General features: G+C 37.4%; 1 protein-coding gene and 1 long non-coding RNA gene across 3 annotated transcripts; one reads left to right on the plus strand and one right to left on the minus strand.

Annotated features, from left to right (window-relative positions):
• Nucleotides 1–3768: 3768 nt before the first annotated feature.
• On the minus strand, nucleotides 3769–24740 carry grin3a (glutamate receptor, ionotropic, N-methyl-D-aspartate 3A). Its single transcript, XM_058790207.1, is given in 10 exon segments — nucleotides 3769–4629; nucleotides 5663–5733; nucleotides 5897–6061; nucleotides 9960–10111; nucleotides 10216–10331; nucleotides 11982–12127; nucleotides 12238–12272; nucleotides 12275–13287; nucleotides 16412–17016; nucleotides 24027–24740. Coding segments are annotated over 10 exon segments (3354 nt in total). The 3' UTR covers nucleotides 3769–4292.
• Nucleotides 20431–21936, plus strand: LOC131547756 (uncharacterized). 2 transcript variants are annotated; one of them, XR_009273002.1, is made up of 6 exons: nucleotides 20431–20525; nucleotides 20640–20698; nucleotides 20822–20966; nucleotides 21070–21135; nucleotides 21317–21387; nucleotides 21497–21936. It is a non-coding gene; the product is annotated as an uncharacterized LOC131547756 (long non-coding RNA). The 2 variants fall into 2 exon arrangements; XR_009273003.1 differs by having other exon boundaries at nucleotides 20469–20525; nucleotides 20637–20698.
• Nucleotides 24741–72089: the final 47349 nt, after the last annotated feature.

Consider the following 72089-nt stretch of genomic DNA (forward strand, 5'->3'; position numbering starts at 1 on the left):
CTTTTAAGAGTACATTTAACTTTAACTTTTAAGAGTACATTTAAAGGTGGGTTCTTTAAGTCTTACTTGAGCACATTTCTAATGACAAAAATTAACTTTACATTTGTTACACTAAAACTTTATTTTAATACAATAAATGCTATGAAATGCATAGTTTATTCCAAGGGTGCTATCTTGTTTTACTGGGGCATGAGCAATGTCTCATTTGTAAATGAACCTTCAGTTATATCATATGTTATTTGGAAGGTATATTCCAGTAGACACTGAGATAATGCAAATATTTTTATCAAACATATTAAGTAAAATTCATAAATTCATCAAATTTCAAAACAACTGATATGCATTGTGCTGACATTAAGTTTGATAAGGAACATTTAAAATGTAATTTTGTAAAACTCTTTTTTTTTTCTGTCACTTAATTATGACCATGTTTTAAACCTTATACTGCATCTACATCTTGCAGCTCTCATCCTTTTTTTTTTACATTCCAGATTCACCTTCGTGCCTTGCCTTTCTTTCTGCTCCCTCTTTCCCTTCTTCCATATCTGACTTGAATTTCCTGAATGCAGACTCTTTTTTTCTAAAAGTAACATTTTATATATATCTGAATCTGAATGTCAAAAGACTTTGGGTAGAGTGGGGGAAAACGCTTCCTTGGGGTAACCCCCAACGCACTAGATAAAGAATTGATGTGTGGTTTGTTATGATAGGACAATATTTGGCCGAGATATAACTATTTGAAAATCTGGAATCTGAGGGTGCAAAAAAAATCAAAATATTGAGAAAATCGCCTTAAACATTGTCTAAATTAAGTTACAAACAATGCATATTACTAATCAAAAATTAAGTTTTGATATATTTACAGTAGGACATTTACAAAATATCTTCATGGAACATGATCTTTACTTAAAGTCCTAATGATTTTTGGCATAAAAGAAAAATCAATAATTTTGACCCATACAATGTATTTTTGGCTACTGCTACAAATATACCCCAGCGACTTAAGACTGGTTTTGTGGTCCAGGGTCACATATTTGATATGAGAAGAGCAAGGCCTGTACATAGGAGTACATGTTATTTAAGAAATATATTTTTTATATTTTTAAATTATACAATTTTTATATTATTAAATTATATTATTCTGAATTATATTTTCAGAATGACATAATTTAAATTTTTTCAAAGCTAGTCTGTGGGGTAAAAGGTTCCCAGGAGGCACGGCTTAATTACTGTAGTTATTCTGTTCTGAACATCAAATCTTTTGTTTTTCCATCAAATGTATTCTAACTTAGAGAGAGCTCAACGTGCTGCAACTGAAGAAAAAGCACCAGCAAATTAAGAAAAAATCTTCATCAGTTTGACAGCACATGTGCTGCAAATACTCGCAACACAAAAAAAAGCATGTTTTTTTTTTGTGTGGTTTTTTTTTTGTGTATTGATTACCATTTATAACCACAGTAATACATATCATGGTTAAACTATGGTTAGTGTGGTTAATTTACCATGGTTTTACTATAATAGCCATTTTTTTATTTGTATGTAGTTTTTTATATAATTATACAATTATATATAGTATATAAAGGCTATTTATTTATTTTAAATAAAACCATGGTTCATTTTTGTAAGGGGAGTTGTAAAAATAGCTAGCTTACATAAGGTTTCACAGTTACAGTAATTGTGTATGTTGTGAGCTTATTTAGGTTAATAATATAAAAAAAAAAAGAGCTAAGGAATCATATGATCAGGATGTTCACAGAAGACATAAACATATCCTCTGTGAGGATTTGCAGCGTGTTTCTGTTTTTGCAGCACATTTGTTTGTTTTTTAGTGTTGTTAGTATTTTGTCTCTGTTTTCGCAGCACATTTCTGTATTTGGTTGTGTTGTGAGTATTTGCAGCACTGTGCAATCAAACAGAGATGTTTTCTCAATTTGCAGTTTTTTCTTCTTTTTTTTTCATTTGCAGCACATTGAGCTCTCTTGGTCACCTTACTAACTATTTGGTTGAATGAAAATTGTTTTCCCCACCCTTCTACCTTTCATGATGAGGGAGTCCTCCTTTGAGATGAAGCCAAAATCACCAGGGTCATATACAGTATACAGCATAAACCAAAACTATTTTATCATTTAAAGAAGTGTCTGTTTAATTAAAGACCATTGTTATGTTTTGAAAGCGTAAACTCATTCGTGGAATCCAGAACTCCAGAACCATCCAATGAAGGTTTGACCTGGCTAAAACACACTTCTCTTCAAAGAGAAACTCTATGCACATGAGATACGGCCAAAGCACCAAATCCTCATGCCAGCCGTGCAGTGAGTTTGAGAGTCAAAGTGTTGGATTGTTTGCTGCTTCAGGGTTTGAATGACTTGCAGTCATTAACATACCAATGTATCAGAGTGTCTGCTATAGCATGATTTCAGCCTCTCGAGTCATAGCCATTCAAGTCATGGTTCAAGTCAAGTCAAATAGAATGAAAAGTTGACATAAATCTGTAATAAACATCCCGAGGGCTTCAGATGCAGATAGTTCATGTAGCAGGGCACTGAAGCAGCAGTGAGCTGATGGGTTAGGATGGTTTAACTATGCCACATAGGAGCCAACTTTGCCTATAGATGATTCCCATTCAGTTTCTGCGATAATTAACATCTGCTGAAAATCATATCTTGCCTGCTTGTGTTCTTATGTTTGTTCTTCATAGCACCCTAACATTTTACTGAGCGAGATCTGTGTGAATGATCAGACAGTGACATGAAAAGGTTTTGGTATTTGATGTTCTCTTTTGACTTATTGTCTATTTGGAGAACAAAAAGGTTGCACATTTTCAAACGGAATGTACTTTTCCACAAATGGAAACATTTTGGTTGAAAAAAACTGAACATAGACTCCCTTTTATTAACCCTGTGAAAATGTAAGTGAATATTAGTAAAACTAATACTGTAACTGGATGGACAACACGTCCCCACATACATCCTCACACTGCTAAAATGCTGTTCTCTCTGTATTACATTTTTTTTTTTTTGCACACTCTTTATTTGTTGCATGTTTCCTGCTTGCTTACTGTCTTTTGTTTACTTTGTTACTTTAATAAACACCCTGCTCACAGATCCACATCCTTCCTGCTTGCTCAGTGTCCTGCACGTTACATTATTATTGAATTATGAACCCAGACTTTAGCTGGTGCTAGAGATGCTTGTTGCTCCTTTAAAGGTTTATTTCATCTTTTGAACATTTCCAGATGCTGTGTCCCAGAAACCACTATAAATAATAAATATAATATATAATAAATAATAATAAAGGAGTCTTTTCCATTTAGAAAACGCTTGCATTCTAAGAAGCTTAGAAATGGCTTTGTAACCCTTTCCAAACAAGTATATCTCTCAGTTTTTCTCTCTCTTTTGGTGTTTACCTTTATGGCTGCACATGCAAATTCAACAGGACTCCTCCAAAAACTCTGCATAAGCCTTCCTAAAGATCTGAGCATCATGAATTCATGGCCGGAGTTTACTTTTAATAAGTGCCTGAGCAACTGATAGATAAAGTTTTAGTTTGTTATTCACATTTCATAATGGACTGATTTGTGAATTATTGTAAACATGCTAAGCACATTTATTTTTAATCTTACATTGTGTTTTAATAAGCGCCAAACCAGTGGTTAATGCTGTTAAGACATCAAGTGCATCATTCTTTATATTGCAAATTAACACTTGGAACTAATTGAAAGATTTGAAAGAACTTAATCTCACAGAAATATATCTCAAAGCCATTTTAATTCATAGAAACATAACAATTCAAGGTTAACAGCGCGTGTTCAAGGTTAACACTTTCTCGTAACAACTCCAGAGACGACGGCACGGCTTTCTTCTTAAAAAATGTTCTCAGGTCTGTGTATCAATATGCAGGAGACGTTATCATACATCACAGTTTGACACCTTAAATAAATGTCATTTTGACACATAAATGTCTTCCCTTTAGGCAGTTACGCACTGTCTTTTTCCACGTTGCCGCATAAAAACAAGGTATCCTCAGAATTTAACTTCTGGGAATACAGAAATAAACACTGTTTATATCCAATTTTTATATCCGGCTTCATTTCTTCTCTTCTGTCCTTTTTTTTCAAGTTCAGTTCAATGAGAAATCAAAAAAAAAAAAAAGAGTCTAAATAAAAAAGGACTTCAGAGAATGTGCAGAGAAAGTCTCGCTTCCCTTAGGAGCTGCAATTGAAATAATCAACCGGTAGGTCCAAGCCTTTGAACAATGTAACCCATAAAACTCCAGCCAAATCTCCCACGAGTCTAGGACTCGGTTGAAGTCTTTGTCTTCTGATACTGTTCCAGCTCTTTTTTCTTCTTCATGGCAAGCTGTAGTTGCTTTTTGATAAGCTGAATTTGTGTTTCCAGGTCTGTCAGTTCCTGTACTATGGGGTTCTGGGAAAGGCCCAGCAAGTCGGTTCTTCCGTTGGATGTGGCCTGTAACGGAAGCTGTCTATTGTCCTGTGGGGACAACAGCTCTTTACAGTGACAACATTCCAGGTCATTTTGTTGTCCGTCTTGATTGGACAGTTTCCGTCTGTTGCAGCTGGAGGTTCCCAAAGAGTTCCATGGAATTTGTTGGTTGTTTTCAACATTGCAGCTTAATCGGGACAAGAACGATACCACATTATCAGTATATAAACAGAAGTTTAGGAAGCATGCCATTATTTGTGTGTTTATACCAAGTGTTCTGAAGCCATATAATAGCTTAAAATCTTCACATCTAACCTAGATTTCCTTGGCACATTCATAAGAGATGCAGCCGTCATGAATTAAGCGTTCTTATAAGTCCGATCTGAAATTAACTGCATGATCTGTTTCACAAAACTAACCTGACAAAGATCAACAAATAATGACTTTAAAAGACATGCTACTTTTATGGTGATTTATGTCATTTTTGAAGCTTGAAAGTTCCTGTTCATTATAATTGCATGAAAAATAGCATCAAGTGCATTTTTAAATTAAAATAAAGCTGAAATAAACTATCAATATAAATATTATATTAAATACTTGAACTTAAAAAAAAATATACATATATTTTAGAAATGTTCGCCTAACTTGAAGTTCTTATATTATTAAATAAATAAAGCTAAATAGAAATTAAAATGACAACTAAATCTAAGAAAAAAAAAAGATAAAAGCACATAACTTATAGCAAGAATTACTAAAGCTAAAATTAAATTGAAAACTGAAAACATAAAAATAAAAAGCTAATTCAAAATATTACTAAATTCTGAAACAGTATATGAATAATGCTGAAATAACTGATTTTCTAAAGTGGCATGAGGGTAAGTACAGGAAATGATTACAGAATTCTCATTTTTAAAGTCAAATATTGCTTTATAGATGTCTTTAATCACTAATAATCTACCTGAAGCAAGCATATTAGCATACTAAAGGACTTGATGTTATCAGTAAGTGTAAACATAATGGAATACTGGTAAAGCTTGTATGAGAAACTTTATTTTGTTTGATTCATATGATGTCAGAAAGATCAATCCATTTAGATTTCATTTTTTATAATGCTTTGAAATAGAAGTTTCCTGAGAATGACACTACTTTAGAACTTCAACTCAATGTTGCTTGAATGCTAGATATTATTTAAAAGCTCATTTGTTATGAAAGCAGTCTACCTTTTCTCCAGTTTTGCAACCGTCTGTAATTTGTCTTCTTTGAAAGTCGGGTTAAGTGCTCGATGTAATCTCTGAAAAAAAAAACAATTAAATTAAGTGTTATTAAAAAAAGTGGTGTTGAGAATTACAAAGTGAGTAATGAGCAAAGCTTTCCTTTAATGCTACAATGTGTCACCAAGATGACACGTAATTATGTATAATAAAACCAGCGTGGAATTGTGCAAATGAACTTACTTGACTGGTGTGGAGCCAGTACTTATGCTGTGACGACTGCTGCATTCTGGGTATCAGCCAGCGATGGACGATGTGTTCACCCAGAGTGGTGAGCAGAGACACGGCCACTCCAACGCACAGCATGACAAATAACCCTGAGAAGTGCTTTATACCCATCTGTAACGTCTGAGGATGACAACCGAAAGTCAAGGTTAGAAAAGAGGAATAGTTCAGCCATGAATGAAATTTTGTCAGTATTTACGGTGGAGGAAAAAAATACAAATTATTTGATCCCCTGCTGATCTTATTGAATTATCAGTCTATAATTTTAATGGTAGGTTTATTTGAACAGTGAGAGACAGAATAAAAAAAAAAAAAAAAAAAATTGATTTGCATTTTAATGAGTGAAATTAGTATTTGAACTCTTCGCAAAACATGATTTAGTACTTGGTGGCAAAACCCTTTCTTGTAGATGGCCACCTGGGCCCGTATTTATCAAGCCTCTAAGAATTACTCTCAAGAACACTGCTAAGAATTTAGTTAAGTGTAAAAAAAGCATCTCAGTCATACTTTAAGCGAAGTGTAGGACTAAATCTTAAGTGTCAGTCTTAGAAATGATTCACGACACTTTGCTGTGCCACAAACAGGATTTCAGAAACTAGATGCCGCGACCAGCTCCGGTGGCCGTGTCGGAGCCGTAACGAGCCGCAGGTGTGCGCAGTGTAAATAAGGGGTAAGAGATTCATTCATCATACGGTGTAGGTAGCTTCACTGATTATAATGGGAGTGTTTTTTAAAGAGCATATAATACTCGCACTAGACTGAAGTCAGTTATTATGTTCTTTGCTCGTGTAAATGTTCTTTGCTCATTTTGAATAACTGAGGGAATGTAACAGTTTGATTAACTGCTGGTCGTCAAACATTTCAAGAACATTCTTCCTCTCCTGAAAGATTTGTGCATGTCTCTGTCTCCTCAGCACCATCACAAGCCCCTGCTGGCAACTCCTAACCACTTGAGAGACCTCTCGAGCTGTCTTAAATAACTGGGAGTGTAAGAGTGATTCTTAGCTTTAAGAAATTTGATAACTTGCTTTTATACTTATATAAAGTTTTACTTTTATAAATTTGAAAGTAGGAGTACATTTCGTGAATTCTCAGCACTTTTAAGACTAAAATGGCACTTTGAGAAGCTTGATAAATATGGGCCCAGGTTTGCACACATCTCGGGATGGATTTTGTCCCTCTCCTCTCTGCAGATCCTCTCCAAGTCATTAAGGTTTTGAGGCTGATGTTTGGCAACTCGAACCTTCAGCTCCCTCCACAGATTTTCTATAGGATTAAGGTCTAGCCACTGGCCAGGCCACTCCAAGACCTTAATGTGCTTCTTCTTGAGCCACTCCTTTGTTGCCTTGGCCGTGTGTTTTGGGTCATTGTCATGCTGGAATACCCATCCACGACCCATTTTCAATGCCCTGGCCCTGACGGTACATCGTCCCTTTGATGCGGTGCAGTTGTCCTGTCCCCTTAGCAGAAAAACATGTTTGACGTGGGGATGGTGTTCTTGGGGTCATAGGCAGCATTCCTCCTCCTCCAAACACGGCGAGTTGAATTGATGCCAAAGAGCTGGATTTTGGTCTCACCTGACCTCAACACTTTCACCCAGTTCTCCTCTGAATCACTTGCAAACTTCAGTCGGGCTGTACATGTGCTTTCTTGAGCAGGGGGACCTTGCTGCAGGATTTCAGTCCTTCACGGCGTAGTGTGTTACCAATTGTTTTCTTGGTGACTATGGTTCCAGCTGCCTTGAGATCATTGACAAGATCCTCCCGTGTAGTTCTGGTCTGATTCCTCACTGTTCTCATGATCATTGAAACTCCACGAGGTGAGATCTTGCATGGAGCCCCAGTCCGAGGGAGATTGACAGTTATTTTGTTTCTTGCGAATAATCGCACCAACTGTTGTCACCTTCTCACTAAGCTGCTTGGCGATGGTCTTGTAGTCCATTCCAGCCTACAATCTTGTCCCTGACATCAGTGGATTCTATTTACACTAAGTGAAAATAGCAGTATTTTTTAACAATATGCCATTTACACTAAGTGCAAATGGCTATAGATTCTATTTACACTGTTAAAATTTTCTGGCAAGATTTTCTGATATTTATACTGCAAATAGTGGCAATTATCTGCACCTCATTGTAGTACATAATAAAAACAGTAATAACATATTGAGTGTAAATTATCATTTTAATTCAAATTATTAAATGGATGCCACGTTATTGGGTCAATAAAGCCCTCCCTACACCTACCCGATACTTTATTTTCAACTTTTTGATTATTTCCTTCATTTTTATTCAAAATAAATGCCTTTCCGATGCGACATGAGATTTGAAAAGGGAGAAAAAAAGTTTGCAAAAGGTGGGCTCGAATTTGGGTCGATCGTGTCACAAAAGCATGCGCCTTACCATCTACGCCATTGAAACTGATGTTTAACAACTGTCTTTTTTCAGTGTTGACTGTCCCAATCACACATTGGTGGGCGGAATTAGTGTAAATAGCCTCTGCCAACAAAATAGACACTCCGTTGATGGCTTGCCTTTGTGGACAGGTGTCTTTTATACAGGTAACAAGCTCCCTTTAAGAGAGTGCTCCTAATCTCAGCTCCTTACCTGTATAAAAGACACCTGGGAGCCAGAAATCTTGCTGATTGATAGGGGATCAAATACTTATTTCACTCATTAAAATGCAAATCAATTCATAACTTTTTTGAAATGTGTTTTTCTGGATTTTTTATTGTTATTCTGTCTCTCGCCGTTCAAATAAACCTACCATTAAAATTATAGACTGATAATTCAATAAGATCAGCAGGGGATCACAAAAAAAAAAAAAAAAAATCCCCACTGTAGTTCCATAAAACTCCATATTGTTTAGCTTATTCTGTAAGACATAAAATGAGATGTCTATATAAGTAGACATTTTTAATGGCAAATAAAGATTAACACCATTAAACCATCACAGAAGTAGTTTGAATGACTTGTGCACTCTGTTCCAAGCCTTCTGTGAGGAACAAATCATAGTAATTATCCTCTGAAAACGTTCCTCTTCACCAGAACTCTCAAATCCCTAACTCAATTGAACAAGCAAACAATACATTTGTGAATGAAGAAAGAAAATAATGCATGATTAGAATGATACAAGGGCTAGTAAATGATAACGAAAGCGAGATCTGAAGAAGGAAGCAAATTAATGGAGTAACTTCTCATTAGAATACAATTTTGTTTTTGGATGTAAAATTTAGGTTTAAAAGTAGCTATATTTAATGTGACGTGAAACAAGTTAGTGTGTGTGTATAAAATATATAACAATATAATATTCTCTATACGTAAAGTATAATAAAGTTCAAAAGTTGAGTCAGTACACTTTTTCTTTTCTTTAAAAAAAAAAAAAAAAATGCAAGGACACATTCAATTGACAAAAAATGACAGTAAAGACATTTATATGAATAATAATAATAATAATAATAATAATAATAATAATAAAGATCTTTAATTTCACACACACAAAAACAAACAAACAAACAAACAAAAATTATTAAGGGGCTGTTCACACAGAACACATCTAAAATGTGAGACAAAGCACTCAGGAATGTTTTAAAAAAGTGTAGCTTGTTACTGTAAACAAAAGCTTCCAATGCTTGCCCCGCCTCCAGTGTCTTCTGACTGGTCCATGGTTCTGGAACTGACATTAATGAGCGGTGCTGCGTGTAAAATTGGACATTCTTGACATGGCATCTTAAAAACGCGGCGCCCACGTGCGAGACGCTGCGAGCCCAACAGTCATACTTGTCCATGGAGCGTGTTTACATATAAAAACAATGGAAAAGTAGTGCACTGGAATGGAAAAAACGCGTTCTCTGTAAACGGCCCCTTAACACATCAATTAATTTTAAAATGTTGTTAGCCCTTCTGTAAGTGCCACTCCTGATTCGAAAGGAAATGTGTAATCATACCATTTAGATAGATCCACTTTCTTGAGTGAACATCATCAAATGATAGCATCTCTGATTTTTGAGTTTGTATCAGACTCACCTCTGTGACTGCGAAGCTTCTTTTACCGCAAGGTACCACCTTATACCACTTATCATGCAGCATGTCCATAAATCCATCAGATTTGTACTGACTGACCAGCTCAGAGATATTTGAGGTCAGAGGAGAGTTCTGTTTGAGCCCAATGCCATAGCCTGTGGACGGATGGGAAATATATTTTTTTATAAGCATGTGCACAGTAGTACATACACTCCACAACATAGAAACAATAACAACTGAGAAGCATTCATTTACTGGCCTTCAATCGCAAAAGGCTTTCCCACTGTCAGCATCTTGCAGTCAGCATCAATAGACACTTCATAGTCTAAAAGTGCTTTGTCCATTATAAAAGCATCCAGCTTTTGGGGATCATCCCTGAAATGGCATCAAACAGTTTGCTATTATATAATGTCACATATATTTGCTACATTCAGACATTTTGTCTATGGAGATATAATGTAGTCACAATATGAACTTTTAAAATAGGTTTTGATGTTTTGATACCTACACACTTGCAGAAGGGAACACAGAAGGCCAATTTACTACTAGCAGTTAAATTCTTGTTTATCCTATGCGATTCAAAAAGTATGTTATCTTGTAAAAACATGTGCTGGATTGATTTAAAAAGAGAGAACTGGCTAACCTTCTTAGGAAAATATTGCAAATTTCATCTACTTCTCCTGAAATCTATTCATTCTGCCCTGCTTGAAGGAATTATACACTGTGGCAATATTTTGGAGTATGCGGTCTGATTTGAGGACTGCATCAAATCATGTCCCGAAGGTTGTGGAAACTCAAAAGAGGAGTTTCAGACTTGCAACAGAGCATCTGAAAGGAGGAAAACCTCTTCTAAATTTAGTTAAGTGTGGCCTGTCGAACACTCAAGTGACATCAGGAGATTATTGGCACTAGCTTATGTGCTTGGGTCATTTCTACAATGATTAAAAAATATAAATAAATAAATCATACAAAACTTTTTATTATTTATTTTATTTTATTTTATTTTATTTTATTTTATTTTATTTTATTTTATTTTATTTTATTTTATTTTATTTTATTTTATTTTATTTTATTTTATTTTATTTTATTTTATTTTATGATCAGGTTGTCTTTGTTTTACATGTCCTATAGTTTCCATTCTGTCCATCCATCAATAAGCAACAGCAACAACTTTAGCTCGCAAATCTTTTGGTCTAAGTGCCCTGCCCTTGTCAAAAAATACTTCCCTACATTACAGCACAAGCCTACTTTTTATTTTAGTTTAAGGGTTCAAGAGGTGCAGCATAACATGAATGACCTGCTTGCTTCCCCAACATGGATTGTTGTTCACCAGCACTCTGTTGTTTTGATTCCCATATGTCAATACATATAAACATTTGTAAACAGTACAACGTAAATATATTTTTCAAATAAATGCTAAACATATTTATATTAAACATATAAATATATTTAAACATTTAAATGCCAAAATATATTACAAAATGGGCAATAAAATTAATTTAGTAAATGCAATATATATATATATATATATATATATATATATATATATATATTTATGAAAAATATAATTTGAACAAACTGAAAATAATTGAAAATAAATATATTCATGAAAATATATTTAAACGTGACATTTCACATTTAAAAATATAAATTATTTTTAATATATATATTGCTTGATATTTAGAATGTATACTTCGCAATGAAGGAATACAGTATATGTTTTGCGTGTATTGTCAGACATTCCAGCAAAGCAGTTAGTAATAAGGAATATTTTTTTGCATGTAAAAAGGTGTGCTTTGCAGCCACCCAGTCCCAGATCGTCAGTAGGAATGTGTGTTTTCAACACAGTCTAAACATTTGTCAAACAAGTCCATTAATTCCAAGTCTTGTACAGTGAAACCACATGGATTTGCACGACACTGCAAGAAGGCCAAAGCCATCTAAGAAGGACATGGTAGAGGACATCCAGTAAATTAGTGCAGCTTCAATGATCGATGCCACTTTGCAATAACGATTATGACTTACTTAAGATGATCTATCCCTTCAGGGGTTGTAGGGGCATTATATCGCCTCATGTATTCATGCATCTCTGGGAAGCTTTTTTTCACATAGTCCTCAGCGCTGCTCTCCCGAACGGTTCCGAAGCGGAAACCTTGTGATGGATGGTGAAGCTTGAAAAGCAAGAGGACCGGTTTCATCAACCAGGAAGTATATTTGTAACCTCTAAGCCTGCCAGTCATTTTAACATAATTTGAAAATAATAAACGCAAGTTGCTCTTACCTTGGGATCATGTATACCTGAGAGTTGCTCATAGGTTTTTCACCAACCATGACAGCGGCGAGATTAGCCGTGTATGTTGACAGGCAGAACAAACAGAATATGGCCCAGAGGTTCATGAGGAATCTGCCGGTCCAACACTTTGGCGGCTTAATGGCGGCAGTCCTGCCGAATAAGATTGCGTAGCAAACATTTAGCGCAGAGGAGAAAGAAAAGACACGGTCCCTGTTCCTTCCCCTCGGAGTCATGCCAAATGGGCTTTTCCACTCATACAAGGTCAGGAACACGGCCGTCACGTGTAAAGACACAAATATTCCCAGCCACATACTCCAGTGCAGGGGCCACATGAAGGCGCCGATGGGAGCGGCGGTATCCCTAGTCCTGACGAGGATTCCCAGACTGGTGGAGAAGAAGGGGCTGGTGAAGTCGATGACCTGACTGCGTGCTGAGTTGATGCTAAAGGACGTGACGGCCAGATGTGCAGCTCCACTCATGAGGTCCCCGACCAACCCAGTCCAGCGACCGTTCTTGTAAGCTCCATATTTCCCATCTCCGACGATATAGAGGTCAAATTTAAACCCCATGTCCTCCGCCAGCTTCTCCAACAGATCAATGCAATATCCATAACAACATTTTTTAAACTCCATGGGGATGCTGTCGTTGGCACCTTGCAAACCCTGAAAAAGGCTTCCCAATAAGGCTGTGTCGTTTGTTAGGGGGTCAAGGCACAGCTGGCCAGCCGGGCACAGGCCTTCTTCATCAACGTCTCGGGTGAAGACAAACGGATGTTCTACTAGGGTGACGACGCGCAAGTGTAGACGTGAGGAATGCCGCCAGTCCGCTCCTGGCTGAAACTGTCTCTTATTAGGCCAAACACCGTAATCCATAACCACTTTGCCTTGCTTCCAGCTGCCAAGGCGCGTCCACATGGGCTTGCCTATTGGGTCGTGCTGGAGATTCCAGATGAAGTGATGGCTTTCAGAGATGATGGTCGATTCCTCTTGAACATTGACGTAGCCGCTCATGCCGTCGAAAGACATGCTGGCCATGTATCTAAGAATTAAGAGAAAATCATATATCAATCCAATCCATAGATGTTCAATGCAACGGCAAAGCAAAATGAACCTAGGATGTTAACACCAAGGATGATAACTATAACTATAAAGTGTAAATAATTGTGCAAATTATTAGAGAATATGGAATTCTCACCTCAGCTTTAACGATAACAACACAGAGAAACAATATAATTCACTTTCAGAATGATTTTTTCCCCCAACCAATCAGAATCCACCTGACTTTTGAAAAGCTCAAGCATAAAGCAGCAGACGAAAAAACTGCAATGCACCTTTAATAAACAGAATGTTATCGTGCATTGGTGTGAACACTAATATAGTTATCATTATGCAGTAGTTATTATTCTTGGTGTGAATGGACCTTTACTTTGTACTATCCATCAGTGCATATTACTTTATAACAAGACAAAACTGTACACAGTATCTACCAAAGTTTACACTTAGTGTAAATAGCTGACTAAAAATAAAATGGTGCTACACTCTCAGAAAAAAAAAGAAAAAAAAAGTACAAAATCTGTCACTGGGGTTGTACCCTTTTAAAAGGTACAAATATGTACACCTTACATATTCATATGTACTCATTAGTTATTAATATGTACCTTTTGGGATAAATAAGACAGCTTTTGTACCTTTTTGTCTGAGTGCACTGAATTTCATGCCACATTCGCAGTAGCATGATTGCAGTTGACCATAGTTGTTGGAGCTTTTCTATTAAAAGCCAACTTTTTGCAGTAAATTTGCTGTTTTTGACAATTTTTAAAGATCCTTATTGCTCTGTGCCATATAAATATTATTCTAATCACAAAAGACAAACTAGGCTATATATTGTATAATTATAAAGTACTGCCCCTAATTGGCTCCAGTTTTGTAAGATGATGTCACTATATTATCTGTAGATTAACCACCTCAAATTATTATTAACTTGGAAATCTAAAACCTCACAGTAGCTTTTCTAACACTGAATATTTTTAGTGGATATTCTGTTGCATTTGAAAATATGTAGCATTACAAAAATGTTAAATGTGTGAATGCCTTGTCATTTTATCTTTAATGCTTCAACCTCACAGTGAACCCACTTCCTGATGGTTAAGATGTGCTGATGTGCTGTTCTTGAATGACCTTTCAGTTTAGGGAATATTATTACTGTCTTGTATTTTTCTCTCTTCGATTTAGTTTTTCTTTTCTTTTTTTTTCTGCAGTGGTGAAGCTAACGGTAACTCTTTTAAATCAGTAATGATAGGAGTGCTGAGCATGTGAAATTTAAGCCCTGAGGTAGTTTGCTTGGAAGTTGGCGGAGTTGTTTCCTGACGGTGCAGTGTTGGAGAAAACACTCTTGATATGCTGTCTCTCTGAGTATGTTTGCCACCAGGCTAATGTCGTGTCTTACTGCTTTTCATAGCACTAACAGCTGTTTCTTGCTCACTGTGAGAATGTTTTGTTTGCTTTTTACTCAATTCTGTTGACATATTCAGAAAAAGCCCCTCTCGACTGTGGATGAAGAGGATAATCCTTATAGAATATGCAGACGTGCAGTATATAGTCACAGGTTCAGATCATCAGAAGTCACTATATAATTCTGACGTCATGGTTTTTTTCTGTCAAGTTTTTTTAAAATGTAATTTATGTTCAGTATTGTCTACATCATGTGAAAACTAACCTTCCTGAAAGGCTGGTGGAAATTGTGAGAGTAGCTCAGGTTCTGCCTTGTTGTCTACTGCCTTCTAAGGCAGCATTTCAAATGAAATGGAATTTAATGCCTGATTTGGAACACTTTACCTACTCAGCAAGTATTTGTGTCACACAAAGAGCACAAGAATCTTTAATTCCAATACATTTGATATTTGTTTGATTTTTAATATATTGCTAAGCTGATGACAAGACACTCTAACAAGCATAAAAACATAACACACTTAAATATTGGACGAAATTGTTTTTTTAATTTTTTATTTTTTATTTGACTGAGCCATTTTTATTAGTAATTTAAGACAAAATGCATTATGAGATTGTCTTCTGTGCAAATTGTAACTGTGATGCTCCCTTAAGCCAAAAGACGGTACACTCTTTAAAAAATAAAGGTTTCAAAAAGGGTGCCATATAAAAAAAAAAAAAAAAAAAAAACCTTCTCTCTTAGTGTGAAGAACAATTTAATAATTAAAGAACCTTTTTCCACTATAAAGAACCTTTAATGCCCTGGAAAAGTTGTTAAAGGTGTTAAAGGTTCTTCATTGAACCAATAAAGAAATAAAGAATTGTTCTTGAGCCAATACTGTGCCAATAAATTGTGCCAATTGAGATTAACTTTTTCCCTGCCATTGACGGAATTTTTCGGCTTTTCATATTTTCACTGGTATATGATAGAAGGCACTATTACAAATTTGTGGAAAGAGTACTGAATCTCTGGAGCAAAATACTGTGAAGAAGAAGCAGAAACAATTGATTGCATATGTAAGCAGATGCATATTTAAATTACTGTGATCATCAAGCATTAAACAGCCTATAAATCAAAACTGCCTAATGTTACCAAATTGGTTTAGGACTGTGAAGCTTTGAGAAAGTTGATGAAAGCTATCTACTCCATCTATGTTTTGATCATTATTCTGAATCTCATCCAGTAGTCTTTGACAAAATCATGATTTTCCCAGCTTTTTGTTTAAAATGTAGCTTTTTTTTTTTTTTTTTCCTGAAACACCCACGTTTTATTTTTTTTCTTAAACAAAATAGAAAGAATGCATGAAGCTTGAATAAAACGTTTTGCTTTGTTTAAAAGCAGAGGTGCTGCTCTTTCTTTTGACATATTGTATGTTCAGATATTCATACAGCAAAATATTCTGTGGAGGCCATGAAAGTTTTGTGAAAATGCTTAAAAATGCACACCAGACGAGAAGAACAGTGCAGTGCCCGTTGCGTCTAATTGGTGTCAATGGGTTTGAAACAGAGGTTCTTCATATGCTAAAAAAAAAATAAAAATCTGTTTTTAAGAGTGCATTTTAGAAGTGTATTTCTGGTTGCTGCCTTCACATTTGGAGCATGTGATGCCATTTAAACAACTATTACGAAATATCACAAATATTATGAAATATCAAGCAGTGCATCAAATAAAATACCTGGAAAGAAAGATTCCTGATGTGAGATTTTTAGTCTCAAGTCTTGCCAAGCAGTTTGTGATGCCAGGAATCAGCGCCAGTTCTGGAGACAGAGTGGCAGCCGATCCCACCGCTCGTGCCACCAGCTCCAAAGCATCCTGGACGTAATGATCCAGCGAGGGCTCACCCATGCCACCGTGTGCAAGAAGACCCATGGGCAGCCCCTCTGTCCGTAATTCCTCCACATTCTGCAAGTCTCCTATAATCCAGTGGTAATCGGGAAGAATCAGACCAAATTTTGCAATGGTAGTAAAGATTCTCCTTATATCCCTGATGTCACATCCAAAGGTCACTATAGTAGATGTCGAGTCCTTGATGGACTCCAGTTGAACTTGCAGGGACATTTGAAAGTCACTTTTGGAGCTGCCGTTGGTGGATATCTTGAGAACTGTCCCCAGATGAAATTTGGAGTTGTTATGGAGCAAGAAAACAAAGTCTGAAATATTCATCTGTTGACACATCACCAGACTGACATCATACCAGTTATTCATGGACAGCAGGGAGAAGATGAGATCTGCTTGAGAGGTTTGAGGGTTTTGCATGGCCATCTGGAAATGAAGTGAGTTCTGTTGGGAAGAAACAAATGAGGTTATCATTACAAAGAGATGGATATACAGATTGGATCTTGTTGGTCAAACATCCAGCTAGTCAACTGGTAATTTTAACTAGTTTATCAAGAATCAAATCATGATTCATGGCTGTTTTATAATGCATAACTGGCGTAACATTTTAAATATCATTATAATATAACTTGTAAAAAGTCTTTACATCCTCACAGAACCTGTAATTACAACTTGTAAACTACTGCCTAATGTCTTGCTAAATAAAAGTTTATTAATAAGCCATTTACGCAATGACTATTAACTGTTTTTGTACCTTAAATTATTCAGATTCATTTTCTCAGTAATAATTCTGAGTACGAGGACATGAACTGCCCAGACTAAACCATTCAGGTCATCATCTATAGTAATTACGGTAATTACGACATGCTGTGAATGGATCTTTTAATATATGCAGGTGGCCTTTTTAGGCAATCAAGTTGTATTTAGCATTTTTAAGACTGCATGTTAAGTTAAAACTAGTCCAACTTTTAAAAACGCATCTTAAGAACTCTGCATTCTAGTCTAAGACACATCAGAAGCACAACAGCTTGGGCTCAGGTGAATCTAAAGCCAGCCTAATTATACAGCACTTCCTTAAGACAGATTGGTCAACTACACATCTCTTCCTGTCTGCCAAACAGAAGGAAAGCGTGAGTTTTAAGCCCAACAGATATTTATCGTAAATGCGTGATTTGATGGACAGTATCCTTCTGTTTGCAGATTGAGTTTCTAAAGCAGATTCTCCTCTGAGGAAAACAAACATTAAGATTTCCAACATGATGTCCAAGTGTGCAATTCTTTGCTTCCGAAAACAATTACTTTAAGCACTCTCTGGTTCCATTTGTGATGCATGGAAGCAGAAATGCATCTATTTTAGAATCTCAAACTAGTTCAACACATTTGGAAGTTGACGAATCCTCTGAAAATAGTCAAATCAGGCCTTTTTTGTTTATCTGTTCAATTAGCATCCTCAAACACTTTGAACTAGCATTTATTAATTGTATTGGACTGCATCATGTTGCTCTGTCCAAAGACGAAACTCATACAATTAACCACAATGAGGAAATATTGGTCAATGGACCAAAATACTGAGTTATTGTTTGATTTTCCTGTTACTTGATGATGGGAGCAGTGTTGCCAAGTCTGTGATTTTCCAGCGGAACTTTTGTTACCGTGGGTTGATATGTGGTTTAGACTGAACCACTGAAAGCAGGAATGTGACTGGGCTAGTGTTAATAGTTTTGAGTATAAGTTGGGCTGGTTTTGTTACACAGGCCTGGCAACCCTGGCCAGGACTCTATTGAGTCTCAGGTATTCCCATCAAAATATGGATGTAGAGTATTTCAAATATGGAACGAACCTCTAAACGTTGCCCACTAAGGACATCCAGAAACATTAATTACATGAAGTCTGGGATCACAATGTTTTTATGATATAATAGATATTAATAAAATGACATTGTCCTGCTAAGGAAATCAAGACCTTAATAGACACTGCCAGATGAAATGTTTAGCCGAGACATTTAATTTCCCCTGGGGCTGCAATTATGCGAAGGCAGAAAACAGGCTGATCAGAATTGATTAAGGAAAAGCTTTCCAGGGATTTATCTCAAGATGTCTAAACAAAGTTGGACTTATTTTCAGTAGGAGTTGTCATTAAATCTAATTGGCCTAACTGGTGGGAGAGTAATAAGTACCATTAACAAGTTAAGAAGAGACACTTAAGAGGTTTTGAGTGGCTACATCATCCCGAGTATGTTTTATCCTGAAGGAGCCCGTGTCATTAGATGATTTGCAAGCTGGGATACAGCCAGATATTACTGCTGTGTCATAAAAAAAAAAGCACTGGAAGGTGATACAATTATGTGCGTTTCCAGCAGCTTTGAAGATGAATGGGTAAAGATGGGTGATTTGATACACCCCAGTTCTTTGGGCCTATGGAGAGTGGCTTGATGGACTTTTGGTTTGTCTTCTCATAATCTTGAAACCTTCAAAATATCCCAGAAGGAATTGGGAATGATAAATGATGAAACCACCAATGATGTGAAATAATATAGTTGTTGTAATGGTCTTTAACCCTCTGGGGTCTGAGGTGATTTTGGGGCCCTTGAGATGTTTTGACATGCCCTGACATTTGTACTTATTTCAGCTAATTATAACATACTATTGGCCAACATTTTTTGTGTTCAGCACAAACTGTGCTACAATAATACGTGAGCAAGACTGATGTATATGTTAGCATTTTTAAAAAAAAAAAAAAGATTATGTGTTAGATTGCATTAGAGATAATGAGTTAGACAGGAAAGACTGAACATCGTCTTGGTTTCATACGGATTACTTTACCACAGAATATTTGTTTTCGATATGAATTTAAAAGTAGACACTTCAAGCTTTCTATAGATATAACTCCCATGTCTGTGTGCTGAGTATTTGCTGAGTTACAGTTCATTTATGTGACGCGTTTCTAAAAGCAGTTTGCGGAGACGGAGAAGACAGAGAGTGTTTTCTTTATTTTATAAAATCACAAATTTCTGTTGTTATTTTGTGTGTATACAAATAAAAGTAGATCCTAGCCTTTTTGTGTTAATTCATGTTTTTGCAAAACCTTGAAAATGATTTTGCCTTTGGGCTGTTTTGCTGCTGATGTTTTAATAAATAGGCAATAATCATCATCAAACTGTAGACTTTTTTTCTTCACATTGTAAATTCTTAATCCATACACTCTTAGAAAAAAGGTTCTTTAGGGTTCTATATATTCTATATTGGGGTTCTTACTCAACTCCAAAGAACCCTTTATGCCAAAAATGTTCTATATAAGGAGAAAGAACCCTTTTCGGCACAAAAGGGTTCTCTGGGCTGAACCATGCTTTATGTATGTTTATACATTAGGCTATTTAAAATTATTATACTACATTATATTTGTCTTTTTCTTTCAATTTTACTTTGACACACCTTTATTCTGAAGAAAATAAACTTAAAATTTACATCTGCACTGAATCAACCTAATTTATACCAACAAACTGATCAGGTATAAATACATGTGTACTAGCAGTGTATAGCAATCTGGACAGTTTTATCTATTTATTAAAAGGTACACGCTGCACAATCAGCACACTGACATGATTGCAAGTTCTTTAGTTATCATGTGATGTAAGATGCCGTGCAGCTCTTTTACTGACCAGCAACATGCTCATATCCAGCTCATATCTGTGTTTCATTTAGATTCTAAAAGGCTATTCTTGTAACTCATCCCTCCAAACAGATGCATAAAAATGATCTTTGACATAAACGGCGAACAACTTGAACATGTATCTATGCGCTGATCAGTTTTGTCCCGTTTGCACAGCGCCGCATTTCAGTCGCGCGCCTCTCGCGAGAGTGATCACTAAAAGCGCGCGAGCGCCGCTGTTTAAACTTCAACGGTTCAAGGTGGGCTGACTGCATTCAGCGCTTGGGAGAACGACGATTACATTGGTAAGTGGGGAAATTAATTCATTTTAGCTTATTTTAATTACTTTTACATAAACCCTTTTACATAAACCATTTTTAGTTAGCATAAAATTAAGGTTACACATTTCTTTCAAGAAGCTAAAAGAAGAAAGGTGGTTTATGGCGTTGTCCTGGCCTGCGCAATTCTCCGCCGGGAGGTTTGTCATTTCTAACATGGATCCCAAAAGTATCTTGATAAAACTGTTGTGAATTGATCAATAATGCTGGCGAGAGTTCATGTTATAGCCTAAGGTAATTTTTTTTTTTTTTTTGCCCTGTAGAGTGTATTGGACCTATACCTATAGGAAAATATGAAGCAAAGTTTCAGTCAAATCGCCGTCAGACTGCTGTTATAAACATGAATTCAAACCAAGAAGAACAAAGAGAAGCTGATGGGGATGTTTCCTTTTTTTTCTGTGGATAACTGTAAGTATTTGGTGTTTGCAGTTATAGTATAGTGAAATATAAACATTTGTTTTGCTGAAGTAATTGTATATTATTCAGAACACACTGTATTTGGTTGTTGTAGATGTTCATCTATCTCAGAGAGCACTGTTAAAGTTTTAGCACCAGCTTATCAACAATAACACAAAAGGTACATTATTTACATTATTTTATATACATTATTTTTCCTAACAGTACCAGCTGAAACTCATCAATCAGCTAATCTTAAGTTACTGATATCTTTTTTTATTTTATTTTTTATATTTTCCACCTTTTATCATGCAAGTTCTTATGATTGATTGATAAATAAATATTTTGCACTGTCACTGCAGGTCTGGAGTGCAGCATTACTTGTTTGGTCATCTACATTCAGATGAAAACACCACACTTCTCTCTAATTCAAGTAGGTTTTAAGATTTGATTTAATTGTGAGAGATTATTTTCTTTTCCCTGTTGTACTGTACTCTCCATAGGTCTAATAAATGTTTCTCTGACTTGTATCCCCATCTTAGGATGTCAAGCCTACTCATCGTAAAGAGAGTTAGCATCAAAATGGATGTGTCACTGACCAATAACACTTTTTGTTCAGTATGGAGCATCCAAAAGCCATCACTCAGTTCATTTCAAATCAGCACTATTTAGCTCTTCCCAGTGCTGAAAATGTCATGGGTCCTTTGTTTTTATTCTTTAAATGCTTATCTGAATGTAAAATTAATATTTAATGCTTATAAAAAAACAAAAAAAACAATAGTTGCCTTTTTGAGTTAGGTGGAGGGGGTTGAAAAAACAATATTTCTAAAATGGAGAGTGCTATTTTAGACAGGTAAAAATAATAAAAAACTACAAATAAATAAAGAAACATGGATTTATGTTAATCCCTGTAGCTGTTGCACTATGAAATGCTGTGTTATATATTGCTCGTCATTGTAAATGCTAATAAAAGTGTCTTAAATGATCACACAACTCCTTGATGTGTTATGCTTATAGTTATTTCAGTTTTTCTAGTGATAAAGTAGCTATATGAGCTGTTTAAGTCTTAAAATGTAATTAAAATAAAACAAAAATTAAATCCAAAACATTATCCCATAATGGGAACCCCTAAAGGGTTCTATATAGAACCTTTTTTCCCAGCTACAAAGAACCCTAAAGGGTTATTTTGATTGAACCATTAATAAAGGTTCCACATGGAACCTTTTAGGGGTTCCATATATGAAGCACCTGATAGAACCTTTTCTTCTAAAAGTGTAATCAGTAACACATGGTAAATGTCTGCTGTTTAAGTATTCAAAATATTTCCTTCCTTCCTTCCTTCCTTCCTTCCTTCCTTCCTTCCTTCCTTCCTTCCTTCCTTCCATCCATCCATCCATCCAGTATTTAATGATATGCAATCAAATAAATTGAAAGTGTTTTATCATATTTCACCATACCACAAATCTCTGTTTATTTAATGTCTGCCTTTTACTTAAGATTTAAGTATTGAGAATAACCAAATATATAAAGATCAAGGAATTTGTGATGGCAATGGTCCCAGAAACCTTTGTGTTGAAAACTATGAGTTTTGTATTTATCCACCATCTGTGAGCGCAATTCCTGTTCTGAAAGAAATCAGTACGGCTCAGTAAGGAGCACATTGAGAGACTAATTGCTATTTGGACAGATAACAGACACCGATTCTGAGCTCATAGAGAAATCTGATAAATCTTACATGATCCATGTAAACAAAGACCTGACCAGAAGATGGTGCTAACTTCAAAAGATCACATATCAAACAGCTCAGTCCTCAGGGTGCTCAGCAAAATGCATTTTTTAACAGACACTGTGTGTCACCATCTAAATAGCTGTTTTATTTGTGGTTTAGACTGATCCATCAGGTGTCATGACAAACTTCCAGTTCCATTTCCAAAAAGCAATTCCACTCTAACTGACACCAGACACCTTCAATACTAGTTAGATTTACACATAGGCAAATATATAGTGAACATTTGATACCAGTCATTAAAACATCAGTTGTACTAATAAATAGCACTGAATTTATGAATTATGCACTAAATATGAGACATGCACTCTTAAAAAAATAAAGCCTCCAAAAGGAGTTTTCTGCAGTAATGCCATTAAAGAACCTTTTTTTTTTTTTTGGTTACTCAAAGAACATCTTTTTTTTTTTTTTTTAATAATCTCAAGTACTTCTTCCACTATATGCAATGGAAAGATCCCTTTAATGTTAACTGTTCTTCTTGGAAATTATACCAATAAATAACATATTTTTAAGAGCGTGGGATAAAACATGTTCAATGACAACACTGTCATTAGTTTTGACAAATTTAATTTATTTGTCGGTTTATAAAAATATACTGCACTATGACTCACACCCCCTAACACCATCAGATTGCAACTTAAAAATATATGCTTTTAATAACATTGTAATAAACAAGTCATAACATAATGGACTTTAAACTTAAGAAATGCATGCAATATGAAATGTAATATGTATGCAATTATGTATTTCAATTTTAAAAAGAAAAACATTATTGAGTTATATAATTATTTTTGTTAAATTTTAATGTCTGATGAAAGTGCCAATTCAATTGTGGTTGTTGATATGCAGTTTAAAATCATTCTATATTCTCAGCTCATTCTTAATTTTAGATATTGTCAACATTTGCAGTATATATTTGATAAACTACACATTATTTTTGTATCTGACATGCTGACATATAGGGCCTATCAAAAGGGAAAATACACATTTTTTTTTTTTTGAGAAGCAGGAGGTGGCACAGTGAGCGCCATCATACAGTCTGTAGACTATTGTTTATAATCCCAAAACCTAAAATAACTACTAAAATAGTTGACAATTAATTCATGCTTCCAATCCAATTCCTCAGTTCCAAACATTTCAACATGTGTCCTCTAATTGTACATGTGTATAGTGCAGTCCATCAACATTGTTAACTTTCTAAATGAAAGAAACGGAGCACCAGAAACTATATGCAGCTATATGCAGACCAATGCTAAAAAAATAAAATAAATAAACAATAAACACACCTGACTCTGGCGTTTGAATTCGCTCCGGACTACGCTGATTACTGGAATCTGTAGCGTCGTGGCGATAAATTCCAACTTCACCAGTTCATCCCTGTTTTGCGGGAACGCGATGATGGCAGAAACTCCTTGCACGATGACAGTGTGGCAAACACTTTGCAGGAACGATGCGGGATCGGCGCAGGCAGGTGTAGATGATGAGGAGAAGGAGAAAGCAGGTAATTCTCCAAGTCCTGCTTCCACGGCCATGACTATCTCAAGGGTGAGGTTGTAGGGTAAAAGCCCCGCCACTCGATTGAGGCTCTCTGTAGCGAGTATAACAGAGTCTCGAGGTAGAAACACAGCGTCCGTACCCACTTGTTTGAGTGCGGTTTTACTTTTGGAGGCCTTGTGGGGGTTATTCGCTGAGCTTTTAGTCCTGATGCCCCTCCAGTCTTGCTCGTGCCTACTTTGGGTGGTCGTGTCCCACTCTTCCCACGTTTCTCTGTCTGCTTCCCCGTCCGGATCTCTCCCTCTGAGGGAATCCAGCCTGACCACTCGAGGCTGTAGGTGCAGAGCTCCGACTCTCACCGTGTGTCCGATCCTCTTCAGAATCTGACACGGCTGTGGATGCGCCAGAGATGCTGGGGGAACGAGGAGCATTATCAAAGCGCTTGGCGCAAGTAAGGAGAGCCACGCCAACCTGCCCAGCGCACCCCAGATCCAAGAGCCCGGCATTACTCCAAACAAGCCTCGGCTAAGCTCTGGAAACGACGGGATCCACGTCCACCTGCGCGCCCGGTGGTTCCTGCACAGCGCTGGGGAGATGATGGATCACCGGTGAATCTCCTAGACGCAGCAAAGTTGCGCTCCTCTCCAACAGGCTTCTGAGGGATCGCCAGCAGTGCACATGTCCGACGCGGCTCAAAACACTCGTTGCTCATCTCAAAAGCGTTTATGGACTAAATTTTCCCGGTACGAAATAATCAAGAGGATGTTGTTTTTACGCGCTCTCCAAACAGGTGAAAAGGCAGCTGCTAAAATGCAAAGTGACTGTAAAAACCCCAAAGCGCGTATATTTTCGAGATCAACGCAAAGAAGTCCAAGGATATGAAACAAATGCTTAGATTTTCCATTTATATATATATATATATATATATATTTTTTTTTTGCATGGAAACCTGCATTCCACCCTGAATTTGATCATGAAAAATCGTGACGGATCTCCAAAAATGTTGATAATGTATTCGCAAACTTACAGAAACGAGCGTTTAAAAGGCTTAAAATGCATTTTAAACGTGTTGCGCAGTGAAATTGTTCCGATAAACTCCCACAGTGGCACTAGAATAGTGCAGATTATTGCACTGGCTGTGCTGTGCGCTTAACCCCTTCGCTGCTGCACTCACACCTCTGCTATAAACAGACATTGATGGAATTCGATACTACATGTTTGCCTAAAATATGGGTAATTTGCATATAATTTAAATTATATAATTTATATAATGACTGCTGACCCATACAATATATAGCTTTTTCTTAAAAAAAATAAAAATAAAAAAATAACTCCAATTTGATGATTTATTTGCATAGCACTTTTCACAATACAAATCAGATTTAAGTAGAGTATGGCACCAGTGAGCAAGCTAAAGGCAACAAATCTGGCAAGGAAAGCAGATGTTGTTTACACTCATGCTGGCAAAATATGTAGTATCTCCAATTTTCCTTTGATAGCTTCACATCACTTTATCTGTAGAAGCAGCCAAAAGAAGTTACACACCAATTTTTCAGAAAATAATTCGGATTGGTTAGGAAGTCTAACCTCTGCCTCTCCCTTGAATCATCAGCAGTGCTGTCGTTCTATCACTGACGCAATCCTGACTTACAGCAGGAGAACTTGGATAAGAGGAGGGGCGTGACACCAGAACAGTGCTGTCGGTGAGTGATGAACAAGAAAAGTCTGATGGCTGTTGTACCTCATCACCACGGCCATAAATCTCACACATCTTTCTTTTGCTGAGACTATGCAGCCAGAGCACGAGTTGTCCCCTGAGGTCCTGGTTGGTTCATAGCTTATAGACAGGTTAAACAGATGACCTGAGGACTTGACCTTGATCTAATTAGAATCAATCGGTATTCATATGCAAATTGTTCTAGAACATAGTTTACAGAAAAACATGTAATTTGACGTTATTACAAAAGGCACTTTTTAAAAGTGTAGTTGAACTGACATGAAAGTTTCTCTCTTAATGTACACTTAAGTGACCTTTTATTTAATTTATATTACATTATCTGGAAGTCCAGTTTTTTTTTTTTTTTTTTTTTAGAACAAAGGACTACACCAAATAGCTAGATCATCCATTAATCTTTTACAACTGTAATATTTGAAAATGATAATATTTGAACTTTCATTCTCACAATAAAAACTGTGCACTCTAAAAAAAAAAAGAAAAAGTTGAGCGAACTTAAAACATTTTTTTTTTTTTTACCAGCTTCAGCAGATTTTTGAGTTTGCTCAACTTATTTTTCTGGGGGATTCTAAAATTGTTGTTGTATAAACTTAAAATAACAAGTTGAGAAAACTCAAAAATCTGCTGAAGCTGGTTGCCTTAAAATTTTAAGTTGGCTCAACCTTTTTTTTTTACAGTGTGGTGTATGCACTGAGGGACCCGGTTTCTTAGTGGTCAGCTTGCAGTTTAATGCACTGAGGGCTGGTGTTCAGCTTTCTTTGGCAGTCTTTAGTCATGCAGACTGAGGCTTTGGAGACACATTGCAGTCAGAAGCCCGAGTTTCTACTCATCTGGTCTATAATCCAGCCCCGATCAAAAGCTTTTCCAGCCTCATGGACACAGATCATCTCCTTTATTTGACATTTTTGTTAATGAAACTCCAAATTTCTAGTCTAAATCAAATGACTTGTCATTCAGATGAATGGCAATGAAATGTAACTAAAGGCAGGATGATTTCTGTAAATCACTAATTATTATTGATTCAAAAACAAGTGTGGAATGAATGAACGACATCCTGGTAATTACCCCAGCATGAAATCTACCATATAGAAAGCATTAAACTCAGAGCGCAGACCTGCATCATGAGAGAGGTGGGCTTTCAGCGGTGACTCTATGACCCTTCATTGACAAGCCTCTGCAATAAATCTCATCTTCTCATTCCCCTCCTATCAGACTTTATTATAAGAGGGGACCAAAGCAGCGGGCATGACTGGTTGCATCATCAACTTCTAATGCTGTGCTGATGCTTAATGTAGGTCAAGAGAAAATACCATTGTGACCTGTTTTTACAGTATAGTAAGGGTTCTAAACTTGTGGAGACACAGTTGAAAAAACAATGCTAAATAAAAATAAATAGCATTTTTACAACTCGATTACATGGGAAAACATCACTATTTAAAAATGACCCTGCCTATGTTTTTACACTGCAGTTTCCAGGTGAAAAGAACATAGAGGCAGTAAAACACCAACAGATTTTGTCTCTTTTCACACAATTTATGGTTATGGGGCAGATTATCAATGAATAAAGGCTTGGAGTTTTAAAGTGAAGTGTACCTCACAAGTACAATGCTGTATCACGTGAGCTACCGAGCAAACCTTTATGAAACCGCATGATGTTCTCAAATATCGTAGCATCATTTTGAAGTCATAACATAATATTGTGCAAGGAAGTGTGGGAAATTAGGCTTTCTTATTCAATATTCTGGCCCATAATCATAATTTGTGTGAAAAGAAATAAAAGTTGACAGTTTTACTGCCTCTATAGTGTTCATTTAAACTGGAAACTGCAGCAATTCATATGTATAGGTACGTTTTTTTTTTTTTTTTGAGTTTTGCAGAAATGTAGTTAGAGGTACATTTTTCCAATAGCTTTTCTAAGATAGTAAACTTGCTCGGTAGCTCATCTGGAACAACATTGCACTTGCAATGAAAATGTGTTTGGGTTTGTTATTTTATCTTGGTCAGGTTTATTGTTAATTTCAATTGTGATAGGGGTCATGGACTGCCTTTGTTTTTATTTTATACTGTTATCTGAGGCCCACTTACAATATTATCAAGATTTTCACATCAAAAACATCATACAAACCCGATTCCAAAAAAGTTGGGACACTGTACAAATTGTGAATAAAAAAGGAATGCAATAATTTACAAATCTCATAAACTTATATTTTATTCACAATAGAATATAGATAACATATCAAATGTTGAAAGTGAGACATTTTGAAATGTCATTCCAAATATTGGCTCATTTTGGATTTCATGAGAGCTACACATTCCAAAAAAGTTGGGACAGGTAGCAATAAGAGGCCGGAAAAGTTAAATGTACATACAAGGAACAGCTGGAGGACCAATTTGCAACTTATTAGGTCAATTGGCAACATGATTGGGTATAAAAAGAGCCTCTCAGAGTGGCAGTGTCTCTCAGAAGTCAAGATGGGAAGAGGATCACCAATTCCCCCAATGCTGCGGCGAAAAATAGTGGAGCAATATCAGAAAGGAGTTTCTCAGAGAAAAATTGCAAAGAGTTTGAAGTTATCATCATCTACAGTGCATAATATCATCCAAAGATTCAGAGAATCTGGAACAATCTCTGTGCGTAAGGGTCAAGGCCGGAAAACCATACTGGATGCCCGTGATCTTCGGGCCCTTAGACGGCACTGCATCACATACAGGAATGCTACTGTATTGGAAATCACAACATGGGCTCAGGAATACTTCCAGAAAACATTGTCGGTGAACACAATCCACCGTGTCATTCGCCGTTGCCGGCTAAAACTCTGTAGGTCAAAAAAGAAGCCATATCTACACATGATCCAGAAGCGCAGGCGTTTTCTCTGGGCCAAGGCTCATTTAAAATGGACTGTGGCAAAGTGGAAAACTGTTCTGTGGTCAGACGAATCAAAATTTGAAGTTCTTTTTGGAAAACTGGGACGCCATGTCATCCGGACTAAAGAGGACAAGGACAACCCAAGTTGTTATCAGCGCTCAGATCAGAAGCCTGCATCTCTGATGGTATGGGGTTGCATGAGTGCGTGTGGCATGGGCAGCTTACACATCTGGAAAGGCACCATCAATGCTGAAAGGTATATCCAAGTTCTAGAACAACATATGCTCCCATCCAGACGTCGTCTCTTTCAGGGAAGACCTTGCATTTTCCAACATGACAATACCAGACCACATACTGCATCAATTACAACATCATGGCTGCGTAGAAGAAGGATCCGGGTACTGAAATGGCCAGCCTGCAGTCCAGATCTTTCACCCATAGAAAACATTTGGCGCATCATAAAGAGGAAGATGCGACAAAGAAGACCTAAGACAGTTGAGCAACTAGAAGCCTGTGTTAGACAAGAATGGGACAATATTTCTATTCCTAAACTTGAGCAACTTGTCTCCTCAGTCCCCAGACGTTTGCAGACTGTTATAAAAAGAAGAGGGGATGCCACACAGTGGTAAACACGGCCTTGTCCCAACTTTTTTGAGATGTGTTGATGCCATGAAATTTAAAATTAACTTTATTTTTCCCTTAAAATGATACATTTTCTCAGTTTAAACATTTGATATGTCATCTATGTTGTATTCTGAATAAAATATTGAAAGTTGAAACTTCCACATCATTGCATTCTGTTTTTATTCACAATTTGTACAGTGTCCCAACTTTTTTGGAATCGGGTTTGTAATTTAGAAGTAATAGGCTGTCTTGTTTTTAACCCCCCTAATAAGAACGCTCTGTTTGAATAGGCTTGGCGTATTGTAGACTCAGAAGTAAACACCCACTGCTATGATTGGCTAATAGTTGTGTATGTTTGACAGCGTACAGCCTTCATAGATGGACGCTGCTGTGATTTTTAGGTTAAAAACGTAAAAATACTCAGTACATATCAAACGATCTGTAATAGACAAAACAATAGTGACCACATAAAAATAACAGTTACTCACACTTGTGTGGTGCAACATTACTAACTGCCTACAAACATTACATTATAATTTTGCAACCATTGTGTGTCCACAACCACCCCCCATTATATTGTACAGTTTAATTAATCTGTATTTGCAATGTAGAAAAATGGTAGGGCTTATAATGCCTCTGGTGGATGATCACAAGTATTTCAGCAATGTATTTCAGGTTGTGCAGAAATGTAGGCAGAGTCACATATTTAATAATTCATGATAAACAGTTTTGGTTTTCTGTTGCTTGTGTCCTGGAACAAAACCAGATGAGAACAACAGCAGTATAGTATTGATTATATTTGGACATTGATGCTTAGTATCATAAAATAAAATGTGGATGACCAGAATGAGAACACAGGAAAATTCCATCAGGATTGTTCATTTCATCTTCTGTCAAATTGGAAAAACGTCATACCGCAAATCACACATATAATGCAGTGTGCTGTTCTGGAAATCTCATCTAAGCTGGAAAAAGAAAAGAAAACACACACCAGCTCTACAAGTAATAAAAACCTAGCCAAGTAAATGTTCAGGTATTGATGTATCTGTCTGGGCATTAGTGTAAGTTTGGCTAACAGGCCTGGCACATTTAGATTTTAAGTACTTCTTGGATATACACACTAGAAATGAATTTGACTCATATATGATATCTTTTTGGTTCTATTATATTTCCTTTGCAAAGTAATGCATTCAAAACAGTTAACAGTAAGGAATTGTATTTGCATGATTAGAGATATTAGAGCAAATGTTTTTAAGCAAACATAGGTGCAGTTTCTTAATGCAGTAAAAGAGTAATATTGTGACTTTTTAAAAACAATTTAAAACAACTCTTTTCTATTTTGAATATATGTTAAAATGTAATTTATTGCTGTGATCAAAGCTGAATTTTCAGCATCATTACTCAAGTCTTCAATGTCACATGATCCTTCAAAAATCATTCTAATATGCTGATTTGATGCTCAAGATTTTTTGAGCCCCAGAATTCTTTGAAAAGAAAGTTTACATTTCACAATTCTAAGTTTAAAAAAATATATATATATAAATAAAATTAATCCTGTGTCAGAATGTAATAAAAGTCTTTACTGTTACTTTTGATTAATGCATTGTTTGCTGAAAACATATAATTAAAATGTGGAAAACACACACTCTAAACGTAACTGAGATTGGACAAAGACTGCAACGAAACTGAATGCTTATAAAGAACAGGAAACAAAGGAGTAAACGAGATGATTAATCCAAAACAGAAGGGGATAATAAACGATGATTAACTAATGACAAGAACCGGAACAAAACCAAATAAGGGCAAACAGGAAACTAGAAGGGCAAACACGTAACAGTATGTAATATGTTACTATTTACTTAATAGATAGAACTAGTAGCCTCGTTCATTTTTACAAGTCATTTGGTGCCTTAGGTAAAAACAATCTGTTTTTAAATGTCATTTCATCAGGCTCATTACAGAAGATGTGATTTGAAAGAAGTCGTAATGATTTGAATTCATGACATTAACCAGACCCGGCACAGGAGCTACACAGGCCAGTGTGATATGATTGTGTTTTATTAGTGTATCGGAAGCCTTCAGTTTCTTCTGTTGATGCTTTTTCGTTCCCTGCGGCGTTAAAAAACCTTTTCCTGCTGTGTCTTTTCACTTTCTCCAAGGTCTTCTCAATAACTGTCCATCTTTTTTCCTTTCCGTATTTCTTTTTTTTTTTAATATTGCACTTTTCATGAAAAGAATTACAGAATGACTTGTAGCTGATGAGATGGTACATTTTCAGGTCTTTTTAGAAATGCACGCAAAATATGTTCATATTTCTTGTAATAACAGACACTGTGGATTGAGCGAATCTTATTCAGAATGGCCCGGCAATGATTTGAATATACATTTAATTATTTATTAAGCCCACTTCAAGGCCAGCTGGTTCGTATGACTTTCATCCATTTTCACAGAGATCAGATTCGGTTAATTCATCTCGCAAGGCTTGTTCTGTTTGAAGGTATATTATTTATTTATCTGAACTTTTTCAGGGAATGACATCTGATTCTTGACATGAAAAAGGTCTGTTCGGTTCAGACTTTGAACTGGAAATTGAGGGGATAATGTGAATGTGAACTCACAAAGTGTTTAAATACAGACATGAACGTCTCATTTGCAGACAGATTCCCCCTCTGGAGGATGTCAGTAAAAGTCAAAAGCTGTGATAGAAAACATGTTGTAGGTTGTTTGACCAAATGATTACACAGATAAGCCATACTGGTATTATAACCTCCACTGCCCTGAAATTATGCTATATTCTAAAAATAGTAAAAGCTCATTTATATGTAAGTCATTTATCCTCAATTTGTAAGTCACTTAGGTTAAAAGCATCTGCTAATTTAATAAATGTAAATGTAAGTTTCATTTGGTGTACATTTACCAGCTCTGAAAAGGTATTGCCCTTTTAAAAGGATAGTTCACCCAAAAATGTTTTACTCACGTGTTGTTCCAAACCTGTACACTGTAAAAAGTGATAAGTTGAGTTAACTTAAAAAAAATTAGGAAACCCATTGCGTTAAATTTATTAAATAAATAATATATATATAAAAAAAAGTTAAGTGAACTTGACAATTCACTTAACTTATTTTTTTAATTATAATTTACTTACAAATTTTAAGGCGACGGGTTTCCTCCGTTTTTTTAAGTTAAGTCAACTTATCACTTTTTACAGTGTAGGAATTTCTGTTGAACATAAAAGCAGATATTTTGAAGAAAGTTTGTAACCAAACAGTTGCTGGTAGCCATTGACTTCCTTTTTTTTTTTTTTTTTTTTTTTTCTAATAATTTGTAATTCTAATATGATAAAAATATGACACACTAGGCATTATAGAGTTAACATCTTCACATTATGAGGAGCTTATAGTGGATTCAACCTCTTATTTCATGTGTAAATGGGTAGAATGTGTTATTAATAGAAAAATCTCCATCACAATCCCTGCTGTGATAATTGTAGCCTGCATCAGTGGTGAGGCCAGACATTTTGAAATGAGTGGACCTTGGCGAAATAAGGTGGACCTCAGTGCCTGCTCTCAAACTAAAGTACATCATTTTACAATACATGAGACAAAAATATAGGGATGCGAATTTCGACAGCTAAAAACAGCATTATTGTTTTTTGTCTGAAGGAGAAAAAAGGTCAAAAATATGAACTGAAATTTTGTTAAGCATCATTCATAACAGATAGTTTTGTGTCATATATTGTTGAAAAGGCCTTAGCTAGCAGAATACAGCAAGCATAAATGTTTCAGGTACCAAACAATACCATGTAACCAGTATACACACGTGGGTTTTGGGCCGTATTTTGGTTTGTAGCTTCACCAAACATATAAAAACCTGTATTAATACATATTATTAATACATATTAAAACACAAAGCAACACATTCTCACCTGTGAAAGTTTATCCCATTTCTTCGGAAATTAACATTTTGGCAGTGCAACCAGTCCAATTAAACCAGAGGTTGCACAATTGTGGCATCTTGATTTTTCATTGATTCGTCATTTTTTACTGCGAGTGTCGACATATCGACCGTTCCAAAATGGCGGACACATGTTGCGATATACCGGAACTGACAATAATTGTGATATTTAAATGTGTAGTGATATATTGGTATTGGTCTATGATATTTCAAAATGGAAAGTACACAGTGCTAAACTCTCACGTTTCATTTATACTTGACACCGGAGGGCGGCCTCACACAGAAAGCCCACATGCAAGACTCATAGGAGTAATAAAACAAATGAGTTTCCAGGAAATCCCTTAAAGGGACAGTTCACCCCAAAATGAAAATGAAGTCATCATTTACTCACCCTTGTGTTGTTCTCATGCGGTATGCCCTTCTTTTTTTTCAGACCACAAAAATAGATTTTTTAACTATCCCTTTAAATGGACGAAGGCATCCAGCTATCGCTGTAGCTGAATAAAGTGCAGAAATAAGTGTTTGATTGATGAAACATGAGACACACAATTGCAACAGTATATTGTTTATTTGTGTTCTTCAAGCCATCTCTGGTATTTTTCATAAGAATAATGTATATTTATAATGCAAAGCTAATCTTTAACAATGTATAGAATACTATAATATAATTTCTGCCTAATTCTGTGATAAAACCCTCATCAGGTAACAGAAAGAAGTTATTTCAAATGTTCAATTGATGCTATATTGTACAAATTTGGAGTAAAAATACGTTGTTATTCTCATAAACCGTTGTACATGTGAGAAACTGACCTTTTAGAAGCTTTAAATCAACTGAACCATTTGTTTTGCAAAAATAGCTCGAAATGCTTTGCCTGCTGATCAAAACTGAGTATGTGCAATAAAATGATGCATAAATACAGCTTTTACAAACCCAATGCAACTGTTTTATTGAAAGTAAAATATATTGTGATTTTTTAAAAGGATTTTCACCCCACCCCCACCCCACTGGTTGTCATTACCCCAAATCACCTTGAGTCCCTTTGTAAACACACTAGTCCTTCTAGTCTTTCCAGAGATGTGTTAATTTGGCAAATGCAATCGCAGGTCATGAGAACACTGGGATTATGAGGACAGTAATTGTCAGAGCATATCAAATTAGCTCCCTCTCTCCATTGACTTGACAGAGTGTTTCCCTCTCTAAGATGTCTCCCCAAGGCAGACAAGAAGGCTCTGCAGTCCTTTGACAACGTTTCTGTCATTTTAGACAGAGTAACAAGAACTGGAGGTCTTTTGGGAACAAGTGAGTTCTCTGCATAACAAAACAGCTGTGCTGGAGTCAAAGAAGCATATCCACAAAACAACACTGATGTGTCATTCACACATCACGCCAGACCCACACAATACACTCACACACATTTAACAACAACTCAGCTGCCTTCTCTCCATTCGTACATGCCAGTTTATCAAAATAATGAACAGTATGCTTATTATGTATTTAGATAAAGACGGATGAAATCACAGCAACTAATCTTCCAAGTTGGAAAAAAGTGTTTAATAAAAGAATAAAAGATTTTTGAATGTCTAGCAGAGACACATCATGCTCTTCTGTAATTTTCTCATGCAATAGCCATGCAACTTTGGATGAAACTAATTGAAACACATTTGAAAGTAGTTTGTTGGTAGAGCCATAATACTGGAAATGATCCAGAATCATCTGATATAGAGAAGACTGGGGCTAGTTGTCACACTGCATAATTATTATGATTGTTATTATTTATTTATTTTTTTAGAGTAAGGTTATATTTGAAGATAAATTTCACCCAAAAATGAAAAATTGCACAGTACTATTTACTCATCCTCAGGCCATCCAAGGTTTCTTCATGGGAACAGATGTGGAGAAATGTATCATTACTTGATCACCAATGGATCCTCAGTAGTGAAATACACTCATTGACACCTTGGAAGGCCTGAGGGTGAGTATTTTTTGAAGCAACTGATCATTTTTGTGTGAACTATTCCTTGTAAATATTAGCTACAAAACAGTTATTAAAAATGTCAACTTTTAGTGCCCAGGAACAACCAAAAGCAGCATGCTGCCACACTACATTGGGTAAAATGTTGTTGTTTTTTTTATTGACACTGATTTAAGAAGAATAACAACAACAAAAAAAAAAATACACATTTTTAAGGTGACCTCACTATAGAACACATATTAATAAAGCATGTAAAATCAATCAATCAATCAATCAATCGATCAGTAAATAAATATCATTGTGGATTATTGAAAAATAAATAAAAATATATGCACACCCAAGCTATTGTCCAAAACATTGTGGTATACTGCAGTTGGACCTGCTACCGATTTTGTATGAATAAATCAATCAATCAGTCCAACCTTACCCTTTAATTTCATGTTCGACCTCCATTTCAATCAACATCTGCAGTTCTGAAATTCACTTTGTTTTATTTCTCTTCTCGTTGCCCTTCAGACACCAGATGTTGTTTAATTCAGACAAGTGAACAAAGGAAAGATTCCCCAAAAACAGACTCACTGAATAAGAAAGGTTGTGTTTTTGAGGGATGAAAGTGTCCTTTAATCGTCAGCTTCATTTTTATCTGTACAGTTTACAAATTTCTTTTTTATTTTATGTATTGTAAAATACAAATGACAATTGAACAAACAAAGATAACAACAACAAATACACAAAACAAAACCCAGAGGCAGCAATCATGTACAGTAGATAAACATGGTTTAATTCTCCATGTGAAAAAGTAGTACACAAAATACCTACAGAAATAATACACATGTGAACTGAATGTAATGTTTTTAGACATGTTAACTGCAATTAAACAAAAACGGGTTATACTTTAGTGTAAGGTGTCCTAAGTAATATTAATTTACTACATGTACTTACTACATTGTTAGGGTTAGGATTAGGTTTTGGCTTAGGGTTACTTGTTTATGTATGTAATTATGCATAATTAATTGTTGTTATAATAGTAAGTACATGTAATATGTGTAATATAGACACCTTAAAATAAAGTTTTACCCAAAAATGCATTATAGTTCAAATTTATAATTAATGCAATAATTGAATTTTAGAATGTTCCTAAGTAGAACCTAAGTACATCTTTATAAGTAAATTACATATTTGTATTTGAAATATGGCGAATATGCTGTACTGCTGAATGTACTGAAAAGCATTTATGGTAAACTAAAATATACTTAGATTGAAATTTGTATGCATTTGCAAAACATTTGTAAGGAGGAAGTTGCAGTACATTTAAAATATATTAACTTTAAATGCAATGTTAAACAACAAACTACAGTTAAAATTGAATCTTTACATATTGGCCAACACATCAAATTAAGCGCTCTTTTAAAGCACAACAAAAGATTATTAAAACATAATGATTTAAAATGTACATTAGAGTAAAAGTTATTTTGACTTTAGTTAGATTTTTAAAAAAATGTACTAAATTGTTAAAACAGTCATGAAAGTGTCTCTCTTTGATATTAATATTAATATTATATTCAAGTACAGTTTAATATACTTTTAATATTTTAAACACATTCAATACATTTTTACAGTTCATTACATTTTTTAACACGTTTGATTCACTATTTTAAATATTTTAAAATTGTGTAATGAAAATAACACTTTTTTTTTCTTCAGTATTTTTACGACCTTGAAAATAATAGCATGGAATTGCTAATCAGCTGTGATCTACCCTGTGGAACATCTGTCCTGAGCTCCTTGGTATTCCGGTCAAGAGCTGACGTCTGAAGACAGGCAGAGGCATGAAAGAGATTATACACAAAGTTAATAGGAAAAACAAATTTGCGGTCTGCAGGTGTCACAGGCTGACACACAATAAACATCATATATACGCACACACACACACACACACACACACACTGACATCAAACAAGATTTAGATTATATTTCTGAACATCCTAGAGACACTTCCACACTTCCACAGATTTATTTCTGCCATAAACACAGATAAGAATTAACAAGCTTCAATAAGAGATAATAAGATTTTCTCCTATCAGTCACTTCATGTTATTTACTGTAAAAAGGATCTGGCCTATCAACCAAAAAGTGATAAGTTGATTTAACTTAAAACAATTGAGGAAACCCGTTGCCTTAAAATTATTAAGTAAATAATAATTAAAAGAAAACAAGTTAAGTGAATTGTCAAGTTCACTTAACTTTTTAAAAAAATTATTATTATTATTTACTTTTATTATTTATTTAATACATTTTTATTTATTTTACTATTATAATATTAAGGCAACGGTCAATTGTTGCCTTAATATTCCTCAATTGTTTTTAAGTTAAGTCAATTTATACATTTTAACAAGTGTTATTCTTACTTTTTCCTAATTCCTTTTCTGGAGTACATTTGTCTTAATATTGGTCAATATGTTTAAATCATGTCTTGATGTAAATCAAATTAGTTTTCTATTATTGCGATGTCACAATTAGTGACCATTTAACGAGTTCGTTTGCCCATATAATCATTAGGAAATAGAGTAAACTTATTTGGCTTGCTGTCCACTGAGAGTGGCTCGATGAAGCAGCTTCAACTCGAGCTCTGATAAAACCCCCAGGGACATGATATGAGGTGATTACAAAGGGCAAGGTACCTAAGAAGAAGGTGGAGATTGGGGAGGTGGAGGGATGCTAGAGCAGCTGAGACCGGAGAGAGGTAAGCAGCTGCTTATATACTCTGGCTGTTGATTGAAAGATTAGATGGGCTCGCTGCTCCCTAACTTACGTTTAGGAACTTCATTAAGATTCATTTTATTTTAGATTTTTCTCTAAAGTAGATAAACCACCAGTTCTCTCACATGTGTCCTGGTTATAGCATCAGACTGCTGCCATCTGTTAGTGAGCATCAAATATATTCAGGATGTGTTCAGGTACAAGGAGTAATAGTTTAATTGCCATTCTAGGCCATTCTCGTTTGTCTCTTGTGTTATTGTAAGATTATGGAAGTGGGTTTGTGAATACAAATGTGTGTTTTACAACAGGGATAAGATGAAAAATACCCATGGTGCTGTGTCAGTTTATGATATGTCTTGTAACGGAATTATTTAGTTATGCTTTACATGTTATTTATTTAAGCAGTGTGACTATATTAACACTCTAAACCCTACTCACCTGACATATTTATGTGGATTTATTTGATGACCTTTTCTGATTTATTTTATTTCACATTCAGTTCTGGGAGATTTCATAGCACAGATAATGAATAACAAAACGAAATAACATTAGCAAGCCATTTTTGTATGGTGAATATGACATTTTCTATTTCTATTTCTGATAAAGTATTTTCTATTTCAACTTATGTATGTATACATGTATTTGTTTGTTTAAAATGTTTGGGTATTTTTTTTTTATTTGGTGTGTGTGGGGGTGGGGGTATTTATAGTTTTGGTATTTATCTATTAACAATTTAATTCTTCAGAATTTTTGACTATGAATTTTGCACAGTACTACTGGGAATATGTAGCAAGCAAACAGGGTCAATTTTGGTCTCATGTTAACTTACATGTTGTCGTAATGCCAAAGGTACATGAGGCTTTCATAGTTAGATAGATAGATAACATATGTATAAACATTTTGTTCTAGCAATTTTTCGGGATGAGAATGTGTAACATTACTGCTAAGTTACTCTTTTCAAGCTTAAGTATACTTCTTTTTTTACGTGGATAGTCAAATGCACAGCCTTCAGGCGCTCGACATGTGCACTAGAAAGATTCATCATTGACCAGTGTCTGTGCTTTCTCTCCCCAAAAGTTATGAGCGATAAAAATGTTTTTGTTCTGTTCTAAATTACTAGGGGCGGTTTCCCAGACAGGGATTAACATTAGTTTTAGCCAAAAATGCTCATTTAAAATGGACTAATTGAATAAGCATTTCTCAGACATGGTTTAAAATAGTCTCAGACTTTCCCTAATCTTGATTTATAAAGTCTCATTTCCAGAAGGAGGAACAGAGCTAATCTCGGTCTAAGTGAAGGAATAACTTAAATCTGGCCAGAGGCAGGTTTAACTTCAGATTAACTGATGTTGGCCTCCAGGCTGATTTTGTCAATGGAGGAAAATGGATTACCTGGACTATTTCAATGATAATGAAAGAACACCACTAAGAACAGACAGAAGGGCAGTTATAGACAGGAACAACTCACCAAATTATTTCAATGAAATCAATTTTCATGACCATAGGAGAAGGCCTATTCATCATTCCCTGCAAGTTAGTACTGATCACCTTGAGGTGTTTTGCATGTGGAACGTTTCATCTTGAAACAGAGATTTGTAAGTGATGTAAGTGAACCAACTGTGTGCAAAATAATCTGCAATGCTGTATGTGAACTGAAAAATAACTACTGTACATCAAGTTCTCTGACGCTGCTGCCCAAGCCATCTGCAAGATAGACTTCTATGAATATGGTAAATTCCCTGGAGTCATTGGCTGTATGTATGTTCCCATAAAGTGCCTCTCTACAACAGATACAACAGATGCTGAAGAGTACATAAATCGTAAAAACCGGTTCTCAATAAATGTACAAAGTGTGTGCACTCCCAATATGTACAGTACTTTTCCAAAATTGTTGCATGTTGGAAAGATGGAACTCATGCCAAGTATGAATTGAATCATACTTGGTAACAGTGGGTATGCATGCGCAGACCAACTTCTCATTCACCCCTATCTTCATGCAGTCACACCTGAGCAACAGCAGTACAACCAAGCTCACATCCGCACTAGAGGTCTAGTGGAGTGCATGTTTGGAATGGAAGAGCCATTTCCAGTGTCTCAGAAACACATTGCACTTTGAACCAAGAAGATGCTGTATTGTGATAATTGCAACAGCAGTGTTTCATAATTACATCAAACAGCGTGGCTGGCCAGATCCTTAAGTGGATGCTGACAATGACTGTAAAACATTGTATTGATGCATTAAAGTTCAGTATTTAAGTTGTGTTTATTACATTTGTTACGAGAGTATAAGAAATAATGGAGGGCATTACGTATTCCTTGAAGTGTGAGGATGGCACATGTTGAATGAATGTTGCCTGCCAAATGAGGATTGGGCTTGCACCCCAGCTGAACTGTCCAGATGGTCATCATTGGGGATACCTTCCAGGGGTTGCTGGCTATCGATGAGCACAGTCAACAAGTCTCTTAGCTCATCAGTCTCTGGTCTTTCTGGAGGTCCACCTGATGCCGACCTGAAATGCTCCCTATGAGCAGCAGCATTTGTCTTCTATAGGATAGTTCACTCAAAAAATGAAAATTACTCCAAGATTCACTCACACTCAAGTCATCCTAGGTGCATATAACTTTTTTATTTTTTATTTATTTTTTTACTTTTAAAAATTTTTTTTTTTTTATTTCAGGCCAATACAATCAGAGTTATATTTAAAAAATGTCCTGCCTCTTCCAAGCTTAATAATGGTGTTGAATGGTGGTCAAGATTTTGAAGCCCAAAAAAGTACTGTTTGTTCTCAGTAATTGGGTGGTTTGACACAATTTGCCTCAAGAGATTTATTTATTTTTTCAAATTCACAGAAAGTCTTTCAACATTTTCTTTTACCTTTGTCCATTGTTTGGTTGGATGATTTACTCAAGTTCCACACAACGCTACTGTAGTTTTTTTGGGTTCCAAAGGGTTTTCTAGTATCCTCACATCAGCACTATGTGCACATCATTAAACTGATCAGGCTTCACAAAGAGTAGCTGATTAGTCCTTATTTACCTTATTCTGTGACTCCCTAGTCTAATTAATCTCAAGTCGCAAAGTAACTTCAAATTCAGATGTAGTAACTACTCAGACAGTACATGATTTCGGATGCACTGTCGGTTAGAAAAATCAGGCTGTGCACATACTGTGCTAATGACGAGATGTTGGTCACGTGTACTGTACGAATACATCTTTTTGAACACAGCATACTGGTATGTAACTATATTACATTTTTCAAAATTAGTTAATTAATATTCATACAATCTCATTTGTCTGGTTTTGTATGACCTTCATGCTTATGCTTTCTAAAATATTCCTTTACGAATAATATTATGCAAATTAATATGAAATCAGCATCTCATAAATAGTTACATTTTCTCATGAGATCGAGTTGGCTGCTGATGACTCTGTGCTCTTTATAGTAATGGCCTGTTTGCATGTTTTTGCATTCCTCTAAACTTTTATTGTTTTTCTACATAAACATGTCAATAAAAAAATGTTTTACTGAAGAATATTTTCATAGACTATAGACTATAAACAATGGTTAATAATGGCTACTGTGGTAAGCTATAAATGTAGTTGAATAAGGATTTTGAGGCCTGATCAAGGATTTTGAGGCCATGGATTCACTCTGCCAATTTGCAACTGCCAGTTACACGCACACTAGCAACAGTAGTTTCATTTTATCTGTCAGGTTGAAGCTAAAACACACTGGCAACCATACACTTTTTATCTGTGAGTTGCAGGGGAAATAAAAATACAGGAGTTTTTTAGAGAAACAAACGTTGGCTTTTCTACACACTGTATATTTGACTGAAGTATAAAGAGTTAGCTCTAGTTTCCTCACCCATCTGGAAAAGCTTTCCTAACAATACCCAGTTCAGTTTTTTGGATAATGCAGAGATTTGAATGCAACATCTCAAGGATGAAGTCCTTATGCGCAGAGCATAAACTGCAGGAGTGTGGTTTGCATATTTTTCTCTGTGCTGCTGGGAGTCTATGAAACGTTAGACAGGTTTGTGAAACCGAACAGATGGGCTTATACCTGTTGATTAATTCACTAGTTTTAAGTTTGGGTTAATAGTCTGTGGATTCCTAGTAATTCTGTATTTCAAAGTCTTGTTTTGTTGGGAGCATTGTGAAGCTGGTAAAGAATTTAATGTTCAGAATGTTCAAGTTGGTGAAACCATTAAAATGGATGGGGACCAGGGCTATCTGTTGTCACCACTCCCATTCATTGTATGGAGCTCGGCTATCAAGATATGTATGCTTACGAGTTTGGAAAATATGACAATGAATAAATAATAACAACATATTGATTTTGAGTGAAGTTAATGAAGTAACATAAAAACAAATCAGTATATATGCTTGACCTTTACAACTTTTCATTCAAAAGTAATCAAAAGTTGATGAGCAAAGAAAGTTAATAAACAGGTTTTAGTCACAGTCAGGTTTTTCTAATAAAGCTGTGATCAGATGCACACAATGAATTGAATTCTAATGAAATATTTAATTGAATACATTCAATTGATAAAGGAATGTTCCAGCTAGAGGAATGTTTTTGGTTTGAATACAGGGCATGTGGCATGTGTACAACCTCAATGTCTTTCAGTGGTTGCATGCTTAATTTGTTTATTCTCAGCTATTCAGCTACGTACAGATACTATACTATACTATATTGAGTGAGAGAAGAACAACCTCCTAAATGCCAGATATATAATTTAAAAATTTGAAAAAGAAATATCTTGACTTGCATAGAGAGTTATTTGAAATGAGCCAACAGTATGCTTCCAGGTGTTATATTGTTCTCGTTTATTGCATCACACTCTTAGAGTTAAAGGCCAAAATAACCGCAATCAGATTGTGCCCATTTAAAACGCCAAGGGAGCAACTGAAACTACATTTAGGGATAATGCAACACCTGAAATATCGACTACTTAAAAAGTGAAAAGTGTAGTGAGGATTGGCTGTCCACCACCTTATGAGGTATTTAATATTCACTGCTGTTAGTGGAGTACATTTTCCATGCGTCAACAGAACACGGGCATATCAGAGAAATTGTTTCTTCTTATAATCTCAAAACCTTTCATGAATAATTCCTTCCCTCTTACATTATCTGTCTTCTAACAGGTTGAGTGTGAGAGAGCAGATATAAAACGACACGAGCATTTACCACAGCACTGCACATCACTGTTGACCCCTTTTAACTTTTATCATATCACAAATCCCTCTAGTAAAGCTGTCAGGTATTCTATAGTGGATCCATATAGTCCCTGTGCTTGAGGTACATCAGTGATATTCATTTATTAAGTAAAGGCTTAACACTATCCAGATTAACTCCTATCGTTCTTCTAAAACATAATTTTATATTTACAAAACGCACAAACTGAAAGGAAAAAAGAATATATTACTGCTTTTGTCAAAATTTGTGCTGCATATTCAGACAGGATGGTGTATTGGATAAATCTGTATTCACATGATATAGACTAGTGTAATTTAACTATGGGAAGACTGGGGCAAGTTGTCACAAACACTCAGTAACTATAATGATTATATATATATATTAATGCCTGAGAAATAATAAAGTGCTGCAGTGATGGCATAGTTTTGGCTTTTGTGTTACTGCAGAAAATAAGCTCTGTGACAGCTTATGTGACAAAGTTTATGACAATTAAATGTTTTGTTTATCATAATTATCTTCACAAATGAGCACAGCTTTAAGGAATTTGGAAGCCTTAATTGCTAGAATGTAAAAAGCTAAATGTAGGCTATAAACAAACTACTTCAGAGTCAAAAGACTCCACCTCACAACCACTAAACATCTGACAACTCTTTCAGTCTTCATTTATTATTGCATTATTGCTAGTCTATTATTATTAACACAAGGCTATAAAAGCAGACTAGTGAGTGGATGAGTTTATCTGTTTGTTGTGATGTTTAACATCCCTAAGACTGTTTAAAATATCAAATATATTATATTAAATATTTTAAATACATATTGAATATATTACTGATGTTTCTGATGTTGTAGAATAAAATGTGACCCTGGACCAAAAAACAACAACAACAACAAAAAAAAAATCAGGCATAAGGGTCAATTAAAAAAAAAAAAAAAAAAATTGATTAGAATAGATTTATACATAATCTGAAAGGTGAATAAATAAGATTTCTTGTATGATTTGTTAGGATACAACTATTTGAATGTCTGGAATCAGAGGGTGCAAAAAAAGAAAAACAAAATAGAAAATCAAAATATTAAGAAAATCGCTTTTAAAATTGTCCAAATGAAGTCCTTAGCAATGCATATTATGAATCAAAAATCAAGTTTTGGTATATTTACGGTAGGAAATTTAGAAAATATCTTCACAGAACATGATCTAGTAAATATTCTAATGATTTTTGGCATAAAAGAAAAATCAATTATTTTGACCCATGCAATGTGTTGTTGGCTATTGCTACAAATATACCCGTGCTACTTAAGGCTGGTTTTGTGCTCCAGGGTCACAAATGTCAAAATATCTTAAGCTTGTGTTCACCACGGACCTTATTTCAGGTATTTAACCATTCAAAAAACCCATTGACTTCAGGATGATTTTATCTGACCTGAAATGTCCTGGGTTTACATCTGGATATTATTTCATTTTGCTTTGGAGCTCAAATCCTTGGCCTTTAAAAAATGAGTTTTAAATGACAATGAACATGCCTGTATCCTTATTTCTGGTTGCTAGATGCTGTTTTTCTAGCTCAGCAGATGGGACACTTTAAGCTTTTGAGTATCAAAAATTTTTTTAATGCATGTATATAAACCAATTCTCGCAAACACTTTCTGCTGAGCCATAAACTGCTTTGCCTTCAGAAAAGAAGTGTTATGAGAGTCAGACACACACACACACACACACACACACACACACACACACACACACACACACACACACACACACACACACACGCACACACACACACACACACACACACACACACGGTAACAATTCACAGTAGCAGTGCAGACAAATTGACTGAGGTTTTCTGTTAGGTCCTTGTTTACAGTGCCAGAATTTCTTGGCATTATAGTATGTGAGGACACCCGTTGGCATATTTTGGCAGTTAATAAAATCATTTCTTGTAAATGGCTTGTACCGTTTGGCTGTATGCTAGAGACATTCACAGAAGATAAATGGCTATTAATATTTTTTCCCCTGCATGACACAGAGTATGTCTTCAAGACTTAAGGTACAATATTTAAAAAATACAGCTGCTTGTAGAACTGACAAAACCACAGAGTTAAATAAATTGATTTGTGAGGGTTTTGAGAATCATTATGAGTTCAAAAAGCATCTTTCTCCATTGACAGCAGTTCAGTTTGTCAGTTATTTATTTATGCATGCATGCGTAAATGCTATATCACAACATATTTCATTTTATTATATACAAAATGATTTGATACATGTGTTATGATAATAGTCAGCTAGGAGTAACTCAGTTTTTATACTAAACCAAAAGCGCTTTTTCTTGGATTTGACGCTTGGCGAGTGTTAATTTCCCCTCTATTGTATCTCTCACCCACCTCTCTCTCTGTATGTAAATGATGCTACAGACACTTTAACATCCTGTCTAGACAACATATGTCCTCTCTCCTCCAGGCCAGCACAGTTATCTGATGCTCTTCATGAACATCAAAACCTCAACAGTGATTCGCACACAATTATTAAGAAAGACACAATTATTAAAGACTGTACTTGCAGGTAGTATAATGAAATAAAAGACACTTAGGTATACTTAAAGAAAGAGAACACTTTTATGACTAAATCTGATCAAACACTGTGTAAAGATGCACACAGTATACTCGTGAAATAAAAATAAACAAACACAATGCGTACGTCATAATCCCATAGGAGGCAAACAATTATGTACATAAATTAAACATTATGGAGTAGCCCAATAATCTCACAAATCAGCAACAGCCCAGCAAATACAATTAAATATCACTCACCACTAAAAGGGCTTCTTCCTGCTCTTCTTATAATGTGCTAGAAGTTATAGACATTTAAAAAAATTATAATTTAGTTTCTCTATTTAACAACTTTAACTTTCAATAGTGAAAGACATTCCCTCAGGTTTTTGTATTTATTTGTATTTATTAAGCACCGATCAACACAACAACAGCTGACCATAGTGCTGTAAAAATAAAAACCAGTAAAAAGAATAACATCGGTAAATTCAAAAGATAATTTAACAAAGTTTAAAAAGCCAAGGTAAGAAAATAAGATTTAAATTTAGTTTTAAACTCATAGGCTAGACAGAATTTGAAGCTTTCACAGATAAAGGAAGGTTATTCCATAGCCTCGGTCCAACTATTGCAAATAGTAAAAGGTAGATAGTATGTTTTCTAGCTGGATGTTGTGCTTACGATCAATAATCACGTCTTTGCATTTGACCAAAATGATTTGCAGAACATGAGTCCCACTCACTGTGAAGCGGGAGCGATTCCGCTTGGTCTTAAAGCCTTCCTTGAGCAGCTACGTTCGCAATTCAAACAATGATTTGGAAAAAGAAAAATGTATTTGTTATTTGTATGGTTTAGGTGGTCATACGGTGTATGCCTGCAAATACGGGACAGACTGATGACTTATACGGGACGATTCCGTATTATACGGAACGGTTGACAACCCTGTATAAAATGCAAAAGAGAATTGACTCGGGGGGCCCCGGGCTGCAGCCCATGTTGCCCATTAGGATAATGCGGCCCTGGTCATACCTTAATTTTGATGAGTTGACAGTAACACTTTACTAAAGGGACCAATTCTCACTATTAACAAGTTGCTTATTAGCATGCCTATGGCTGTTTATTAGTACTTATAAAGCACATATTCTGCATGAGCATATTCTACATCCCTAATCCTACCCAATACCTAAACTTAACAACTACCGCACTAACTATTAATAGGCAGCTAATTAGGAGTTTATTGAGGCAAAAGTCGTAGTTAATGGTTTGTTAATAGCGAGAATTGGACCTTAAAATAAAGTGTGACCAATATTGAATATATTCAAAATGTACTAAATTGCAACTTCATGATCACACATGTGTAAGTATAAAATACAGTTTTATTTTTGATAATTATAAATGCTTCTCAGTGCATTCAGAAGAACATACTTCACAGACTATAAAATAATATAGTAATATTACATACATGTTTTTTTTCTTTTTTAATTTGATAAATTTTTTTTTTTTTGGTGGGACAAAGGCTTAGAAAACTGTACTTTGTCATATTTCTGAGGCAACAATGTTTGGTGTTTTCGGTACATTCCTCAAGACATTCCGCTCTGTCCTCCTCCACCTCTCTCTTTGCTATTTTTTTTATTTTTATTTTTTTCCCACAGACAAGACAACACACCATCAACAGAGTCAATTCTCACTACACACCATCAGCAGTCAATGCCCCACAAACAGCCACCACCCACATGCAGCTCTTTACTCTTCTCTTTATCTCCTTTCACAGAGGCTGAGGTCTCTGAACCTCTCCTCTCTAACCGTCCTACCTCCTGCATCCTTGACCCTATTTCCTCTCATCTTCCAAGCTATCTCTCCTACACGCCTTCCCACACATCATCAACACTTTTCTTCTGAATGGTGCTTTCCCCACAACATTCGAGCAGGTTCAGGTAATCCCACTGCTAGTGGAAAATTACAGCCTGCTCTCTCTCCTCCATTCATAGACAAAACCCTCGATACCTTGTTTTCTGTCAAGCCTCTTCTGTCTTTAGAGAATAACCTGCTAGTCACTGGCATCTTCTGGTTTACAGTCCTGCAGTTCTACTGAAGAATCAATACTATATATATGTATATACAATATTTATAGTATATATTTATACAAATCTGTTTAATGGACATCCTCAGAATCAATCTTAATTTTTTATTTTTTTATTTTTATTTTTTCCCACAGACAAGACAACACACCATCAACAGAGTCAATTCTCACTACACACCATCAGCAGTCAATGCCCCACAAACAGCCACCACCCACATGCAGCTCTTTACTCTTCTCTTTATCTCCTTTCACAGAGGCTGAGGTCTCTGAACCTCTCCTCTCTAACCGTCCTACCTCCTGCATCCTTGACCCTATTTCCTCTCATCTTCCAAGCTATCTCTCCTACACGCCTTCCCACACATCATCAACACTTTTCTTCTGAATGGTGCTTTCCCCACAACATTCGAGCAGGTTCAGGTAATCCCACTGCTAGTGGAAAATTACAGCCTGCTCTCTCTCCTCCCATTCATAGACAAAACCCTCGATACCTTGTTTTCTGTCAAGCCTCTTCTGTCTTTAGAGAATAACCTGCTAGTCACTGGCATCTTCTGGTTTACAGTCCTGCAGTTCTACTGAAGAATCAATACTATATATATGTATATACAATATTTATAGTATATATTTATACAAATCTGTTTAATGGACATCCTCAGAATCAATCTTAATTTTTTTATTTTTTTTTTATTTTTGCATGGTTGTGCTGGTACGCAGCTGGCTGCTGCATTGCAGCTGTGTCATTTCATGGTGAGGCAGCTGTGGCCGTCGTGAGATTACACTCAGAGCTTGATGCCTTGCTGTTTATTTGTGATCAGTGTTTGGGAGCTGCATGTCATTGTGATTTGTTTCACCATTCCAGCTCTTATTTATACTGTTAACACCGGTGGATCAGGATTTTGTGATTGCATAACTCTGAACTCTGGGTCTGTGGTTTAGTTGTGTATGGAGTATGCGTATTACCGGTAAGAGTTTACAATAAAGTCCCATTAGTTAACATTAGAAGAGTTTATTTGAAAAAACCGATAAACGCCACTTAAAAAAAAGAGAAAGAGCTGATTGCCATGCATTATTCTCCACATATAGCGCAATCTGAACCCTAAACACGTTTTGTCAAAAAAGCCAGTATTGTCCACTTTCAAGGCATTGCGAGTTCACGTTTTACTGCAGAAGCCGACAAGCGCCCTTGTTGTTTTTGAACAGAAGCCGATAAATCCATTTTAGCGAATCAGCGTGCTGTATTCAGGTCAGGTGACAAGGCTACTTTCACTTTGGAAAAGACGTGCTAGCTGAGAGATGTTTAAGTGCATATTGCAGGTTTAAATTTTTTCCAAATGAATATATAAACTTGTATGAAAATACCATATGAACCATTAATGCAGGATTTGAAAATGTTTTACAAGACGTGAGTGCACAAATTTAGAAGAAAAAGTAACGCTTTCCTTGACAGCTCTCAAAAAACGCTTTTTTTTCAACATCGCGTCATATTACGTCACGATAGGGAGTCGTGTGCCACGCTCTGCTGGTATTCAGTGGAGTGGGCGCGATTCAGTGTGCTTTCGAGAGTTGTCATGGTAAATTGTGTTTGTGGAGGTAACACTAACTCCAGCCTGTCAGGACATCGAGTCCACAGGTTTCCTAACAAGAAATAGGACGGTATATCCCGGGCCTCGGTGCGTTTGTGCAGCTGAAGAGACGGGACTTCACTGATGTGTCTGCTTCGAGAAACGCGGTGGTGTGTAGCTTAACGATCACTTAACACCGGAGGATTATCATCATCCTGGCGATATGAGTTCCACATGGGATGCCGAAGCAAGAGCCTAGTGAGACTCGGTGCGGTTTCATCTGGTCCCGGTCCGCCTGTGGTTCGGCCGCCGGCGGGAGACATGATGCTCACGAATACGTCAGAAATGCTGCTTCACGAAAATGTCAACTTTGCACCATAAGTCTTGTTTTTTAAAATTTGCTAACTACCAAATCAGTGAACATAATTATTTAAATAATGAGACACAACGAGACGTGTATAAGTTGTTGAAAATCACCGCAGCTAATGTTAGCTTGTAAGCATTAGCAAAATATTTTTAAAAACCGTGTAAAAAAATTACCGTATGAGAAGGCATAACTGGTAGGTTAAACTCAGTTTGCTAATGTTATAACCATCAAGTCTAGTTACAGCTTAGTGTCATTGTTTGTACAACTAATTGGTAATTTTTTGTCATGTGGTGTGTTTATAAGGCTTTGGATGATGGGAGTGTGAAGATCTGAAGCAGCTGTTATTAACCACCTCTACTGGACTGCAGCTTCTGCTCCTGATGGAGATGCAGATGTGATGGAGGCCAAGTGGAAAAGCATGGTCAGCAGTGTATGTGATCTTAACGTTTGCTTTTGCTTCTCCAGCGTATGCATCAGGCCTCATGGAGTCTCTGAGAGTGTTATACTGCAGGTCACCACAGGCTCCACGAGAACACAGCACTGTCTGTCTTCCACTACACCTGCTCCTCTTTCCAGATCCCTCCAGAGGATCAACAAGATCAGGCTGATGGCGTGTATCTAGCACAGCATTCACCATTTAACACACGTTAACAACGTGTGATACCCAGACTGAAAGATTGTTAAATGTGTCAGATGGTATATTTTTCTTTTAGTAGTATATGTTTGGTACATCTACACACATACATATACATATATATTTATTAAAAGTTGAAACGTTGTGTTTTCAGTTAGGTATTATCAGTGCTATGAAATATTTGTTATAATTTAGTGCTGCATAAATAAAACCGATTTGAATTAACCATAAATGCAGACCTGCTTGATATATATATATGATGTAAACTTCATAAAGTTTTTATACAGTATAAAACGTTTTTATACAGTTTTATACAGTTTTTATACAGTAAAACAATTTGTGATTCCGATTATTTTTTATTGTGACCAAAATGGGGCCATTCAAAATCTTTATAAATTCCTCCTTCCTTTATAAAGTCTTCTAATGGCTGACACAACAGCCATTGTTTGATGTGCCTGCACAGAATGCCATAGGCCCAGCAGACAGCTTGCCTGTATGCTGTCTATATTTATTGTGTTATAGGATCAAGAAGTGTTATTTACTGGTAGTCGTGACCTAAATATAGGCAACTTGTAATTGAGAAACAAAATTATTTTTTAAAAAGTTTAAATATTCAAATCTTTAACTTACCATGTATTTATACATACAAATATTCAGCTCAGATTAATAATTGATCTCTGCTCTAAACATACATGTGTCTTCTGGCCTGGAGAGGTCCATGCTCCTGTCTGAAGTGCATATATATCTGTAGCAGATACGGGTTCAGACAGCAAGCCTCAAAACCTGGGTGCAGACTCAGACACTGCACTTCAAGTGTGGGGGTCACATTCTCCACTAAGACCTGGTGTGTAACGTATCTAACTCCCTGCAGCACTGACTTTACTCAGCTGTGACCATGGCCTTGCATTTACCACAAGCTACACCTAACGTTAGTGTCGGATATTAACGAGTGTGAGACGCCTGATCAACGCTTATTAGTTTCTGTTAGTAGTAAGTATAAATACTCATAGATGACCAATACTAGCTTTGCTATTGCCTGATTACATATCGTTAGCTAAGGTGTGTGTATATCTGTAAGCTGACTGGTCTCTCACCAAGACACCTGTCCTGTTCTCCTCGCACATCAACTCAATCTGTCTCCTCTGACCGTTGTTCTGTCTAATCCTGACCTGTCCCTGCTCTCTTGGCTGCATAGCAGGCTCATATTTTTTTCTGTGGTCCGTCATACGAGTGTAAATAAACATTTAAAATTTCCTCAGCGTCCGAACTGTCATTGTGACCCATTGCTTTCCTATGGTTAACATGGACCGCTCTCCCTTTTGATTCGTCACTTTCGGTTTTGGCGGGTTTCAGATGCGGAAGTAAAATTCTCTCACAAAAATGACTCCAGAAGCCTTAATAGCTTATTTTAAAGTTTATTTTAAAGGAAATCTAGTTCCTACATTATTTTTATATACATCGACTCACTGGGTCTCTAACCTGCAATATGCCCTTTTAGTGAAAGCTGACTAAAAGTGATCAAGGATGGATAATTTCGACGAACTTGATGAACCTGTGATATCTTCTCCAAGGCGTAAAAGGAAAATAACAGCTGAAATGTTTTCACGGACCCTTGCAAAAGCAGCGCATTACAATGGTGAGGGAAAAGCTCCGTGTATTGCGTGTAATCACATCCATACAGTCTATGATCGCAACAAAATTAAATAAGTGTTTTTAAACTCTAAAACATGAAATGTGTAGTTCCCTGTCGATACTTCATTCGTACTGCGTCTTGTTAAAGACGCTATGGCAAAAGCCTTTTTCCTCCTGAACTGAAGCCTTTTTTCAATCACGCGACCTCAATCTGCTCGGCTGATCTGCCGCCTTTTCCTCGCGCTTCAGCGCTGCAGCAGTTCCAGTCCCACTCCCCTGCAGCCATCTGGCGACTAAAAGAGCATTCTAAAAGAGCTTGGCGCTGTTGCAAATGCCACGCCGTTACTGCGGTTCGTGCAGGTCTCCCCTGCACGCCGATGCCGGCCACAGCGAGTGCGTTTCCTGCTTGGGGAAATCCTCTACTCCGCTCGCCTCCGTACTTCCGCTTCATCCACCCTCACCACGGTTGACGGCGCTGAAAAAAAGGGGTACGAGAAGATGCCGCCCACAGCTAAGGCAAAGGCCACCAACCCGTCCAAGCCATGTAGGACCACTTCAGCGCACGCAGGATGCTCCTATGCTTCAGCTGGATAGGTGGCTTTGGCACTCCATTTTATGGCGGTCCTCCAGTTCGTTCAGGCCAAACTTCTCTCATCTATGGACGATTCTGAACCTGATCTTGCGACTCTCAGGGAGTTGAGAAGTGCAACAGACCTGGCTCTGCGTGCCACCAAGACCACCGCTCAGGCAATAGGGAGGTCCATGGCCAGCCTGGTGGTGCTCGAGCACCACCTTTGGCTTACGCTGACAAGGTCCCATTCCTTGATGCCCCGATTTCTCCCACTGGCCTCTTTGGACCAGCGGTTGAAGGGTTTGCTGAGCGCTTCACGGAGGCGCAGAAGCCATCCCAGGCTATGCGACACTTCCTGCCAAAGCACTCCAGCTCCGCAGCTGCTCCTAGTTGCCCTAAGTCTACGCTGACTCAGCAGCCTGCGAATCCTGCACCTGCCGCCCCTGCCCCTCAGCCTGCCAAGACGTTCCCGCTCAGCCAGACGCCACCCCTTTCCTAAACGCCAGGGCCCCCGACCTAAGATAGCGTTGACCCAGTGTCCCTGGCATCTTACTGATCTGCAGGACAGGAAGAGAAGGGGGCCAAGTCCCACCACGGCTGGACCACCCCCCAAACATCTTCTCTTAAACCTCCTATCACCCTGTTCAACCCCCAGGTGCAGAGGGAAATGTGTTTGTTGCAAATACGGGGCCTGTACAAGCACCCAAGCAACCGCCCGCTGTTATAGTGGGAAGAATAAAACACAAACATTTTCAAAAAGAGAGCAAATTACCCTGCCCCTGTGCAGCCAGTTATTCAAGTTTATCCAACCCCTTGCCACGTGGGCCGAGGCCTGGCAGGGCATCCCTGGAGTGTCAGAATGGGTTATGGGGATAATAAAGAGGGGTTATTCACTCCAATTCGCTCGAAGACCCCCGCGTTTCAGCGGCCTGGTCTCCACCTCGGTGAAAAGCAAGGACGTTCATATTCTGCACTCAGAGCTGATGAATCTGCTGGCAAAAGGAGCTATAGAAAAGGTTCCTCCAGCTCACAGCAAGTCAGGCTTCTACAGCTGTTACTTCCTAGTCCCCAAAAAGGATGGCGGCCTGCGGCTCATCCTCAATCTCAGACACCTGAATCGCGCCCTCATGAAGAGGCTGTTCAGGATTATTATGCTGAAGCAGATTCTCTCGCAGATTCGCACAGGGGACTGGTTCTTTTCTCTGAACCTGAAAGACGCATACTTTCACATCCAGATAGCCCCCCATCACAGACGATTCTTGAGATTCGCCTTTGAGGGAGTGGCTTATCAGTACACGGTCCTTCCCTTTGGACAGTCTCTGGCTCCCACTTTTACGAAGTGCACGGACGTGTCTCTTTCCCCTCTAAGACAGATGGGAATCCGCATTCTCAACTACCTCGACGACTGGCTCAATTTTGGCCCAGTCAGAGGTGAAACTATTATCGCACAGGACCCTCCTCCTCCGCCACCTGGAGTGCCTGGACCTCAGGGTCAATTTCAAGAACATGCTGTCCCCCAGCCAGCGGATATCATTCCTGGGAACAGTTCTCGACTCAGCTCAGATGAGAGCCGTAGTCGCGCCAGAACGTGCTCTGGCTATGCGAAAACTCACAGCCTCCTTTGAGATCGATGCCACTCACCCTCTCAAAACGTTTCAGAGGATGCTGGGCCTCACAGCCGCAGCATCGCCAGCACTACAGCTGGGTCTGCTTCACATGCGGCCCCTTCAGCGCTGGTTGAAACCACGGGTTCCATCCCATGCATGGCGTCATGGATGCCTAGACTCTTAAAAGTGCTGGGTTATTTCTGTAAACACATTGTTGGGTTAATTGTGCTGGGTCATAATTCTGGGTTGTTTGCGGTACTGTAAACACATAGTTGGGTTGTTAGTGCTGGGTCAAATGACTGCAAGGGGTTCTTTCACCACTGAACACCTGGGTTGGGTTATTTTGACCCAACCGGTTTGTTTATTTTTCCTCTTAATTTGAATTTTCTGGGTTCTTCACTCGTCTCATCGTCAGACGGTCAAGCAACTCGCAGCATTCTGTGAATGAAGTAGCCGCCTACATTTTTTGTTGACAAAAAAGGCCTCAGCAATCTCTTTATCGTTATATAAAAGTTATAAATATAGGCTATATATTAGTTATGTGTGTGTGTGTGTGTGTGTGTGTGTGTGTGTGTATGTGAGTGTGAGTGTGAGCGAGCGTGCAAAGTTTTATATTTTAACGCCTCATGAAAAAGGTATGAACTATCCTTAGGTCAGAAATACAGGGGTAAGTTCAGTTAACTTACTGTCTGTGTAACGTTTCTGTGTGGCTTTGTAATGTTTTATCATAATTAGATCTTTTCGTACTAAAATTTAGTATGCACATTGGGACGCAGGGCATGTAATGTGTTCTTTATATGTTACTGTTAGAAATAACAATTTGTATTTGAGATTGATGAATAATAGGCAGACCACTGGATTTCCAGGCTGGCATACTGTATGGTTTTGCTAGTTTTTAACCCAGTTTTTCATCCTTATTTTCCAGAATTTGTTTTGCCTCCCAAAAAAATTTTGAGAAATGGTGGATTCGCAGCAATGGGTCTACAAGCATCCCAGAAATCTTGGAGTTCCCCAGGCTTCTAGGAAAACTTGGCATGGTAAGAAATAATTTTGATTTTATGGTTTCGTTTACAGAAATTTGAAATGGTTAAATTGTTAGTGGGGTTGTGCAGATAGACGATAGTATAGTGTAGTGACGATAGTCAGAGATATCGCTGAGAGCTGATGTCGATAGTCAAGGCGATATTACAGGAGCTGCCCCACATCTTTAAAATTTGAGCACATTGTTTTCTGTGAGTGTACACAGCAGCAGCACCTCTGCCAGAACGTCACTAACATCTTTGATTGTGAGATCAGTTTCACAGCTTGCACTGTATTATTATTATGGTTTAGATGCTAAAAGGGAGAGTGCTTTCAAAGTCCTGCCCACTCTGCTTCCCCAATCAATATTCAAGAACGGAGGAAAGGTCTTCAGACCCACAACCAGAATCCTGGAAGTCATTCATTTGACGTACAACCTGTAAGTTTCTTTTACTTTTTCTACTCTATACACAGTAGGATACAACGGGGCTAAAGGCCCACCTAAAGAAAAAATGTGTTATTCACTGCGCTGCACAATTAAAATGTATTATTGCCGAAAAAATATATGTGTTGTATTGAACATTAATGGAGTAACAGATTTTGTGTGAAAATAAATCATTCAAGTTGTTTACTTTGTTTAAAAATCTTATAAATGTATGAGGTGACAAAGGGGGCCTTTTACCCCACACACGGGGTAAAGTATTGATACAAATACTTCAGCTAAAATAATGTTTTTTTTTATAATGTCTAAGTTAATACTTGTTAAAAACAATCACTTTAGCAAAGTTTGTTCTGTTTTCTGCTTAATTAAAAAAAAAAAAAGGTGTTCAATAAATATAGGCCTACTGTCATTAAAATATGTTAATATAAAAAATATATTTGAAAATACATAAAGGAAGTCATTTTAATAAGTAAATATTCTGAAAGTATTGAAGGAGATAATAATTGAAAATATATTTACAGTAGTAGGCTAACAACAAATTATATTTTATTATATGATAAATATCATGTTTTTAAATATGATGGTTTAATTTTAAACATTGTGATTATCTTTAATATGGACACATACATAATATATATGATATTTATAACAACATAATATATGATATTTACCATCTGAATCTAACCATGTCATGTGAACAAATGGAAAAGTCAGCCATCTTTTAATTATCATGTTAATTACTGCGTCTTTAGCCCCAACAGCAGGGGTGCTTTTACCCCAAATACATACTTTTACATATTCTTTCTTTATTTAAAAACGGTTGCTTTAATTATCTTAAGCAAAACTGAAAATCATAAAGAAGGCCTTTGTCTCAAAATATATGCATTATTTTTAGCGATTCTCATTTGCTACTTAAATCTACAACATTTTAAAAAACATAAAATATAAGATCAAGTAAGCACAGAATCAACTTTGCACTGCTGCGAGCGATTGCGTCAAAGATCAGACAAATAAAATCGTGCATGTTGAAAAGCGAATGTTTTGCAAAGTGCTACGCCACGTTTTTGTGCCATCTAGTGGTTTAGATGAAAATAATATCAAAGGTGCCTTTAGCCCCGTTGTACCCTACTGTGCAAAAGTTTTAGGCCACTAGTATTTTCAACAGTTAATAATGGTTTTAAGTCAGTTATTTATATCTTTTGCTGTAGTGTGTCAGTAGGAAATATCAGTTTGGAAAATATCATGTTTCCAAACATTCATTTTGCCATTAATTGTAATAATCCAGTCAATGTCTGACAACAGCCAGTGCTCCACACAGATCTGATCTGATCATCATCGAAGTCTGTCTGGAATGACATGAAGAAACTGAGACAAACTAAATCCAGAAGAACTGTGGCAACATCTCCAAGACGCTTCAAGAACCTACCTGCAAACCTACAGTACTGTTAAAAATTTTAGACACTTGTGAAAAAATGCTGTAAAATGAGGATGCTGTCAAAAATAATGTCATAAATAGATTTTCTTTATCAATTAACTTCTATTAACTAAATTAAATCAACATTTGGTGTGATCATCCTTTAAATTTAAAGCAGCTTTTGCCCTCGGTGCACTTGAGCAGAGTTTCTCAGGAGCTTTGCAGGAGGTTTCTTGAAGCATTTTGGAGATGTTGCCACAGTTGTTCTGGATTTAGTCTGTCTCAGTTTATTCTGTTTCTTCATGTCATTCCAGACAGACAGACTGGATGATGACCAGATCAGATCAAACAAAAATGTCACTGGATTATTACAATTAATTGCAAAATGAATGTTTGGAAATGTAAACTGATATTTCCTACTGACACAGCAAAAGATAGAAATAACTGACTTAAAACCATTTTTTTATTTAGCTGGCTAAAATACTAGTGGCCTAAAACTTTTGCACGGTACTATATATATATATTATACATATATATATGTATACTGTATATACTGGGGGCTTTAAATACCCCATAATTTATGCCATGTTGGTTGGATGAAATTTAGGTAGACAACCAAGAAGTGCCAGTAAGCAGAAAGGAACCTAAATCAGTAACACAATAAATATTTAGTTTGAGCAACCTTTACCAGACCCAGTTCACAGGAAAACTCAGATGGTTTGGCTGATTTCCATAAAATACACTTAAACGTTATTTATTTAAGTCAACTTAAATGTTACAACTTGTAAAAATGTAAGTTATGTTGCAAGACTAAGTGTCGTGTAATTAACAGGTGGGGACCAACACGGTGATGCATTCCTGTACATTCTGTGCCTTGGTGACGAGACAGCGACATCCCACACCTTCACCATTGTTTTGGGCCGTGCCGTTGAAACGGACTTGTTGCTTGAGGCTGTTTATCTTTTTCAAGTCTTTTTTGTGCTTGATGTTAGCTACACTAACATCTTCCTTCCTGGGAATTTCTCCAGCATGCAGTATATCATATTGATGGACATGAGTCTTCATGTGTGAAGTATTTGAGGGCAACAGTTTTTTTCTGGCCACTTGTAACGTTTTAATTTTTTGTCACATGTATTGTCTGTTGTAGGTCTCTTTGTTTGGCTTAGGTTTAATGGCACAATGTTTGGACTGATTCTCATGTGGCAATAATCAATTTTATAGTGTTATGATGCTGCAATGTTGACAAAGAATAGGAATCTACAGTACCTAGTTTACAAAGTTTTGTTTTTTAAAGAAACTGATCTACAAAAAACATTTTATTTGTGTCTGTAAGGATTGGGTGTAATGTGTAACAGTATAGCACCCATTCAAAAAAATCTTTAAAAAGAAATGTGAAACCTCATTAAATTGATATTTACAGTTGCATTTTTTTGTGTTGTGTAATTGTATTACAGAAAAATAATAATTTTACATTTCTTTGTGATTGTTATTTATTATTATTAGTAATATTGGTAAATATAAACGTAGCAAGGCAATGAGACAACAAATAACCCAATGTTTGGGTAATGTTTAACCCAGCAACACAGTTAACCTGACCCACTGGTTGGGTTAAATAAACAACCCAGCATTCTGGGTCAAATGGCTCAACCCAGCACTTGGGTCAAAACAACCCAGCGCGTGTTCTGTCCCATAGTTACCCAGCGGCTGGGTTAAGGTTGGGTTATTTTTTAACCCAGCCTTTTTAGAGTGTACATATCAGGGTGAGCCAGGCCTGTGTAACAGCCTTAGCCCCCTGGAAGAACCCCCGCTGGATGGAACAGTGCGTGGCCATGGGAATGGTTTGCAGGAGAAAGGTTGGTACGACAGATGCCACCAACACAGGTTGGGGGGCGCTGTGTGAAGGCAAACTGACTTTCGGCCATTGGTCGAAAGTGGAGAAAGGGTTCCATACCAACTGCTTGGAAATGCTAGCAGTATGTCGAGCCTGTCAGTTCTTAAAAGGACACCATGTGCTAATCCGCTTGGACAACATGTCTGTGGTTTCCTACATAAATCACCAAGGAGGCCTCTCCTCGAAGCGCCTCTTCATTCTGGTAGAGCGCCTTCTCGAATGGGCTCAACTCAGCCTGCGCTCGCTAATAAAACTGCATTTTTTCATCTTAAAAATAAATATGCTCTTAAAGTCAAATGCAGAAATGTTAATTCCTGCATTTATGACCTCAAGGTTAGATTATCGCAATGCTTTATTGGGTGGGAGTTCTGCTTGCTTAATAAACAAACTACAGATGGTCCAAAATGCAGCAGCTAGAGTTCTTACTAGAACCAGGAAGTATGACCACATTAGCCCGGTTCTGTCAACACTGCACTGGCTCCCTATCAAACATTGGATAGATTTTCAAATCTTGTTAATTACTTATAAAGCCTTGAATGGTTTAGCTCCTCAGTACTTGAGCGAGCTCTTATCGCATTATAGTCCTCCACGTCCACTGCGTTCTCAAAACTCTGGCCGTTTGATAATGCCTAGAATATCAAAATCAACTGTGGGCGGCAGCACCTTTTCCTATTTAGTGCCAAAACTTTGGAACAATTTACCTAACACTGTTCGGGAAGCAGACACACTCTGTCAGTTTAAATCTAGATTAAAGACCCATCTCTTTAACCTGGCTTACACATAATACAGTAATGCGCTTCTAATATTCAAATCCGTTAAAGGATTGTTAGGCTGCATTAATAAGCTCAATCAGAACCGGGAACACTTCCCATAACACTCGATGTACTTGTTACATCATAAGAAGAATGGCATCTACGCTAATATTAGTCTGTTTCTTTCTTATTCCGAGATCACCGTTGCCACCCGATCCAGTCCGTATCCAGATCAGATGGTGGATCAGCACCTAGAGACGACCTCTACATCCCTGAACGTCAGCGGAGATCAGGACACCTAGATGAACCCCAGAGACAGATCCCCAGTGAGGACCTCGTCATCCAGACCGCCATCGGGACAAGGCCACGGGAACCAAATGAGTCCTCTACACATTCTGACTTTGCTGCAGTTGGATTTGATTGCACAGATACTATTTAAACTGAACTGAGCTGGACGATGACATCGCTGAATTCAGTAATGAAATGCCTTTAACTGATAATTGAGTGTTTAATCTTGTCATTTTACATTATTGTCACTATTTTCCTATTCTAATATTGGAAAGTTGCTTTGACACAATCTGTATTGTTAAAAGCACTATATAAATAAAGGTGAAGAAGGTGAAGAATTCTGTTTCTTTATGTGTGAAGAAAAAAAAATACAGAGTGCATCTTTGAATCACTTTGTAAACAAGAGCCTCTTCTAAATGAATACATGTTAATTAAAGTATCTAAATACTTTTGGGGCCATTGTTACTGAATCATCATCCACAAACAAATTAAATTCCATTATTACTATAAATATCAAAACACTGGATTTAACAACAGGACATTGTTTGACACACACAAAATGTCTTCTCTGTATATCAGCATTGCATGCACATAATGTGAGAAGAATCATTAATTATGTGTCCAGTCATACAGCTGTAAACAACCTGACAAGAGTATAACAGGCTGAACTCTCCTTCATCCCCACTGTGATTATGTCTCCTTAATCACGGCAACAAACAACATGAAGCAACTTCTCAACTGCTGTATGGAGCCACTTGAGGTGCTGTCTGTGGTTTCATTGTACTCTACTTGTTTAATATTCATTTGAGATTCATCATGTTTCCAGCTGTTTTTTAAAGGAAAAGTGGCAAATTCTGTTATAAGGCATCTATAATTAAGCACTTCAGAAACAAAATATTGCGGACGGTTGCATCAGAGCCCAAGTATTAGATGGAACACAGATTGTGATGATGTTCGATGACACTTGCTGAAGTGCTCCTCTAAACTAGTGCTTCTCAAACGTTTCCACCTCAGATTCATCAGATTTTATAGTACCATCTAGTCACAGTAATGGTTTTCATTCCCTTTGAGTGTTAGGAACTGTGAGCAATATAATTTGATTTAATTTTAATTTGATTAAATGGTCTATACAGTAAGGAAGGAGTGTTTGCCATCATGTGTATGTTTTGGTTGTAGTATAGGCAGGTTTAGTTCTTTAGGTGGTATGTGGCTTTCTTCCGTTCTTTCATTTGGTAGCACTCAATGTACTCATTTCTTTTTTCATTATATATAAATAGCAACCTGTTTTGCTTTTGTGACCTGTTTGAGTTTGCTTTTTTAAAAGTTTTTTATAGTTCACACTTTTCTAGTTTGCTTATGTTCTTTAATTAACCCTAAGCTAATGGGGATATAACAGATAACAGAGCCACTTTTAAAATTTCAGTCTGTCTGGAATCATTTACATCAGACTGCACTCTTAAAAATAAAGGTGCTTCACAATGCCATAGTAGAAACTTTTTTTGTCTAAATGATTCCATAAATAACCTTTAACATCTGAAGAACCTTTCTATTTCACAAAAGGTTCTTTGTGGCGTAAGAAGGTTCTTCAGATTATTAAAGGTAAGAAAGAGATGGTTCTTTGGGGAACCAAAAATGGTTCTTCTATGGCATCGCTGTGAAGAACCTTTTAAGCACCTTTACTTTTAAGAGTGTGGCTGTATTATCAATATGTTACGCTTAAAATTGAGTGCTGAAACCAGTCATTCTGAATTTAAAGCAGACCACTCTTAAATCCTGTCTTTAAGAAATAGAATTTGAGGATATAATATTATCCTGCTTATCTGGGTCAGTGTCTATTGTTCCTTTTCTCTGCAGACTAAATTTATGGTGTGAGCACTTTGACCACCCAGGTGAAAAAGAAATATATTTAAACTCTGTTTTTTTCAGACACAATTAATATATTTATATTATACTATACTAAGTGCATATTAAATGTATTATTTTGAAACAACTTTAAGTATATTAAGTGTATTTCAAGATATGTTTAAGTTCAATTTTAATCTATTTGTAATATATTTAATATATTGAAATTGTGTTAAATTGGAACCACTTTAAGTATATTTAGTGCAATTTAAGTGTATTTCTTAAAATACATTTAAAATGTACTTTTAATACTTCATGAACTACAGGTAGAATATATTTGAAGCATCGTTTTAATGTGCTTCAAGTACATTTCAATTGTATTTCAGCTCATTAGAAATGCATTAGCATTACACTACTAGTATATTATATTTATTGGTATTATATTTTTCAGTATATACACACACGTACACTTTGATATCTAGAAAACTTTAATGTATTACATATTGTGTACATTACAAATATTCATACAGTATTCATAAGCACATTATTCAAATTCATACATTCATAAGTACTGTGACAGGGTGGAAGAATCACGCGACAAAGAGAGCTCAAATAAATACCCCGGAGGGTGGATTTATTCAATATGAAGTGAGGTGCGATAGGTGCAAGGTGGCTGGAGGCTGTGGTGCGGTGCTCTCGGTGCGGGATTCGTGCCATGCGGTGACAATTCCGGTGGCTTCAGGGCTGGGTTGGTCGGTCACTCGCTGGCTTCTGCAAAGAGAGGAGAGTGCACACATTAAGCCTTAGTCGGAATGAAGTCCGTCGTCTTCCTCTCACCCAGCCGCGTTCGGCTTAAATGGTCGGGGACTGATGAGCTTCAGGTGCGACCGGCCCAGCCCTGATGAGGCGGTGCAGGTGTTCCGCCTTTGTCTCCAGGGCAATGCTGATGAGAGTTTGGGATACTCGTCACCCCCCCCCCAAGCGTTGTCCTGGTCCTGGAGGCAAAACGAGATAACAGTAAGGGGGAAATTGGGGGTGGGCGGGGAGTGACCCCTGACAGACCTGCATAAGCTGACCAGATCCGAGAGAGTCCGTCGGCGTTGGCGTTGGAGGCTCCGGCTTGGTGACGGATGGTGAAGCAGAAGTCCTGGAGCGCGAGGAACCACCGCGTCACCCTGGCGTTGGTGTCCTTGGCTTTTGCCATCCATTGTAGGGGAGCGTGGTCCGTGAGCAAGGTGAATCTTCGGCCCAACAGGTAATAGCGCAGCTCCAGGACTGCCCACTTAATGGCCAGAGCCACTCTCTCGACAGTCGCGTAGTTCCTCTCGGCCTTTGTCAGCTTCCTGCTGATGTAGAGGACAGGGTGTTCCTCACCTTTCTGGACTTGGGACAGGACGGCTCCCAACCCTGTCTCGGACGCGTCCGTCTGCAGCAAGAAGGGGCAGCCGAAGTCCGGTGCTCGCAGGACTGGTCCCTCAGTCAGAGCGTGTTTGATTTGCTGGAAGGCCTTTTCCGTCGCTGGGCTCCAGATGACACGCTCAGGCTGTCCCTTCTTGGTCAGGTCTGTCAAGGGGGCGGCTATGGAGGAAAAGTTGGGGAAGAAGCAGCGGTAGTAACCCGCCAATCCTAGGAACGCTCGTACCTGGGTCTTCGTGGTGGGTCGCGGGGCATCGCGGACCGCCTCTACCTTCCTTTCCTGGGGTCTGATCAAGCCCCGTCCGGCTCGGAAGCCCAGGTACTTGGCCTCGGAGAGCGCTAGGTGACACTTGCCTGGGTTGGTGGTGAGTCCAGCCCTTCGTAGTTCCGTAAGCACCCTCCACAGACGGTCTAGATGGTCCTCCCAACGCTCCGAGTGGATCACAACGTCATCCAAGTATTCGGCGGAAAGGGGTACCTGCCAGTAGCCCTTGGTCAGGTCCGGGGTGGATATATACCGGGCCCTTCCCAGGCGGTCCAATAGTTCATCCACTCGGGGCATTGGGTATCCGTCGAACTCTGACGCTTCGTTGAGGCGCCGGAAGTCATTGCAGAAGCGGAGGGTGCCGTCGGTTTTTGGGACCAGGACGATGGGGCTGGACCACGGGCTGCGTGATGGTTCGATCACCCCCAACTTCAGCATTTGTTGGACTTCCTCCTCGATAGCCTGCCGACGAGCCTCTGGGATCCGATAGGGCCGTTGCTTTATGACTACTCCCGGTGGTGTTCGGATGTCATGCTGGACCACCTGGGTTTTCCCGGGGACAGAGGAGAACACATCCGAAAACTGACCGACCAGGTGCTCCAGCTCAGCCTTCTGCGGTGCCGACAGATCGGGGTTGGTATCCACCAAGACGGGTGTTACGGCGGCTAGGGCTACGGTTTCTTCTCTGGTCCCCACCCATTTCTTAAGCAGATTGATGTGGTATAACTGTTGGGGACTCCGTTTCCCTGGTTGCTGTACTCAGTAGGTCACCGGCCCGGCCTTTTCCGTTATGGTGTAGGGCCCCTGCCAGGTGGCCAGGAATTTGCAGGCTGAGGTGGGGACCAGTACCATAACCCAGTCGCCCGTCTGGAATTCCCGAGGCTGAGCTGGCCTGTTGTAGTGGCGAGCTTGGGCCTGTTGGACTTTGGCCAGGTGTTCCCGGACTAATGGCATGACGCAGTCTATCCGGTGCCTCATCTCGGAGACGTGCTCGACGAGGGACCGGTGTGGGGTGGGTTGTTGGCGTTCCCAGGCCTCCTTAGTGACGTCGAGCAGTCCCCGAGGTTGCCTTCCGAAGAGGAGCTCGAACGGAGTGAATCCCGAAGAGGACATAGGGCAGCATTTGGTCCCAGTCTCTTCTATCTTCGGCGGCGACTCGCCGCAACATTTGTTTCAGGGTTTGGTTAAACCGCTCTACTAGGCCATCCGTCTGGGGGTGGTACACAGTCGTCCTCACTTGCTTCACCCGGAGCAGGCGGCAGAGGTCAGCCATTAGCCGGGACATAAACGGTGTTCCCTGGTCGGTCAGGATCTCCGAAGGGATGCCAACCCGGCTGAACAACAAGAAGAGCTCTTGTGTGATGGTCTTGGCGTTGGCTTTCCTGAGGGGATGGCTTCGGGATACCGGGTGCCATAATCCACGATGATTAGGATGTGTTCATGTCCCCGGGCCGACTTTGGCAACGGCCCTACCAGGTCCATCCCGATGCGCTCGAAGGGCACCTCTATGATGGGCAGTGGGATGAGCGGCGAGGGGGGAGGGTGGTATGGCGACGTCTTTTGGCATTCGGGGCAGGCTTGGCAGTACCGTCGGACCTCGGCCTCCAGGCCGGGCCAGTGAAACCGGTCCAGGATTCTTTGGATAGTGTTGCCTGCCCCGAGATGTCCTGCTAGCGGGTGGGCGTGAGCCAAATGCAGGACCACTTCCGTCTTCGACCTGGGGACCACCAGCAGTTTTTTTGTCTCCCCCCTTCGCGCGGCGACACAGTAGAGCAGGCCGTTCTCCACAACAAAGTGGGGGAGAGGATGGGGCTTGGGCCGGGTGTCCTTCCCCTCCAGGACACGCACTTGGGTCCAACAATGTTTAAGCCGTTCGTCTTCTGGCTGGGCCCGGCCAAACGAGCCCCCTCCCGTAACCTGCTGGAATACATCATAGAAGAGGTTAGTATTAGGGGAGGTGGACTCGCCCACTGTCCGAGGCCAGGAGAACGGGACGGCCACTGGGCTTCTTGGTAGCGCGCCGTCCACGGCGGCCCCCATTGGGGTAGGCAGGCTGTGTATTAGCGCGCAGCAGCAGTGAGGAGAGGGGCCAGCGCCCGTGCCCAGTCATCTGGATCCCATCGCTCCGTGATGGCCGTGATTTCAAACATCTGCAGATATGACTCGACATCATCATGCGCGGTCATCTTCGGCAGGAGTTGGCAGGCCTGCACGAGCGGGTCGGGTAACGGAACGCGCTGGTGGGCGGCCGTGCGGAGGGCGGTGCATTCCTGGTCAGCCTGGCCTTGGCGCATGGCCAGATGTTCGACGATCTGCTGTTGGCGCAGGCTGATGGGGAGGAGTACCAGCCATCCTAAATGTGCACAAACAAAAAACATGCTGATTAGACGGTGGAGATCACTTGCCGGTGAAATCTTCCATTCATGCCCGCATTCTCCACCACTGTGACGGGGTGGAAGAATCACTCGACAAGGAGAGCTCAAATAAAAACCCCGGAGGGTGGATTTATTCAATATGAAGTGAGGTGCGATAGGTGCAAGGTGGCTGGAGGCTGTGGTAACGTCTATGTGTTTAAGTTACTGTGTGGCTGATAACTAAGCTAATATCACTATATTTTGCGCGCGCACCCTCTCTCTCCCTCTACACAAGCGCATGTCCCAGGTTGTTGCCATGGAGACAAATCGAAACCATTAATGCTGTGGTGTAACGAGAGTGCGCTAATCGCGGGAAGAATAAAATGGATAGTAAAAAAAAAAAAAGCCAGGTTAAAAAAAAAAAGAAAGGCATTGGAGGATGACGCGGCCAAATGTGCCAAACTGACAAATATTTTTTCAAGAAGACAAACGAGCACAAGTGAACTGGCGACTCAAGCAAGGTACACTAGCAACATTTACAGTTATGCATTTGGCAAACGCTTTTATCCAAACTGACTTACATTGAAGGAATTTTTTTATTCGGTTTAGTATTCAGTTTTATTCAGTTTTTTTTTCTGTTGATTGTCTGTTTCAATTAAATGTAAGTGATTTTAGCCTGTTCTTTCTTTCTTTCTTTCGAGATGCTTACTGATTTTCCATTTAGTTATTGATGACTGCTTGGCAGCTTTCAATTTTGAATTGAACTTTTTTTTTTTTTTAATAATCAAGTTGTATGTTTTGTTGCAGAAATGTTTCATATAATTTATTTCATTATTTTATTTATTACATTGACGTGGATATAAAAAAACAATAGTGCAAAAAGTATATTTCTTACTGCACTATTTTCGTTTGAATGCAAACCATTTTTTTCAGAATGTAACAGTTGGACTACTTGTTGCAGAAAACTCAGTATGTGATTTGTTATTGATATTTATGGCCATATTTACATTATTCATATTTTTTATTGAAACATGTCAAAAATAAATATAACAGGATAGTAAGAACAGATCTGTCACTTCATTTATCCAGATTCCCAGAAGCCACCACGGTGGGAGGGGGTTGGATGGGGATAGGTGGTGGGCTGGTCTTGAGCATTACACTCCCGGGCTGAAAATTGATCCCACTCCGGCCCTGCTCGCTGGCTTCTGCAAAGAGAGGAGAGTGCACACATTAAGCCTTAGTCGGAATGAAGTCCGTCGTCTCCCTCTCACCCAGCCGTGTCCGGCTTATATGGTCGGGGACTGATGAGCTTCAGGTGCGACCGGCCCAGCCCTGATGAGGCGGTGCAGGTGTTCCGCCTTTGTCTCCAGGGCAATGCTGATGAGAGTTCAGGATACTCGTCACAGTACATTAAAAAAAAATACAGCAGCATATATACTTTGAAAAACAAAAAACATACTATTAAATGTATTAAAAATGTACTTGAAATACAAGTATGTTTATAGTATATTTGTATTACTACAAACATATTCAAGTACATTTTAAAACATTATACAAAAAACAAAAAAGACAAATGCTACGGAAAAGCTATCTTATCCATTTGAAATATATTGAGACATTTCAGTTATACCTGTATTACTTAAAAGTTAAGAATTTTACATCAATTAATAAATAAATTACAATGCAATTTTCTGAAGAAAAAAAAAACAAACAAAAATTTACAGAAAAACTAAGTGCAGAAGTGAATAGATGTGTGTGCAAAGACTGAAGATGATAAAGTTCAAGCAACAGAATATGGAGGGATGGAGGGGGTTTTGGAGGTGGACGAGGAGATGGTGTAGGAATGGTGAGAGGCAAAGGTGCGGGATGGCAGGATGTGGTGAAGGGATGGTGATGGGAGGATGACGATGATGCCCTGGCGGCTTAGATGGAGTTTGGCACATGGCACAGACCCAGAGCGTTCCAGTGCTGACAATACACGGCGGAATCGAGGGAGGGAGGAGCCAAGATGTAGATGGTGTGGCTGCCAACTTCTGGGGGCCGACCGATGGAGACAGAGCTGGTGGATCCGAAGGCGCAGACGGAGGGCCGATGGAGCTGAGTGTTATCGCAGTTTCCGGAGACCTGGGCACAGCCTAGTCGTCCTGGCATACAATATTTTGCACAAGTGCCTTGCAGCTTTAGAAAAAAACAAAACAGAAACAAAATTAGATAATGGATTTTTACATGAATGACTGAAAGGAAGCACAAATTAGTCATCTGGAAATTGACACATTGCTAACATTTTTCTTCCAAGATTGACCGAATCATCCTCCATTAGGCCTGATTCAAAAATCTCTATAACAGAGGTGACACGATATTAAAATATACTTACTATTCCTTTGCTTGTCTCTGCACTCAGATTTCAGTTTGTCTTCTATAGCAACTGATCTGAAAAACAACAAATGTTAATATTTCTCACACGCACAAAAAAAAAAAAAAAAGGCAAATGATGATTGATGATTTGTTTTCTATTTAAGAATGACAGAACAATGTACCTGGTTGGAAATAGTCAAAAACTTTCCCAGCCTCAGCAGTTTCAGATGTACTGTATGCTCTTATAAGCAGCCCTTCTTACAATTTAATCTTTGTTCTTATCTGTAATGATAAATACATATTAGAAAATAATGTTGATAAGGTTGACAAGCTTGAAAAAAATATAAACACCAAATCAACTAACACTACCACAGTTGGGTGATCAGCTCAAGACAAAGTAACTATGTTCATAATCATGGTTTTTCAAAGATCATTAACCTCATTACAATGAAGCCAAATTGTTCAGGAAATCAGAAATAAATACACTTCATGTTGCAAATAAAAACTGTTAATGTTGTACATGTTATAATGACTAATTTTATTTTATTTTTTTTCTGCCAATGCATGTCAAAAACGTGACTGATACAGACAAATAACGTTAATTAAATACAAATCTTACCTGAAGTCACAGTGAGGTTCCAACAGCCAGACGCCATACACGCTTGCAGAAGCTGGTAAACATAAGAACATACCTCTATATTTTCTAATTAATTTCATAGTTCCCCCAAAACAATTTGAATTATGTCATCACTCACCCTTAAGATGCTCCAAACCATCTAAGACATTCGTTCATCTTCGAAAGAAAGGCGGAGATATTTTAATGAAATCTGAGAGATTTATGTTCCTCCGATGAAAAGATTCATCAAAGATGTTCACGTTTCAAAAAGTTCATCACAAAAAAACATTGCCAAAGTAATCCATATGAATGGCGTGGTTTCCTCCAAGTGCTCTAAAGAGACACGATCACTCTATATAATACTGTTTAAATTTAGACTTATATTCACATTCAACGGACATTTGCACGCTCATCATATTTGATTTACGAAGCTCTCTGCTGCGAGCTCATTATCATACGAACCAATCAGAGCCGTTCAATGGCTCTGGAACCAATCGGGTTTAGTCTGTGTTGTTTGAATTTAAACACAAATAAACGTTTTTTTTTTTTTTTTTTCAGATATTATGTTGAAATCCTTGTGGGAATTTCAGAAATATATATTAGAAAATAAAGGCATCAAGCTTGAACTTATTACAACTGTATCATGTAATGAACAACAGCCTAATCAACCAAAGTAGCATAACCCATATTAAACAACATATTTTAAATATTGCAATGGTTAATAATATTTGACAAAGGTTTGTACATTGTAAATGTTAAAAATGTTTTTCAACATATTGTACTTTTCCAAATATTAAAATTATAAATACATAAATATTTAAAATATAACCATGTGTAAAAACCTACTAAAAGTGTAATCATTTTGTTATGTTCTTACACAAAGTACACATAAAATACACTTTAAGTAAAGGTAACATAAGTAGCCTATGTTTTCTGTAAATACACAAAAACGTCACTAAAAGTATGCTTGTGTTTAGTAGATTCCTTAAAAGTGTAACTAAGAATATATTTATTAACATAGTATTTCTACTATACTTTTTAGAAATATAGTAATAGTGTGCTTGTGTTTAGCATATTCCTTAAAAGTATAATTAAGCATATATTTATTACCAACGTATTTCTAGTATACTTTTTTATAAATACATTAAAAATATTATTGTGTTTAGTATATTTCTTAGAAGTATAACTAAGCATATATTTAATACAAAAGTACTTCTAGTATACTTTTTAGAAATATATTAAAATGCAATTCAGTATATTTTTAATGCACTTCAAATAAGCATGTTGGGAATACAAATGTATTATAAACATACTACTTGAATTTCAAGTACATTTTTAATACATTTAATACTACGTCTTTTTCACCTGGGCAAAGACATTCACATCCCCCAAATCCTAAATAATAATGTGGTATTGGAAGCAAAATGTTAAAATATATTGTGCCTAAAGGATGCGTATTAATACCTAATGGTGACATTTGTACTTGTGACAGCTTTTTTTTTTTTCTTCTTTTTCTCTGAGTGTATCACAGTGTTAAGAAACACTGCTCTAAACTGTTTCAATATGTTTGATATTAGGGTTTCAACCTTGTTAAAGTTTTTTTTTAAAGGTCTTTCTGTAATACAGTACATTTTGTAGTCATTATATCAGGCAACAAGCATCTACCAAAAGGATCTTTAATTTTTAATATGTAGATTAGATGATCCTTGAGAGAGTACCAAAGCTGTTTATGTTTATTTATTATTCATAATATCTCTGTTTTTAATTAGTTCTGCATGTATTTAGACTCTTATTACCTCCACTCAAACAATCAGTTGGGGGCACTGTAATAATACATAATTAAAATTTGGGAAAGTTAGATTCTCTAGGAAATACATTTTTCATTGTATACTTCATGTTTTCTTAATCTTTTTATTTAGCCTTTCATGACTTGAATCCATAAACAGTGTGTAACCACTTGAACCAAATGAACTTTTTAGTACTCCTCTGCGAAAACCCAATTCATTCCCTATGAAGATTATATATGTATATATTTTTAATCAGATAAACTGATCAAACTACATTTTTTAATAATGTGTATTAGAATCGTCAGTTCTTTTAATGTCTTATTTCCTTCTGTTATGTCCAGACACAACATACCCTGTCTTTACTTCCTACAGTGATTGTAGCAAAACTGATGAGACTTCCAGTCATCGTCCCTCATTACACGGGTGAGCTGTAATACTTACAGAAAACATAGACACCCATTCAAATATTGTATGTGAAATTTGTGAATTTAGTTTAATCGAACTTTTACTAGTTGTAATTTTCTTATCATCCTGTTTTGTGCAAGGAAATACCCCCTACGATTTGGATCTGTCCCTTGTCAAGACCTAAACGAAAGGCCATAAAGGAATATGCTATAAGCACTGACAAATTATTCTCCAGCCTTCTTCGTGGGAAACCACAATGAAGTATCGGAAATGATTGCAGATCTTGGATAGATCTCAGAAGCCAAGGTGCTCACCATATTAAACGTAATCAGTGCATACTGTGCATCCTGATCTGATTTAAAGGGAGGTGAGTGGAAATGACTGCATTTGTCACAAGCACTATATATACCAAGGATGCCATATGGCTTAGCTATTAGCTAGCTTTGTTTTTCTGTAAGGAAGAATTGCAGCTACTTCAGAGTGAGAATTGAGGTCCAAATAAACAAAATGAGTAGATATCACTTATTGTGTGGCAATAAATAATTACTGTTGATTACTTATTATATATGTTTACTTTGTAATACAGCAATGAACAAGAGCGTGCATTGTAATCTATGAGAGCTGAGTATAAAGTGAGCAGGTCTGTCACATTTTTCCATTTTTTCCCTACATCATTTCACATCTTTCTTTCTTTCTTTCTTTCTAAAATAATAATAATAATAATAAGAAGAAGAAATAAGAAGACTGGTCAAGTTTGTGAGTATTACAAGTTACTATGGAATAACAGTGATATATAGTATTAACACAATTACAAACTCACAGCAACACCACACAAAGAAAAAAAATCTAAATCAAAAATAAAAAAAGGTAAAATATCTACTACAATAAAATGAAATAA

The sequence above is a fragment of the Onychostoma macrolepis genome, chromosome 10, assembly GCF_012432095.1.
Source record: "Onychostoma macrolepis isolate SWU-2019 chromosome 10, ASM1243209v1, whole genome shotgun sequence".
Lineage (NCBI taxonomy): Eukaryota > Metazoa > Chordata > Actinopteri > Cypriniformes > Cyprinidae > Onychostoma > Onychostoma macrolepis.